Raw genomic sequence first — 64,533 nt, 5'->3', positions numbered from 1 at the left:
TGTACGAGCACTTTCTCCGGAATGAGTAAAATTATGAGCAATCCCACATCGAAATTCAAGTCAAGTCACCTTTATTTATAAAGCGCTTTTTACAATACAGATTGTATCAAAGCAGCTTCACAGTGATAGCATGAAAATAATACAACAAAGTTTTGTTTCAAGCCCTGCAACACCAACAAAATTCATCAATATTAATGAAACGAGTGAGTGAGGGGAGGCGGGTTTGTGTGTCAACTCGCTGTTGAGAGATGAGAGAGAGCGAGAAAGCGCAGCTGGTGTCGTGTATCTATTCTGTGGAAAATTTGTATTGGAAGAGTTTCAGATATTTCAGTAGTGATATAGAAGAATCTATATCTTTGACAATATACATTGCACTTAGTTTATTATTTCTGATGCCTTTTGTATATTAACTGTATATAATATATAAAATTCAACCAACCAAATGTGGCGAGTTGATGGTGTTAATGTCAAGCCATGATTAGTTTTAGTAATGGTTTAGTAATACTAATAAATAGGCTATATCATATTTTATTTCAGTTAACATTAACTCGAAAATGTTTTTTTTTAATGGTTTTAGTTGTAGTCAACTATAAAAACCCTGCCTGAAACCTGTACTGCATGATGTACATGAATCTGTAAGCAGGAAAGAACATGACCTTCTCACACTTTTCAATCAACTTCAAGCATGCAATCAGCTTTTACATGGTCTACACTTACACTTTCACTTTAAAAAAGTATTGTTGACTGTAACTGAGCAACTGGTACCTAGATGTTGATTTGTGATTGATTGTGTAGTCATCAGGCTGATCCCATGCAGTGCCACAAAAGTCTCAGACAATAAACACAAATGATGTTTATTGTCTGAGGCTGTTGTGGCACTGCATGGGATCTGCCAGATAGTGTTATACTGATGACTAACTGAACTCAAGGGACATTTTGCTGTTGCCTTAGGTATGTAAAATTGACTGTAGACATCCAAACAAATGGGTTGTGTAGGCTATCCTACATCCTAAAAAATCAATAGACCTATTATTGTACAGCTATAGGATATTGTTATATTATATTGTTATGTATTATTGTACCCATATCACAATAAATGAGTCCTAGTTATTTTGCACTATTATGTAAAAAAAATGTAACAGCTATTGCCTTTTCAATTATGCATTTTTTTCTTACATGTTTGTGAATTTATTTGTGAATTGAACTTATAAATTACACGTCTAAGGTGGTGGACATATTGTACATGGACAGGTAGACTGAGTAGACAACACGTTCTTAAAAAGATTTTTGTTTTAATATAGTGGGTTCGCATGTATTATGTCATTCTGACACCGTTGCACCAGAATTAGCGACATTTACCAAGCTAATTTAGCTTAAGTTTGATATGAGTCACAAAGGAATAAAATAGGCTACATTAAATCTATACATTTTGACAGACATTCAAATTTAAACAAAGTAAAGTGACTAGATTTCCATCCCTTCTGAATGATAAGTTAGCACTTTGATGATCTCTTGCCTGGACGCACTGGCCCTTCTGCCCAGTCCGTGCGCGCGAGCGAGCACACAGTCCACATACCGCTCCCAAAAGACCTGCGCCAGCTCCATGAACATGCCTTGATGTTTGGGTTGATTAGACTCGCTCAAGTATGTCATGAAGTCCCAGAGACCAGAAATCGTATCGGTAACGGGTAATTTACGCGCTTGTATTACCGCCAGAGACGATGTGTCCCAGCATTCACGGTTTATCTCGCCCAGGTGACCGGGAGTCTTGCCGCCTCCTGCCCTCTCGGTATTCAGCATCTCGAGATTGGGTATGGAGACCGATGATGCGGTGGCGAGCATCAGCAGACACACTGACAGAAGGCGCCACCACTGGCCGTCAAGGAATCCAATTAATCGTTCCATTGGAACCTATGGAATCAACAGTGGAATCTTTTAGGACTTGAAAACTGTTGCGGTTTATGCGAACCATAAACAATATATACCGCGTAAAACAAAACCTTTTGGAAAAGCAACAAAAGTCCTTTTTCTCCGACCACAGCAAGTGAAATAGCTGCATGTAACATTACTCAAGATAATTTACTTACAATGTTTTGTTCAGTCGTTTCTTTTCTGCGATTGTTCTGCAGACACGTCTCCTGTCATTCCATTGGGCGAATAATTGGCTTTGACAGAGTGTTTAACGACTTCTGGAGACTTTTAAAGCTCTGCGCGCCCACGTTTCAAACGTCATGCTGTTGACCGTAGCCCATTCCAATTACACTAAAAACCTATTGACGTGAAGAACATAATTAAATCACAATCGAAGCAACACAAGACTTTGAGCTCATGATTAACCTACTATTCTTTTCTTTTTTGTAGGGTGAATAAAGTGGGCCTCTTGTTGTTAAACGTGTTGCCTAATTTAGATTTTTTTTTCTTTTCTTTTTTTCTTAGGCCTATCCTGCTTTTGTTAACGCTAAGGTCCAGCTATAATACATCAATTTCAATACAGTTTATATTGTGTTATTTGCAAGGTAGGCTATATACAAATAAACATTTTAAGGATCATGCACTCCAGACAAATTTATTTGACGTGGGCCATCCCTGATATATCAAAAATGATCCTGTATCTGAACTAAAACACATGATTTATTTATATATGTTTTCAAACAAACATATTCAACAACATATAACAACCCCAAAAGCACCTTGGCTATGAGTAAAAATCATCAGTTCACTCAATGTAAAATTCAAAACAACTGATAGAACATGTTTGAAATTAAAATTAAAATTAAATTTTATGAAATCTGCATATCAGAATATTCAGTCTATCTTCAGACTATTACACATGGCCAACAAAAATTGAATAAAAGAAACATTTAAAATGGTAACCATGTTGTAAAAAATTTTCTGTCTGTTTTTTCTAAACACTTTAAATCAACTTAAATTGTGTAAATACTATAAAACTTTATATTCTTCATCTACATTTAGCTCCTCTCATCTTTTCTTCACTCCACATATTGAACTTATTCAATCATATTTAACTTATAACTTATATTTTCTGCTCTTTCTTTCCTTTCTTCCATCTCTGACTTGAATTTCCTAATGGCACACTCAATTTTGTTTTCTAAAAAGTAGATATGTCAAAATAACCAGTGAATGTCAATTTATTCAATGAATTTGAGTATAATGAAGGTTAAAGTTTGGCCAGTTCCCCTGAATCCCACTTGCCCACTTTATCTTACACATTTAGCCAAAGTGGGCCAACAATATTTAAACACCTTTTAAAAAAAAAAAAAATTGTAGTTTTCAACAATGGTAGCCTAATAATAATACCATTGTATTATGGCTAGTTGTAACACACTTGTTTTAAATACTTCCACATGCTAGCATGACGAAACTTAGTGTATTTACTAGTTGCCATATCAACATAGAGACAAAATTGTGCCAAAATTCAGAAATCTTTGGAAGATATCACTGAACATTTATAAGCAAAAGTAAATTTCTTACTTATTTTTATTTTTCATCTCTGTTTTTTGTGTTAATCAAATTTGTCTAAATTAAACAATTTTAAACTTATATCTATTATTTAACAGTTGAGATAGTTCTTTAACCAGCAGAAGACACTAGCCGGGGTTAAATCCCAGTTGCGCAGGTGGGGCATGTTGTCACACTGCGTTACATAGTGCCCCTATTAGAACAATGCTATTCTATTATAGACTTTTATGAATTCTACTGAGAAACCATGAGAAAAAGGTGAATAAGACTGAGAGTCAATGTTCAGAAATTATTAATTATTATTATTTTGTATGTTGTATGGCTGTTTTCCGGTGTGTTTGTTGTGAAACTCAAAATGTTTTTTATTTTTAATGATTAAAAAATGCCATTATTTTATATGAAAAAGTTAATAAATGTATTTTATTGAGAAAATATTTTAGTTTGTATTATGTAAACAAATATTATTGTGACAGTAACTGTTTTGTTTAAAAAAAAAAAAAAATGTATATATAGTTTAGTTCTGACTGGGTGAGGCGGAAACATGTACAGCACTTGCAACCAATCACGGCACACATCGCCATGTTTCCGGAAGCACACACGTGTTTGGTCCCAGTCTATGGTTTGGTCTTTTACTTCAACAATGCAGAATAAGGAACGTTGGAACTAAAAACATAAATTTGTGTGCCAGTTCAGGGCAATATTTGACTTGAGGAGTTGTTTCGGGATGGTCTGGACAAGCAGAGCTTGCTTCCGCAAGGTTAGTAACGTTGGCAAATTTATAGAATGACATTTAGGGAAGTCATAGGTGGCCCGACCTTCACATGTTCAGTTTCTGTGTCATTAACAGATCGTGTAACAAATTACTATAAGATTAGCAGCTATTACTGTTACAAACATGATGCAACACACTTAACATGTTTAGCATATTGTCATATTGTGGTGAAATTAGTAGAAATCGAGCTGGCACACTGTTCCAATGAACATTATCCATAAATCTGATTTAAGAATTCCTTATTTTGTCTTTTTCAGAGTGGGCTATAGCCTATGGGACTATTTTCATAAATGAATGCGTTTTATTGGCTAATCTCACTATGGGGTTAGGGCTAGCTGCTGTGTGATGACGTGAATGAGTAGCCTGTTGGTAATTTTCCTGATTTGAACTGCTGTAATCTTGACGTTTGTCTATCCCAGAGGCCCAGAACAGACACACTTTAATTAAGGAAATTGAGTATGCTGCAAAGTGCGTAATGTTGACGAGGCGTTTGTGGTATCCTTTCGTCTTAAGCTCCTCCCTCGACTCTCGAGGATTGAGGTACCTAAGCAAGACGTATTTCCTGCTCACTCAGGTCTCACTTCAAAGGGACATCATTTTAGGGCTCTGTTCTTATGCAGTTGAATGTTCATTTAGGTTGGGTTTATGAGAAAACATTCTTAATAAACAAACAAACACTAACAGCATAAGACACGTATGTGAAATGTATGATTTATCTGAACCACAAACGCAAAACGTGACTTTAAATGGTTAGTTCACCAAAAAATTACATTTCTGTAATTAATTACTTACTCTCCTGTCATTCCAAACCTGTAAGACCTTTGTTCATCTTCGGAACACAAATTAATATATTTTTCATTGTACTATGTGTCAACACCAGAAAAATAAATATATTTATGCTTGAAAATTTCCATGTGTTCAAAAGTGAAATACAAATAGTTTTGTGAACTTAACTAATTCTGCATCTCTTTTATTTCAGTATGGCAACTTTGTGGATAATATACGGCTGTATGTGAGGGGTGGAAGCGGAGGAATGGGTTTGCCCCGTTTAGGGGGAAATGGGGGAAATGGTGGAGACGTGTGTGTGGTAGCCAAAAAAGGCACTACGTTGAAGCAAATCAAGGACAAACACCCTAACAAACGATTCACTGCAGGTGTTGGTTCAAACAGCAGGTGAGTCATTTTTTCTTAGAAAGAGTATAAGGGTGAGAGAAATGGAAATTGTCAGTAATTCCTCTGAAAGGCAATAGTAGGAATTTCTTATATATTATAGGCATAATATAATAGTATTTTTGTCTTTTCAATATATTATGTTTTTAATCTACAATAAGATATTTTAACTGATATATATATATATATATAAAAACACATAATATGTCATGTCATGTCACAGGGCCCTATTTTTGCAGTAACATATTCTGTGATCTCTCCTATTGATTGATTGTGTTGGAGTGAGAAATCTAAAACAGATGCATTTTAGGTGTTATTCTTTTGTCTGGTGAATTTGATGTAAGGAGGTCTTGTTCTGATATTGTGAAGGCTTACTAGCTCCATGCAGAGGATGCATTCACAATCTTTTAAATAGTTGCTATCAAATAGTCTATTGAATTTTCAAGACATTTAGCAGAATGTCCAAGCTTGTTTTTCCATATAACGAAACTGCGAACCCAAATGTCAAGCTCCATAAAAAGTCCATTAAAGTAGTGCAAAAATCTTTGCAAGTCTTTAAAAGTTTTGTGAGGAACACTTTGTCGTTATTCATTAAATATTTTTGCGTTCCACCTGTTGAGATTATGATAAATGCCAGACATTTTCATTGTTTGCATGCACCCAGAAAATCAGCACACTGAACATATCAGGAGGAGATGATTCTGTGGACAATTTCTCTGATTTGCATGTGTATCATTTCAGATTTAAATGTGCAGATGTATGTTTCATTTAAGAGAATGTGCACAAGTCAGTAAATAAACACTTATTTTTGGACTGCTTCTCACATAAAGCTGTTTATTGACTTTTAAAACCTGATTTTGAGAGCTGTTGAATCTGATTTGTATTGTGCTGATTTTGTAGTATAGAGAGTAGAGACTAAGTATTGTGTGGTGCGTTTGTCAGTATTTATGCTCTGAGAGGGGCGAAAGGAGAGGACACCCAGGTATTCGCACCTACTGGGATCAGTGTCACAACGGATGGGGGGAGAATACTAGGTAATTCCATTTACACCTGTCTAACATCTAGATCATCCAATGTTTTCCTTTCACATTCCTCAAATCACTTCACTTCTTTGTTTGATGTTTTTCTACACATTTTCTCTCAGATTTGAACTTTTATATCAAATGCCAATTTGTGTTGTTTGTTCCTTTTCACAGTGTACTCTGTGTCATTGAACATTTTATTCTTTTCACTTTAGGGGAGTTGAACTGTGAAGGAGACAGACTTTTGGTGGCTAGAGGTGGTCATGGTGGCTCTCTTCACTCTGGGTTCTTACCCAGTAAAGGTCAAACCAGACATATTCGGCTGGACCTTAAACTCATTGCAGATCTTGGACTTGTAGGGTGAGATAATCTCTACACAGAATGTGGACTGGGGTGGGAAGTATTGCTGTCAAAAGTAAAACACATAAAGAGCTAAACATGATGTAGGAAAAATGCACAAAAAATATAATGCATAATTAAACTATACTTGGTATGTAAAAACTTTATTGATTGTGATGTTTTGTCATAAAAAACTGCTATGTGTCATTCTTTGTGACCCTGCTTGTGTTATTGTTTATCTGTGTATTTCACTCACACACATCAAACATTTTTTTACAGGTTTGATAGGCTTGTATTATTTTGACAGGTTTCCCAATGCAGGCAAATCCTCCTTGCTGACTGCCTTGTCTCATGCTACACCAATGATTGCCAGCTATCCCTGTGAGTACTGAAAATCAGTTACAAATTAGTTAAACCAACTTAGTGAAAAGTTGAAATATCTATCCATCCATCCATCCATCCATCTATCCATCTATCCATCCATCGGTGTCCTGGCCAAATTCTATCCATTGGCCCTAGACAATCATGGCCTCCTCCTGGCCAAATTCTATCCATTGGCCCTAGACAATCATGGCCTCCTAATCATCCCCATCCACTGAATTGGCTCTATCACTCTCTCCTCTCCACCTATAGCTGATGTGTGGTGAGCGCACTGGCGCCGCTGTTCTGTGACTGCCGTCGCATCATCCAAGTGGATGCTGCACACTGGTGGTGGTTGAGGAGAGATCCCCTGATATGATAGTAAAGTGCGTTGGGTGTACAGTAGTACATATGAAAGCGCTATATAAAATGCCTCATTCATTCAATAACTTGGGACATTAAAGAGACCTTTTCGCTGACTCTGGAAAAACACGAAAAGAAAGATGCCCAGGGTCCCCAATCACCTGTGTGAACATGCCATAGTCCTGCTGCAGGGAGGCATGAGGACTGCAGATGTGAACAGAGCAATAAACTGTAATGTCCGATTGTCCGTAATGTTACACAGTGCAGGGAAACAGGACAGTTGATCATGTGCCAAAAGTGCCAAAACACATGTAACATTGTGTCCCCTCAGACGTGAGCTTGCAAGTGCCTTGGTGGAAGTGGAGTAACATCTCACAGCAAGAACTGACAAATTTGCTGCAGTCAATGAGGATGAGATGCACTATAGCTCTTAAAGCATCTGCTAGCCACACCAGATACTCACTGCTACTTTTGATATTGGCCTCCCTTTCAGGGACTCATTTCATTTCTGTTCATCAAATGTCTGTGAAATGTGTTCAGTTTATGTCTCAGTTGTTAAATATTTTTATTTTCTTACAAATATTTACACATAATAAGAAATTTGCATGGAAAAAAGCAGTTGAAAGTGGAAGAATGTTGCATATGATATATATGGCTGTTTTTACAATTATCCCCTTTTCCCCTCAGTTACAACTTTAAGACCTGAAATCGGAAAGATCATGTATGATGACCACAAGCAGGTAGGATGACATGCTCTTCAAAATGTGCTGAACTCATAACTATGGCGGCAAATCAATGACAAAATTAACGGAGCGCACAACTGATGCTGGTGCGCGCAGTAAATGACTTTTGCGAGAGGATAACAGATCTACATGCGAGGAAACGGGAACTCGCTAGCTCATTCATATGGCAAGCCAAGTGGTTCAGAATTACGCTATAGATTAATCGCGTTTACAGCCAAACGCCGTCAAATACGGCATTTTAAACCGCATTTGACGGCGCAAAATACGCCGTTGTAATTACAAACGCTGTAAAAAACGCGCGAAATACGTCAATGACGCCGTATTCGACGGCGTTTTATTAGTGTACATGGAAAGCGCCGCTTCTTACGCCGTTCATCTCGCCATATGACGCCGGAAAAAACGCCGTTTTGGTTGCACAGAGCGCACGTTATTTTACGGCGTTTTGCTTATAGTATAATGAGACACGCCCACTGATTTCCATAGCCAGTAAGTTTGAACTGTTCTCTCCCAATCAATGATGAACTGAGTCAGACCAGATGAATTCAGCAGGGATCATTTGTAGTAATCCAATTCTTATGCTCCTAAGGAGTTATTAATTTTATGGATTAAAATAATCCAAGCTAAATAATAAACTGAAATTAAAGAAAATATTAAAGAACATTCAAATCAATAAAGAAAATTTTATAGGATTTTCACATTTTAAAAGGGGGGAGAAAAGATCTTGAAGCAAAACCAGTTGAGAAACACTGTATCAGTATTATCGATAGAGTATACAGTTATGGATTTTATCCTGTTTTTTTTCTCTGTTCACAGAAGCGCTACAGGTGAATACGATGATGAATCCCCCTATTCTGTTGCTGCTATTTTACACGCAGGCTAAAACTAAACCCCTGGAAAAAATTTTTTGGGTATTTTTTAATGGGTCACAGTCACAGACACTTGTTCATTCTAATTTAATTTAATTTTAATTTAACATAATCTTGTCGGTTAATGAATGGAGAATGATCGCGTCGGTTGAAGGTCGCAGGGGAAAAAACCCCCCAAAATGAATCCAGTTTGTTGATAAAAGAAAACATTTCTAATTTCCGTTTAGTTTAAGTTTTTCAACTAATAGTTATATTTTCCTTTATTTCAGGTTTATTTCAATTAGCATAATTTTTTTTAATAGTTTTAGTTTTACTTAACTAACCCTGCATGGGCAAAACATCGACAGACCTGTCAATTCTCCAACTCTTTCAAGCCACGAATATTTACAAATATTCACGAATTATTTAATGCCGGACTGGGACACAATATTAGGCCAATCACACTCATCCAGGCCAATTAACCTACAGCTATTGTTGCAAGCATAATTTGCATTTATTTTAAGAATAATGACTCAAATGTGGGAAAGAAATAACAATGTTATTTTTATTTATTTATTGTCCTTTGCTGAGTTTGCTCCCTTATGTTTTATCTTTTAAATGACGGAAATTATTTCAAAATTCGGATTTAAAAAACGGCTTTGTACTCAGACTGAACTTCGATCTATACCCACAAACGGTTGACTTTTTTCCCCCCCAAGTCGTTTATTTCACTATGAACTGGACGATCGAAAGGGCAAAATATTTTAATCTTCATTTTACAAAAATATATTGGATATAACAAAATGTAATAATGTTATTTAATGAATATATAATTAATGTAATATGAATAAAACAAGAATTTAAGTAAAACACTACTATCGGAACACTATTTAATTCTGGAAGGAGAAGCTTATAGACCTACCAACAAACCTGCCACATTTTTTAGAAATGGCAAAAAATACATTCGTCTTATATTTTTCAAATATTTAAAACACACGAATTCATAGGGCATTCTATCGGTTATATCGATATTTTGTGTTATTCAGCACTTAGATGGAAATGTGCTGAGTTAAGCCAATACGACCTGGATTCTTTTCCTTGTTTAATAACTCCTTAGGAGCATAAGAATTGGATTAAATGATCCGTGCTGAATTCGTCTGGTCTGACTCAGTTCATCATTGATTGGGAGAGAACAGTTCAAACTTACTGGCAATGGAAATCAGTGGGCGTGTCTCATTATACTATAAGCAAAACGCCGTAAAATAACACGCGCTCTGTGCAACCAAAACGGCTAATACACTAATAAAACGCTGTCGAATATGGCGTCATTGACGTATTCCGCGCGTTTTTTACGGCGTTTGTAATTACAACGGCGTATTTTGCGCCGTCAAATGTGGTTTAAAATGCCGTATTTGACGGCGTTTGGCTGTAAACGTGATTAATCTATTGCGTAATTCTGAACCACTTGGCTTGCCATATAGATCTGTTAGCCTCTCGCGAAAGTCATTTACTGTGCGCGCCAGCATCAGTTGTGCGCTCCGTTAATTTTGTCATTGATTTTCCGCCATACATAACATTCACTCATCTCAGCAAGATGCTATCATGTCATAATGTAGTTACAACAGTGACATGCCTGTTGAGAAGACCACATTGTGTGAAGAGTCTTTGTTTTTAATTTAAGGATATAACTAAATTAGATTTATTCTGCATACTGATGATTGACAAGCTTGGTTTTGACCTTCTCCCATAAAGAGAATTAAACCAAAATTACAATATACAGTTAAACCAAGATTTAAACCAAAAATTACAATATACAGTTACATTTTTAATAAACAGATCTTTAGCAAATGATTTTTTATATTGCATGTTGTGTCTTATAATTCACACTTCTTCAGACTGATGTTAGAATGAGTTACAGAAGTTATTTTTCTCTGAAGGTTTCAGTGGCAGACTTACCAGGACTCATTGAAGGTGCTCACGTAAATAAAGGCATGGGACACAAGTTTCTCAAGCATGTGGAAAGAACCAAGCAGCTTATGTTTGTGGTAATGCGTTCAGTCTGTTATGTTGTGAACTTAATGTTAAGTACTGGGAGAGTTGTACAGTAATCTCATGTTCTGATGTTTCAGGTCGATATCTGTGGGTTTCAGCTAGGTAGTAACACCCCGTTTAGGTCTGCATTTGAAACTGTACTGCTTTTAACCAAGGTAAATATATATACTACCGTTCCTAAGTTTGGGGGTTAAGATAAAAAAAATATATATATATTTTATCCGGCAAGAATGCATTGAATTGATCAAAAGCAATAAAGACATTTATAAAATTACAAAAGATTGCTATTTCAAATAAATGCTTTTCTTTTGAACTTTCTTTTCATGAAAGAATCATAAATAAATAGGCAGCACAACTGTTTTCAACATTGAAAATAATATTCTTTAAGCAAATAAGCAAATAATAGCTACTGAAAATTTAGCTTTGCCATTACAGAAATAAATTACATTATCTAATATATTAAAATAGAAAACAGTTATTTTAAATTGTAACATTTCACAATATTACTTTTACTGTATTTTTTCAGTCAATTGTTTTTTTTATAAAATAAATGTAGCTTTAGTGAGCATAAGAGACATCTTTCAAAAACATTAAATAACTCATACCAACCCCAAACCTTTAAAAAGTAGTACACACACACACACACACACACACACACACACACACACACACACACACACACACACACACACACACACACACACACACACACACACACACACACACACACACACACACACACACACACACACACACACATATAACCCATGTCACATGTGAACTAATTAAAACACTACTGCTTTTCTCAATGAAATGCTACTGTATAAACGATTTTGTTGCATAACTTGCTCTTGATCTTTTTTGTTGATCAGGAGCTGGAGTTATATAAGGAGGAACTGTTAGACAAGCCAGCCATCCTGGTCATAAATAAGATGGACCTCCCTGAGGCTCAGGGCCGGCTCAGAGAGCTGGAAGCTCACTTGGAGAACCTGGAAGGTAGGTATTATTGGAAACAAACAAGCTATTTAGGGACTATATCATGAATATTAGTCACAGATGTGTATATTAGTTTAGAATTAGCCTTTGTTTTGTGTTATTTTAGGTATATAACGGGTGCGTCAGAAATATCATGACACATGCTTTTATCAATAAGGTGGTTGCATTGTTTTTGATGCAATTGTTTTAAAAGCACTCTTGAGAAGGACCATTCTTTACACAAGTTTGTACTGCAATTTTTCTGTAAAGATGGTGATTTGTACTTGACCATTTTGGCAGTCTTAAGTTTCACAAGTACATTTTGCTGAAATGCAGGAAATGCAGGCCTAATGTGATTGTTCGACTGCACTGACCTTTACATTCTGCATTTTTCCTTGATTGATAACTTTAGAGTGATGCTCTGCTTTCCCTAGAATCAAGCCACATCTTTCCTGAGGACGTCACCCCTAAAACACTAATGCGTTTTATGCACATCGTCCCAGTCTCTGCCACGACTGGCCTTGGACTGCCCTTGCTCAAGTCCCTCATTCGTCAATCACTTGAGGAGCAGGATGACATAGAAACTGAGGGTCAGCGCAGTGAGAAGCTACTCAAGTTGAGAAGGGAGATTCCCACTTCATCCATACCCAGCTGGGGGTTTCCTCAACCAACCTGAGGTCACATATTCAGGTTTAGGTATGCCAGTCCATAAACAATCCTCGGGGATACTGTTGAACATTTGCTGACCTGTGAAATATTGAATGTGTGGCTAAAAGGAACACAAATTGCATGTTTTTCATTTAACAAATCAGTCTAGGTTGTATAGACTAGTATATGTGCCTTTATATGTCTTTACATTTCAATGTAACTGTGCATTCATGTAGTGTTTAAAGTTGGTTTTAGCTAGTCTGATCAGGGGTTTTGGGAAATTGTCAGTTGAACAGGCTGGGAGACCTTTTTCCCCCCCAACAAGGTAGTAAGACACTAAAAAGGCATAATCATCTAAATTTGATTTAAGTCTATTGACAGTGACTGCCCGGAGTTTTACTTATCACCAAGTTCGTGTCACTGTTTTTCAAGGTCTTGCATTTTGCGGAAAAATGTATGACAGAATCTGAGCTCTACTGCCATCTGCTGAGATTTCATGCTGTTTTTTGTGATGTAGGTATCTCATGCCTTCATTGATTTGTTTCATACTAGATTATACTGTACCAGATATAGTGAGAGTGAGAGTGAAAGGAAGGATGAACTGTGACGCAAAAAAAAGTCACATGTTGACCAAATCCAAGTGTGAATTAAAGTTTGGTCAAGATGTCAATAAAGCAGAGAAACCGATTTGACCGAAGTTGTTTTTTTTGTAAGTCAGCAAGCTGAAATTCTGGAACCATAAGTTCAAAGGGATTTTAACATTTCATAGAACTGTTACAATAAATATATATAATTCCTTGTTATTATTTCTATGGTAACGGTTGTGGCGTGGCATTATTAAACCAATCACCACTTGACCGAGCACTTAAGCCAAAGTTAGTGCAAATGTTTTCTTTCTGAGTTCTCAAGTGGTTTTTATTGTTATGCTGTTTATCAGAAAACCTTCCTCGTGATATTTTGCATCATATCTAACATACTGTGTATGTCCTCTTGTACACCTGCAGACAAGTAGCAGCTCCACCATATGCCACTAGATGGAACTAAAATCTTGCAGGTGGTTTCAGTTGCAGGCCAAACCAGGGTGCATAGGCTCCTTTTCATGATAGAGGCCCTGTCCCAAATGGCACCCTAAACACTTGCGGTCTTCCCACGAGTGCACTTTTGTGACGTAACGCCGCTTTGACTTTTGGGAAGTAGTCTGCTGCGGCGCTCACAAAAGTGCGTATCGAGGGAGCATATCGACCACAAAAGGGGCGCCTGCGAGTACCCTTCTGAGACCTATAATGACTAATTGGACACCCAACGGTCTCATGGACTTAACGGACACGCGGACGCGTCAGCCATTGTAAGTCCACAAGACCGAAAGTGCATATGAAGTGTGCCATTTGGGACAGGGCCAAACTCAGACAGTGGGCGGTTTCGGAGTTTGCAGAGTTTTCATCTGTCAAATTTGAATGCATATTCACATATATATTATATTCACTCTCAAACACACTTTTTAGTCATATTTATTAAACTGATTACTTGCAAAACTGTTTCGTGATTTATATTAAAAAGAACATTCCAAGGTTAGATTAGTATTTTACAGACCATAGTATCCATGCAGTTATTAATAACATTGAAAAGACTTTTGCCTTAACCTCCACAGAGAATGTGTGAATCTAACATTATTAAAGAGTTTGACAATAAATTGCTTATTTATAAATTGTTATAATTAACTCTAAGAATAACATTGATTGTAAATGAATGAATATAAACTTAAAATGTTCAGCTCTTTTCATTAACAATACACATTTAGCTATCATATCCCAGAAAGCTGAAGATAGATGGAGTTCTTTGACATTGAACTCATGTAGTCAGACATAGGGAAGTGATAAGCGTGATTTCTTATGATTAACTCACTAGCAAAAGAAAGCAAAGCACCAAGATGATCAGAGAGGAAGCAGTCTTGGCACAATCACTAAAAGAAGAACAGTAAAAAATCAACATTATTAATGCAATAGAACCAATCAGTTCTTTTTTCACATTTAAAAAAAAATCAGGATAAAGTATAAAAACTATAATGGAGTCAGATTAATTATATTAAATTCAGAAAAATAACTGATTATGCACGTCATCCTTCAACTGCTTTTTGTTACTACTATTCATTCAAAATACCAGTGTAAGCTTCCAGCCTTACAGATGTTACTATATTCATTCAGTATACGTGTTCTCTCCTACATTATTTATCTAAAATGTTAAATACTTGCTAAAACTATTTTATGGGATTAATATCCTGCCATGATTCAAAACTGAGAATAAAGTTCTGAAAGGTTGAAACTAAGTGTTCGAAAACTCAAAATCGTACAAAAAAAAAGTTTTGCAAGATCGATAATCTCGATAGCTGTAATAGTAAAAACGTAGTAAAAGTATTCGAGAAATTTCCACATGTATTCTAGCTATTTTATATGCAAACTTGTCAGCCAATCACAGCAGTGGCCGTTAACACTGAAGTCTCACAGCAGACACACTCCGTCAAACAGAGTGTTCAAATCAGAGGCTAAAATCAGGGTAGGAAAAATACCTTTTATTTCTAAATTATGACCATTTTTGATGTAAAAATCATACTAACATTATAAGGGCACCACTGGAAACATTATAAAATAATCTAGTTCATAATCCCTTTATTTATATCTAGAATATCATTGTGTTTCTCATTTATGTCTCAGATTTACAACGAGAGTGAACCCAAATTGGATTTTGTTTTGTTTTTTTGTCTCCAATACTGGAGTGGCTGCAGTTTCAAGGCCACAGTCCTAGGACCACATTTCTAGGACCCTATAGCGAACTGGATGACCAAGGACAGAGAACCAAGAACCTTAACCTCTTAGCCACCTAGGCTAGCTGAAGCACAAGACAGAAAGTAGGATTTGGATGGAACAGCAATTATAGTAATGTCATTTTGAGACATAATGGTTGGATGAGGATGCAAAGCATCTCTTATTTGAGTGCAAAAGCTGCATGGACAGGAGTGTTTCAAAATACTAAAAATAATAATTACATACCCCAAAGGTCACTTGATATTATACGTTTGTTATGTGTTTATGCACTCAACTGTCATGCCCTAGAGGGGTCGGCAACCCAAAATGTTTAAAGAGCCATATTGTACCAAAAAAAAAAAAAAAAAAATCTGTCTGGAGCCGCAAAAAATGAAAGCCTTATATAAGCCTTATAATGAAGGCAACACATGCTGTAAGTGTCTATATTAGCTTTATTAGCCCCCTAGTATCAAAATGATAAGTAGCCTAGGCTACAAATACATAATGAGCATTCATGATTAAATGTTTATTTTCCCTGCAGCGCATCCTGGAGAGAATGACGCACCACGTGACTACTCTACGATGGTGCTTTAAGTTTAACTTCCATTATAATTTTGATGTATTACGTTTTATTTATTTGTGTATTATTTTTACAACGTTGAAAAACTTTAACCCTTTCACACGTAAGTTTAAAATATTCTGGCTGACCCCCCCAGCGTGAGTTTTTCAAGGCGACCGTTATTTAGAATGTGTCACTTTATGGTTTCCAAGGTGACGCGTCATTGCGTGTCACGTGACACACCGCAGCAACAACAGAGCTGAATGAATGATGATCTGCTTTTATGTCATTTTTCCTTTTTATTCAAAATATTCACACATTTGTTAGATATGGCATGAAATATCTGATATTCCGATTGTCAAATATATGCAAGTGGAAGTGTTTTGTTGTTTAAACACCTTTATAACGATCGCGTTAGTTGAGCTGTATGCGCTGCCATCTTAGTTTGTGCCGCAGACGCAGTTCAGAGAATCGGATCTGTTGGATTTACAACACGTGAATTCATCCACTTCTCCCGAAATACATCAAAGTAAGTGGCTGGTGAACTGGGAGAAGAATAGAGTAAACTTTAAAGTTACTTACACAATGTATATCTGATATGAATAAAACGTGTCTAATTATAATGGAAAGGATTATTGCCTCTTCCTTTAACATGCAGTGTGTATTTTACAAACTCTAAATGTATTGTTTTTTTAGTACTTATATGTCTGAAACCTAAAATAAACATTATGTGGTTGAAAACACTGAAAAGTTGTGATATATGACAGCTCTGAGCGCGCCTGTCTCTGGCTCAGCGCCAGCCAACGCGCGAAAGCACATTTGAATTTAGCAGTTGATCACGTCATGCACTGACTGTTCTGATCACACCGATGCGATAGTACGTGCGAAAGGGTTAAGAATGTTTGTCATGTTTTTCCTCCTACAGAAATTATATTAAAACAAAAAATATTTTTTCCATTTTCATATTTTTTAAAAAGCTCCAGGGAGCCACTAGGGCGGCGCTTAAGTGGCTCCCTGGAGCTTTTTAAAAAATATGAAAATGCGGCTCTAGAGCCACATGCTGGTTGCCGACCCCCGCCCTAGACCTATATATTGGCATTGAATGAGTGAACAAGTGAGTGATTTTGAACATAACACTTTTTTGACACAAGCACTATTGTGCTGTAACTTCAAGTGGCATGTGCCACCTGCAAATGCCTTAAAATTAATCTGAATAGGCCACAACTTCCAGTGGCACGTGCCTCTCAAAACCAGGTTTGTCACCGGCGATGCCACAACTTCCAACGGCATGTGCCAGAGGCACCAATAAATAAGTACCATACCACCAAATGTTAAAACCCGATTAATCTTTGATTTAATTCTCACCAGATATCCATAAGGAAACATGGAAAACTTAGATTTGAGTAGGCTTAATAAGGTTATTCTTCAATATTCTTGTTTTTTTGTAACGTATTACAACAGGAGTTGTTTTGTCACTAGATAAGTAGATGTCACCAGAATGTTTCAATAATTTGGCATTAAGGAAAGACTCAGATATTGCAAAATTTTAATCAAAACTTTAAAGAGAGTGTGAAACATGAAAGAGATATTCACTTGTAATCATTGGATTTAGAGTTAAGATTAACATGTTGATTGCTTTATCACAGGCAAGTGAATATAGATATAATCTGTGTAAAAAGCTTGATTAAATGCACATTTATTGGTTTCAAGCACAGGAACTTGTTCTTTTCATCTTAGCATGGGTTTCCTCTGGGTGCTCAGGTTTTCTCCACAAGACATCTAGCATTCGTGAATGGGTGACAATAAATTGTCCATAGGCATGGTTGAAAGAGTGAATGTGTGTGTTAGCCCTGTGATGGACTGGCCATCAATCCAGGGTGTTTCCCTGCTTATAACCTGAGATGCTGGGATGAGCTTTAAAGGGATAGGCCATGCAATCCTGAAAAGGACAAGTGCCTTGGAAAATGGATGGATGGATTTAATGGAATCATACTCAGAAGGCTGAAGATAGATGCAGTGTTTTGACAATGACTACAACTCTTGTGTAGTCCGACACTGGGTAGTGATTAATAGTGGCTTCTCATGTTTAATTCACCAGCAAAATGAAGCAAAACACCAAGAGGATCATAGAAGAAACAGTCTTGGCACTGGAGTTGCAAAATATGTCCAGACATTCACTAAAAGAGGAGAGAAATACAGATGTGATGATAAATACGATAAATTGAAAACACTGTCTGCCTACACAATAGCCCCTCAATGGAAAATATTCATTTCATCACATATATTTTTGGAGTGTTCATGCAACTGTTTCATTTTACTAAATGTATCATTATAAAATGGTTCTGGGTTCAAAGCAGTGTGCTGAAATCTACAATATACTGCAGCAACAACTATGATGCAAAACACTTATTCACTATATCACCATTAGTAGCAGATTATTTTATTATTTTTTATTTATTAGTTATGTTATTTTTAGGGACTTTGGCTGGATTAAGAATAACATACTAGCATACCAATCACTATAAAGATATTGCAGAAATAGTGAGAGTAGTGTGGTAGTATGCTATTTTGAATTCAGCATATGTCTAGCAGAAAAATGCAACCATAAAATTGCTTATTAAAATATTTTTGTAAAAATAAGTTTTAACATGTGGTCTCTCTTTATCTTGTGAATGTATGCTACTGTGCATCACTCCTCACAACTCTTTATTCATGATGACTTGCAAGAATTGCAGTCAAACTAAAGCAGATATTGATAATGTAGTTTTTTCAACATTTTCCATCCACATAAAAAATCTGACCATACATTAAGAGGTTGTGGCTTACCGCACAGTAGGTTTTGGTATAGTTGTTGTTGAACTTGTCTGATGAGGTGTGGGAAGAGCTCTAGAAGGGAATATACTGTTAATGTATCCAATTTCCTTCAGAAAAGTGTTTCAAACAATGATCATTCAAAATTACAAACCTCCGACCTTCTATTCAAGCAACAATTTCCTAATTACAACATTAATGATATCGCATTACTTTGTTTCTGTTCTGTTACCCTAAGGGGGTTATCGCTACTCTCCCTGCGCTTATCCTTGCTAGGCTGCATGGATGCGCAGGGAGTTCTTGCCCAGAACAGAACTAGGCTATACCATCAATCCAAACTATGCTAATTCTTAATCATCTTGACGATAGTGGTCCTGACAAATAACAGTTAAACGGTTATTCACCTTGTAGCACATGGTCCCTGCTGGGCACTTGCATCAGGAGAAATGTTGAAGTTCTTCACTGTCACTTTAGAGCAGGGTAGAGAGTCATTATGAAGGAGCCCTGAGATATCTATGAAAAAGTATCCAGGATTAGTACAACATTTAGTAGGTGAGACGAGAAGATACACGTTATTCTTGTGTTCACAAGAACAAGATAAGACGATATTTTAATGCTATTTGAAATATATGACATGTTTTAACTAATCTAGAGCTGTCACAAACTATTATTTTAGTAATCGAGTAATCAGTCGATTGTTTTGATTGAGGAATTGGATAATATTTTTGTGGTAATAAAAATAGAGCCAAGTGAACAATAGCATTTAAAATTATTTAAAATAGGCTACATAATAAAGGCAATGATAATTGGTTCAAATAAAGTATCAAAAGCAAGGAATCATATGGTTTTATTGAACACCACTGTTAAAATACATAATGTAATATAGTACAGACAATAATCAATTTCGATACATTACGCATTATAACAAATGCCTGCAGAGGGCGCCAACAGCCTGGTGATTGTTGTTGTTACAACTTACAGTAACTTGTTACTTTTTAATATTTGGCCACTTCTTTAAGATAGTTAGAATTGTTACGACATGTGTACATCCAAACTCAGAGCGAAGGTTTAAACTTTTTATTGAAATCGCGATGAACAACAAATCATTCCGAAACCCGCAGCTAATTAAAAAAAAAATTGAATCGCAGCCTTTGTGATTTCACAAATGGTTTTAATGTCATGCAGTGGCTTGCAGCCTTAGAAAACGGTCTAATAATGTGGTCTATTGATTCTCGTCTGTGGAATGTGCCACTTTAGTTATTTTGCTGGTTAAACAACATGGGTAAATTGCAATTGAGGATTTTTAAGTCGAGTACTCGAATTCAATCGAGGAATCATGACAGTCCTATCTTGTAACGAATGTCACTTCAGTTATTTCTGAGTATGAGACAGAACAACATCAAGTAGAAGAGATTTTGCCACAAACTCAACCAAAGTCACTTGAAGGCTAGCCTACAACCCATAATGCCTGTAACGCTGTGGTACGCAGGGGAGGAGACAAGAGGCCATTTCTTTAAATAGATGTCAATGGAGGAGAGGCTTTACTACACTGAATAAACCGCTTTTTGAGGAAATGGCTTATCATTTCACGAGTTCACACGTACATGAAATCAGATGTAGTAATTTATGCGTATTTGGCGTGCTGTCCAGGAGAGGGCTACCCTGGTAAACCAGAGTTCTCGCGAGAGCACAAGTTGAATTTGCTCAGCGAGTTACTCTGGTGTCGAGCAATGGAGCTCATTAAATATGCCCCTCGATCTGAGCTGCACCAATCATATCGGGTTATCTGATATAGGCGGGCCAGAGGCGAGCTAAACAGATGACGACAGTGCTGTGACGTCGAAGTCATCAGTAAACATTGCAAGATGCCTATGGATGAACACCAGTTGTTTGAAACGGCTTTGGCCGCTACAATGAACGAGTTAGACTTGGCTTTTTCCCAAAAGAGGAACAGAAGACGGCGCTCGAATCGTTCCTTTGCAAGAAGGGTGTTTTTGCTGTTTTGCCGACCGGAAGAGTCTAAGCTCCGCTGGTAGCTAAGCGTATGGGGTTTATTGTTGTGGTTGGTCGTAGTGTTATCCAATTGCGTGCTGTGAGATTTTCAAATGCATGCTTGGTGCCGCCCCTCGAGCTGGCCGATTTTCATTGACCGACACCAGACCATTAATCTTTTAGATTTAGGTCTGGATTTCCAGGCTAGGAGAGGGCCCCCCGAGCTCGAAATTTGGCCCGAACCCAGAGTACTCCCCCTTTTACTGGGATAGAAACCAGCCAAGAGATGGGGTGGTGGAGGGATGCTGTGAAACTGTCATAGTACAGAGGCGAGGGAAGGCTATATTTATACCGGCTTCCTCTTGTGCTGATTGGTTGATTGAACGTGCTCTTCCCGAACTTTGTTACATGAAACTTCATTTTATGAATCGACAGCCCAGCGGCTAATCTTGAACATGTTTGCTCTTAAACACTTAGTTTTGGATTGACCTGTTTTTAGAGTTTACATAATAAAAAAACAAACATTTTTTTATAAGAGTCACGGACAAATGCGAGACAGGTATGTTTCATTTTATGGTTCTACTCTTTTATTTATATGGTATCCACAAACAGTAGGCTTGTTCGACTTTATGAATCGCTGAGCTGCGGCTGACTTGAAGCAGTGCATGCCGGTTTGAAATTTTGTCTGACTTGAGACGGCGCCGACGCCATGGTGACGTATGGTATCAAAGTACCTCAAGAGCAATTCGAGAGTAGACAGAGAACCCCGTAACAGCTTTTGTTGCAAAAAAAAAAAACTTGAACTTAACCCCTGAGATGTACAATATGCTTTATATTTGCAGATTACCTTCATGGAGCAACTTAATTTGAATTTAACTGATGAATTGCGAGTGGTCATTTGTGGAGCAATACAGTTAGAATTCTACCCAACTCACTTGATCAGTTTCTCATTTACAAACAGCCTAAAAGGAGCAACAGCATTCAAATTTAACTTACGAGTTGTGCTTGACAGATTATTTTATTCGCGGACTACCTTCATGGAACACCTGCAATCTAACTTGACTCCTGAGTTGCGCATGGACACATTTTAATTACAGACTGCCTTTATGGAGCAACGTGAAATTTTTTGTGCTCTGTTGTGGTTCCTTCATCATAGTTAAGTTATACCCTGCCATATGGTTGCACTTTTGCCTAAGTTACAGGATTTATTTTAGCATTTATTTTAGCATTTCTTTGTCACCTCAAATTTAGAGCGGTAAGCTTCAAAACCTTTAATATGTTCTTGTTATTGTTATGGTTTCTATTATTATTAAAGTTACTCTTTCCTGCTGTAGTTTTTTCTTTTTTCCTTCAATGCAAATGACTGCAAGCGTCAACTCTCGCCGATCGGTTACACCCAGCCGCAGTCGTCGAACGCACTTATCATGTAACCTACCACCAGCATCAGTTGTTGCATCACCGCCATTCATGGCATAGTAAAGTGTCCATAGTATGCACACTTCAGAATCTTGCCGGAAGAAGTAGGTCATATGGGTTACTTTTTGCCTACTATTTTAGGAGTACTGTGAATTCGGACATATGTCTTTTGTTACCGTAGCCCACCTCTGACTCAGCTCCTTCATGCTGATATCACGAGACAGCTTTCACCTCGACAAGAAATATCAGGTGCTTTTGACTTCGGGTGCGGCTGGATGTAACTGATCGGTGAGATCTGCCGCTTGCAGTCAGGAAGAAGCTGAAAACGGAGACGTGAAGTCGGACACTTTCTGCTTCCCATAGTGACGCTTGTGCTGTGTTTGCATACTTTCACAGCTGAAGTGAAATAAATGCAATATTTGTCAAATACATATATTTCAGAGACATTTTCATTCAATACATTATGTGCTGCTTAATACACTCTAAACAAAAATGGTGCTAAATAGCACTAAAAGTGGTTCATTGGCTTGTAATCATAGGGGAACCACTTTAAGTGCCATATAGCACCTACCTTTGTCAAATGGTGCTATGTAGAACCATAAGAGGTGCCATATAGCACCTTAACCACCCCAAAGAACCGCTAAAGAACCGCTGAAGAACCAAACTGGGCTTAACAGGTTCTTTAAATGGTAGTGGTGCTATATAGCACCTTAACCACCGCAAAGAACCCCTGAAGAACCATTTTTTTTTAGTGTGTACAGCGTTTGTTTGTACAAGAATAAGTTCACCATAAGCCTACTCTATTTAAATACCAATGAAGTCGGGTCTACGTTTTTTATCAGTTTTATTTTGATGAACATGACACAATATAACATTGCGGCGACATTAAAATAGCTTTTACTGTTATAAAAACAGATTTGTGAGCTTTAGTGGAACTGAAGGTCAGAATAAACACGAAACACACGTGACCGTTGTCATGCCGTGAATCTGGCCAATCGTGGAAAAGCTGTGTCGTCATCAGAGTTTGTGCAGCCACTCTTGAGAAGCTGCGCTGGCTAAGTCAGCTGTCTGCTCTCAAATCGCTCTCACGGTATGCCAGCAATGTTTCAAGTCGGAAAACATTTCTAACTGGCATACACTGCTTCAAGTCAACCGCCAATTGGTCTGCGCAACACTGCATGAAGTCAAACAAGCCTATCGTTACATTTTAATATCGTGAGATCTCAGCACACAAGATCTGGTCACACCCCTAACATTTCTCAGCCGCCCATTTGAATTATTGCCATCATAGCCTCACACAGAACTTGTTCGCAAAATAAATGGAAAAGAAGGCAGGAGTCTAAAACAAGAAGTTGAATTTCTTTAAGTTGACACAGTGTGGCATTATTGCGCAAGATGTGGAAAAAGCAGTGAGACGCAGCGGTCACAGACATTTGTCTAGCTAGCACATGTTGTTCTAAGTGCAGAGGTGGACAGTAACAAAGTAAATTTAGGCCTACTTGAGTACTGTACTTAAGTACACTTTTTGAGTATCTGTACTTGTTACTTTAATTTCACTACATTTGAAAGACAAATATCATACTTTTTACTCCACTACATTTCTGTCAAGGTCCTTGAGGAAAAAAGTTATGTTAGTTAGGGCATGATTTTTTTCGTCTCTAAAACGTGATTGGATTTTTGTGGGTGACAGACAGCCTATCAGTAATCACTATTGTAGGGTCACGTGTCTTGATGTTCGGCGATTAGTACGATTTCTCTCTCTACTAGTGATCTGTGAAAGACAGTATCGTTGTCACAACTAAGGGTTTGAAAGTTTTGTTTTCATGGCAAAATAAGTAGCCTATTTCTGTTTTACTCTTTGTTAAAGCAGTATTGCTGTTGGGCAGTTATACAGCTATGGTTGTGTAGCTGTTTTTTTTTCTGATCAGTTTGTATTTACAAACCACTTGATTGTGCATGAATGGATAGATGTGTACTACTTTTGTGGGGGTGGTAGGAGTGTTGAAAGAAATGAAGATGATTATGGCTGTTTTTTTGTCAATTCAGTTGTTTAATTGCTATAGGTTTTGTAACATTCTAAAAGCTCTCAATTCCTCAGATACTTCAAACTGCTCAGTGTATTCATAGATGCCACCTACGTCACTACAAATAGAACGCCGACATATTTACGACCGACTCGCCCGGTATGGCCCAAGGGGGCAGGGTTTCATATTATTTTGAAGTTTCCCCGGGCGCCGCCATTGGCTAGCGGACCATCACCTGCTGTTAGCATCCCATTGACTCCCATTCATTTTGGTGTCACTTTGACAGCGAATAACTTTACATCTGAGGCGTTTAAAGACTCCATTTGTCCATTATTTATTTCTAAAGAAACACGAAAATGTATAAAAGGCTCCATTTCCATGTATCTTACGTTATGGCCCCGTAGAAGCAGTTTTTGTAAAAATAGGCTAACGATTGCGTCAAAACCACGCTACTCTCTGTCGCACAGTAGAGAGATTACCGTATGGACAGGAGGAGAAGCTCGCGCGCAATCGGGGGGACGTGGAGGCAAAATGACAAAGTAATTAATCAGAATACATAGCAAAAGTTTCTCCTGCTCCTAGCTCATGGACACCTCCTACTCACACTCTCCGTCTCTGCAAGTTTCGGAAGGGAATGATTCAAATTTCTCTTGGTACAGCTACTAGTGGATAGACGGGTTGCTCACGTCACATCTACGTCGTCAAGCTCAGTTAGAGTTTGCGCCGTACGCTCAGCCATCAGGAAGTGAGTGCTTCAAATTGACTTTTTTATTTTTTTTATTTTTTTATTTCCAGAGTTATACACGAAGTAATACAATGGATACAAATATTTCACAAATACTATTCTAAATGATTCCAAAGCATCATAAGATATTAGGAACATTAAAGGTAACATTCATATCAATGAATTTAAAGAACATTGATTCACACATTAATGAAAAGAAAAGATAAAAAAAAATATATATATATACATAACATAACATAACATAACAACAGAAAGGGGTTATATGTGTATAATTAAAACGAAGAGGAATTTAATTCTTTGAAGATGTCCATAGTTCTGGTTGCTTTGCGGTTTGAAAGTCCTTTCAGTGTTTCAAAATAAATCTTCATGTCAGCTCTAAAATGGAAGATGTTGGGTATCCTTTCAGACCATTTACATTTATGTATGTAAAACTTACCAAGTAATAAGATAAGATTTAACATCAAATCGTGACTCTTGTTCATATCTTTTTTGTCATAATAAAAAAAAACATCCCTTTTCTCTATACAAATTTTAATTCCACTCAACATATTAAATAAATATTCCACATCAATCCAAAAAAACTTCACATACATGCATTCAAAGAAAAGATGTAAGACAGTTTCAGTATCCTTTTTACAAAATGTACAGGATTCAGAAAGGTCATTTTTATATCTTTTTAGGAACTCATTTGTTGGTTAAATTTTATGTATAATTTTAAAGTATACTTCATAAACTTTATTATTAATGCAGTATTTATTAGTATAGGTCCAAATCAATCTCCAATTGATATTTCCAAAGTGTTCATTCCAAAAGTATTTATTTCGAGGTGTAGCAGGGCAGTGAATCAAGCATCTGAAGAATTTATTATTACATTTACTATCTTTTATATCAATACCGTGTAACAAAACCTGTTTTTTATCCATTGATTGCTTATGTGGTTCACTGCTACCTCTCAAGAGTCTCAAAAAACCTACTGGAATTGCATCAAAAACAATACTATATTCTCGTGGAGTTATTGGAATCCCAAATATGTTTAAAAACTCTGTCTATGTAAGTAAGTAACCCTCGTTATTAATCAGTTGTGAGACCATTAGAATATCATTTTTAATCCAATTGTAGAAGATCAATTTATTCTTATATTTAACCATTTTATTATTCCAGATTAACTGCTTGTGGGGGAGAAGTTATGCTTGTATATAAGAAGCCAACATAAAAGAGCCTGTCTATGAAAATTGGATAGCTGAATGGGGAGCTTGTTAACCTCAGTCACATTTTAAAAGGAACTCTATACCACCAACTTTTTCAAAAATAAGATTTGGAATAATATACCATAGTTTATCAGTATGCTTAATATAATGTTTAATCCAGTTCAACTTGAAAATTGTATTAGAAGTACCAAAATCAAGCACATTTAAACCTCCTTGATTATAAGAATTACATAATATATTTTTATTTAAATAGTGTGACTTGTTTTTCCATATAAAGTTGAATAAGGTTGAATCAATTTTTTTAATAAAAGATTTAACGAGGATAGACTAAACGAGACAGCCCCTCAGTTTTGGACAAAAGAACTCTACCTTTGAGTGATAAATCCCTCATGAGCCACATATCAAATCTCTTTTTCGTTTTCACCATAAGGGGTTGGAAATTAGATTGCACTCTGTCTGATTGATTTTTACAGATATTGATACCAAGGTACGTAACTTCCTCCCTAACTGGAATACCTTAAAATTCAGTTAAGGGAATATCATTGTTTTTAAGTGGAAAAAGAGTACATTTTTGTGACATTTAAAGATAAACCTGAAGCTTTAGAAAATACATTGAGACACTCTATAACTTTTTTAACTGGTGATATGTCTTTAAAAAAAATAGCTGTATCATCAGCTAGCTGACAACATTTCATTTCTTTTTCCATAATTTTGATGCCTTGAAACGAATCGTTATGTATACATAGAGCCATGGTTTGCATGACCAGAAGAAATAGGAACGGAGCCGCTGGATCTCCTTGTTTTATGCCCCGGGAGATGCTAAATCTACGAGTATACTCTAAACAAAAATGGTGCTAAATAGCACTAAAAGTGGTTCATTGGCTTGTAATCATAGGGGAACCACTTTAAGTGCCATATAGCACCTACCTTTGTCAAATGGTGCTATGTAGAACCATAAGAGGTGCCATATAGCACCTTAACCACCCCAAAGAACCGCTAAAGAACCGCTGAAGAACCAAACTGGGCTTAACAGGTTCTTTAAATGGTAGTGGTGCTATATAGCACCTTAACCACCGCAAAGAACCCCTGAAGAACCTTTTTTTTTTTAGTGTGTAGTTCCCCATGGAAGTTTAACTGAACTATTGCAGTCACTATATAAAGTTTGTATTGCCCTTTTAAAGTATTGACCAAAACCAAAAAAATCTAATACGTCAAATAAAAAATCATGTGTCACAGTATCAAATGCTTTGTATACATCTATAAATAGAATATAACTATTATCAGTTATGTAATCCTTATAGTCAATTAAATCTAAGATTAATCTAATATTGTTACTAATATGCCGTCCTTGCATAAAACCAGACTGACTGTCATCTATTGTTGTATCTAAGCACAACTTTATTCTTTGCGCAAAAATATGAGCCAACAATTTTGCATCATTATTAATTAAGGTTATAGGCCTCCAGTTGTCAAGAAGCAAGCAATCCTTATTGGGTTTAGGTAACAAGGTGATTAAGCCTTGACACATAGTCGGGGGAAGCCTACAGGTTTCTATAGCCTCCTTAAAAACTAATAATAAGAATTCAGAAATGTAATCTTGAAATGCTTTATAAAATTCACCTGTTAGGCCATCATTCCCTGGGGATTTATTATCTTTTAACTTACTAATGTTCTTTTTAAGTTCTTCTAGGGATATGTCTTGATCACAAATGTCCTTCTGAGTTTCATCAATACCTTGAGCCACACTTTTTATACAGGAGAGGAAATATGAGCTCTGACAACTGTTGTGTTCGGAATATAGTTTTTTATAAAAATCTTCCACAAAATTAGAAATTTTTGAGGAGTCTTCAGAGATCTGATCATTAATTTTAAGTTTATAAATACTGTTAACACTAACATTTCTTTTTTCTAAATTATGAAAATACTTTGTATTCCTTTCACCATGCTCTATCCATTTTCGCCTAGAACGAATAAAGGCTCCCTGTGCCAAATTTTGATAGATATTGTCCAATTCAGCTTGTAATTCAAATAAAGTATTGATGTCAGCTTGTGATTGCTAATTTTTTTCATAGATATAAATGAGTATTCTATCTTGTCTCAATCTTTTTTCCTTAGATAATTCTTTTGCCCTTTCAATGGCCATATTACGGATCTGAAATTTTGTATATTCCCAATGTTTGCCATATATTTTGTCTTTTTTTGCTTCTATCAAATTTTCATTTATGATTTTTTTGGCTTTTTCTTTGAAGATTTTATCACTCAAAAGTGTATTATTTAATTTCCAATAATTTGGTTTATATTTTATTGATTGACCCCTTATACATAATACTAAAGTAATCATATTATGATCAGAAAATACTGAGGGTTCTATTCTGGTTTCTTTCACACTGTCTAGCAACTCATTTGAAATAAGCCAGAAGTCAATCCTGGATCTCTTAGATACATCTTTGTTACTCCAAGTGAACTGGATTTGCTGTGGATTTTTTAGTCTCCATATATGTCACAACAGTTTAAATGCATACATAGGTTATTAAACTCTCCATAATTGCTTAAGGATCTTTGAGGTTGACAGTCTTTGATGGGGTCACTTATGCAGTTTCAGTCACCCCCCAAAATTAATTTAGCGTTGATGAAGGAATTTAAGAAGGCATTTATTTGTTCATCAAATTCTACAAAAAGGTCTGTGTTTCTATGACTATTATTATGACCATATATATTACCCGAAATAAAAATATTCTCCATAAATTCAATAACTAAAATAACCCATCTTCCTAAATCATGAACAACATTTTTAAGGATTTTTCCCTGAAAGGAGCCCTTTAATATGGCAACGCCAGCAGATTTACTGTTTCCATAAGCCATCCAGATATTGCCTCCCCACTGATTTTTCCAGAAATTAAAATCTGAAGCTAAGGCATGTGTTTCTTGTAGAAAATAAAAATCTGCCTTGAAAGTTTTACAAAATAAAAATACAGCTTTCCTCTTAGTCTGTTCTCGTATACCCCTCACATTAACCGAATAAAATGACAAAGACAAATTGAAAAGTAGAACAAGTTAACTAAAACAAACAAAAACAAAAAACCTTGAGTTTTAAGTGTAACAAAGAGGGGAAAATGATTTTCTTCACCTTTTGAATACTGATTAGAATGAGCAAACTTGGGATTACAAATCTGACCTTTTAACAATTAAACATTAAATATAACAGCACATCACTAGATGTATTTTAGAATACAACTGAACTTCTCAATGAAAGTCCATGGGCAACTTCGCTTTTAGATCACATCAGAGGTAGGCTTACATTTTTATTTCTTTACCCTCAATGATGGCTTTAGCTCCGACGAAGAAGGCTCTCTTCCCTTGCTTCCGTGCCTCTTTAATCTGTGGCCACAGTTTAGTGCGAGTCTCTTTATCTTTCGTGGTCAAGTCTTCGCCGAATTTTATCTTCTTTATTTTGAGAAATTCCGAATTCTTTGCGCATTTCCATACCTTTTCTGTGGTCGATCTTGATGCAAATCTTGTTATCACCGGTCGAGTTTTACCATCTTCTCTCCTCCCGATCCTGTGGCTTAGCCTACATCAATTTGGGAGCGAAGATCCTCTTCAGGGTCTTGAATGACTGCCTTACAGATGTCAATCACACGCTGTTTAACATCTTCTCCTTCCTGCTCTGGCAAGCCATACAGCCTCAAGTTCCATCTTCTGTGATAGCGTTCCATTTCATTCAGTCTGTCTTCCAGGCCTGTAATTCTCTTCTGATGGTCATCACTTATATTTTTAACCGTTTTTATTTCTGTTTTCATGTCTTGAACTTCGTTGAAGAGAAACTCTGATGATTCCTTTAAAGCTTCGATGGTGTCCGCATTTTTCTTTATCAGGCCTGCAAGATTGTCCGCGTTCTCTTTTATTTTTTCAGCTACAAGCCTCACGATGTCATCTTGCAATTCGGAGAGGGTAGGTTCAACTTTACCTTTTTTTGCGACTGGAGTGCACGGAGCTGACTCAGGAAGAGGGACAACTCCTCCGTCTGAATTAGTGTAGGCTAGGTATGTATATCACCTGCTTTGACAACTTCCATAACATCCTCATTCACATCTCTTTTCTCGGTGGTGAATGAAAGCGTCTTGTTTGTCTTTTTACCTTGATCTCTTGGCCTTTTGTCTGTCATCTTTTCTTTCTTTCTTTTTTACAACTGTGCTTGATAGTTTGTTTAAATTAAAACTCACGCTTGAAAAAGGAATCAAAATCGTCCTCGTATTAAGACCACAATATAAATATATATTTCCAGTTGTTTGCACTGATCGAATTTAACGTTTAAGGTGAGAAAATCATTTATCTTTCCTTAGCCTTGTATATTGCCAACTGTCTCGGCCGCCATCTTGCGCGCCCCCCTTCTAATTGACTTCACTTGTCTCCGTTGAATCCAATGGGGTCGCTGTGTCCAGTTTATATACTGTCTATGGTATGGCCACCCAAACTGCCCATTTGAATGAGAGAGAGAGAGACAGAGATACCTGGAGAAAATTTCAATTTAGGCTCCGATCCTTATTTGTTACTCCCATTTTTTTTTGTCCATTATTATCTGCCCCAGGCTTGCCCCAATTGGCCTTTCATGATATAGAAATACTTAAGTCATAGAGCTCGTTCATGAGAGTCGAGGCGATGTCATGAATGAATCTGTGAATCTGCAGCTGTTCGGCTGGCATGAATGAATCTATCTAACGTAATCCGAACAGCAGCACTTGCAGAGTCCAGCTGAGACACCAGCATCAGCATAGCACAATATCATAAAAGCCTGCCATATCTGTCCGAAAGAACAGATGTTCAATTATAGAGAAGGTTTAATACACACAAATATCGAAATGAAAGAATCTTTCGAGTCGAATCTTTTTGAATGATTCACTCACGATTCGGCTGCGATTAAAAGCTATCAAGAGGTCATCATGATTATAATATAACGACTTAAATTTCAGTTTGTTCATAACATAAAGCTATCCAGAGCCGATCAGCCCAATACGCACACTACGCAAGTTCCGTAGGGCCCCGCAAATTACTCAAGGCCCCGCCTCCCCCTCGTGTCAAAGCGCGTCAATCAAAGTTTGCAATATCGATGAGAAAATTAAGCGGAACTATCCTTCTGGTCATGAAAAGAGAGAGAGAAAAAACCACCATGAGAGTGAATTGCGGGAACAGCAATCAGGTAGACTTGTGTTCTCTTCTCTCCTCTCCAAGTTTAATGTCAGCAAAGAACAGTAAAGTTAAGTTGATGTGCATCTATCTCTAGTCTTTCTGGGCAGTGCATATTTTGGTCTTTCTGCGTCTTGCTTACACTTCCAGGGCTGTGTTCTGTGACTTTGTGCCTGACACAAAAAATAGTGTGAGTGAAACTTTTACGTTTGATAAACGACTAAGGGCAACGGTGTTTGTTTATAAACTGCAGCTCGGAAAAGATAACCGTGTCGCGTGTTAACATGCGTTCATATGCGCATGCACGAAATGAAACGCGCACTTTCCAGCAAAACATCTGTGGGGACCAGTAGGCTACAATATGGGCGTGATGGCACTCCTCATTATAGGCACACATACTTACTTTTCAAACAAGACAAGGATTATCTAGACTCCAAGTCAGTTTAGTTACAACTCACGACCCAAGCAATATATTGACATTGACTATTGATTTATAGGCTATATTGCATTTAAAATGTTGATTGGCTGGACATACTGGTCAATATGGATGCACATCCCTCAGTAAATAATAACCATCAAGTATAAAGTATTGCTTTTATCATTTAAAACACAGTGACGTGCTATGACAAGCCATTTTAGCTTTTATTCATTCACAGGATGCATTTTTGATATATATCAATAATTACATTTAAAATGTGAATTCTTGATATTAAGAATGTACTTTTTCTAGTAACAATGTCTATTTTTGATATCAGGAATTACATTTTCATTAGTACTAGTTACTGGGGTGCAGAGGTGGAAGTAACGAATTACAACTACTCACGTTACTGTAATTAAGTAGTTTTTTTGGGTACTTGTACTTTTTTGAGTATATTTTTAAATCTGTAATTTTACTTGTACTCAAGTACATACTAAGATAAGTAATCTACTTCGCTACTTGTAAAATCACATTTCGTTACTGAGTACAATTTGAATTGATATTCAAATCTTTGAATGGCATTTCGGTAGCCAATAAAAATATTCGATCGTAAACGGACCAATAAAACCCCTGATATTTGGACTGAATGAAAGCCGCCGCAGTCGCAGCAGGTTTTGAAGAGCTGATCATGAAGGAGGCGAGGAGCTCAGAGTGATTAATGGCTGGACTGAAAGTTTGGAACAACAAACTACATAGTAGTATTGTCAAAATATCTATATTTTACCAGCTGCGCGTTCTCATTCTCTCATCTCAACGACAGCGAGTTTGACACACCTGCCTCCTCTCAGCGCGGGATTGCAGGTAACGTTAGGCCTATTACGCATAATTTTATTAATACCTGCAAGTTTCTATGGCATATTTTAATGGCAAATGTCACGAACAATATTATAACGCGAGGGCACATTCATGTAATCGCAGAAAACTGGACGCGAGCTCTCAAATATACGAACGAACTGGACTCGGATATTGAGTGTGCGCTCTCGGACTGTGTGTCATATCATGTGCAATCGCGAATCTCTCCAAGTGGTTCTCACTGCAGACTCAAATGACGTCCAGCTCCAATCTCTCCATGCTCTTGAATTAAACGCTGTCAAAAGTTATGAAAAATCTAGTCTTTTTGCAAATTAAATTCAGTTTGAATTGAAATCAAGCTTCCTTGTGCTGTGTGTGAGCTATTGCAACAGTTCACGTTACCCTATTGTAAAGACAAATACACTGAGTGAGTAAATATTAGATTATTGTAATGGTTATTGATCAATGTTTAAATATGTAAACAAAAGCCTAAATTAAAATCTCACCTTATAAAGTGGACGTGTCTCTTTAGAAGACTTGAATTAAACTTTTCCATTCAAATAGATTACTGTTACAATGAGTGTTGTGCTTTTCAATGCTTGAAAATAATGATTGCCTTGACAAAATGGATGGACAAAAATTTAGATATTAAAATATTTAGTATGTAGTAGTTTTCCCGATGGTATTAAAAATTATAGGCTAGGCCTACTGAATATTGACATATTTCAAGGTGTCATATTGAAGTTAGAAATTCCAGTATCCACTAATTAATGTCCTTTGACAATAAGGTAAAAACGTGTTAAAAGTAGCTTTTTTCTACATAAATCTATGATTTTGTTGAATATTTTTATTGGTAATGCATTAACTATCGCCAGCTAAAAAGTAATTAGTAACTAGTACTCTGAGTAGTTTTTGAGAAGAGTAATTTGTACTTTTACTTAATTACTTTTTTGACACCAGTACTTTTACTTGTAATTGAGTATTATTTCAGCAATGTAACGGTACTTGTACTTGAGTACAAATTTTCAGTACTCTTTCCACCTCTGCTGGGGTGTCAGGTGTGACTGTTGTGTGGCAATGGCAAATGTTTGACATGGGTCAGGTAGGAGGGCCCCTTTACAGAATTTCGCTTAGGGCCCCAGAGAGGTCAGGATCGGCTCTGAAGCTATCATATGAATAGATAACGATATTAATATAAATATAACGGACGAGTCGTATTAGATCACTTTTATGATACTTTTGTGATGTTTTTTTGTCTTTTATTATTATTATTTTTTGCGTGACAGCCCCCAGGAGGCTAACGTTACTCATTCACTTTCATTACATCGACAAGAAGAGTCTCCATTACATATTCAAAAATGTCCCTTTGTCTTCCACGGAAAGTAAACTTAAGGATTTGCACATGAAGGTGAGTATCGCTAAATGACGGCAGAATTATCATTTTTGGAAGAGCTAGTCCTTTAATATGCATTTCAAGGCTGAGATTATGCATCGTCTGCAGAGCTAATGTTACTTACACAAAATAACATCTAAAGCGCATGTGACGAAGACAATATCTTTATGAACTTAAGAAAAAAATATTTATTAGATTTAGGTAGGTATAGCCTATAACAGACAGACAGACAGACATACATACAGTTATATTCAAAACAACCCCAAATCTTACTAACTTACCATGATAAAGTGCTTTAACATTTAAAGGTGCATTAAGCAAGATTCTGAGTTTTTGCAGAACTATGCCACCTCTGGCGGCAAGTGAAACTGCAGCCAGAGATGTGCACGCTCATGGACCACACGCACACGCACGCTTGCACGAGCACGAGCTGTTCATAACCAAAGGAGCATCAGCCGCAAATCTTTTGTTTACAATCATAATGTCTTCAGAGGTAATAAAGTTATAAATCTGCAACAACAAGTCATTTTAAATATGTGAAAGGAAAGGCAATTGAGTAAATTACACACTTATGTGTGAGGGAAAAACGGGGGTAGTAGAAAACTTCGTTTTTATTTCCATCTATCTCCATGTTGAACTGTGTTATGTGTTTACTGTATCCACTTATGATTGTATTATTATGGAAACACGTTCATGAACAATATAAGTTGTTACTTTGTAAAAGCTCAAAGCACAGTCGGTCAAAAAAGTACACTCAATTGTCTCAAGGTAATAAACAGTTAAATGGCACTATGACGTTACCATAAAAGCCAAACAGGCTAATCCGCCGAAGATTTGCGGGGGTTTAGCCTGTTTTATTGATCTGCTAAGTAGCATATTCCAATAGCAATACATCCTAATTAAGCAGTAATTTGCTCAAAATTTGTGTCTAATTATCTAACTTATATATCAGCATTTTATATCACACTCAAGATATTTGAATTGTTTTAATCGAATAGCAAATCATTAAACTACATGTAGTGCAGATTTATTTAGTAGATATTTTGAAAAAAGCCAACTGAGCATCCCGTTTGAGCCCTAGAGCAGACCGGAGATCTCTCCATTTATTGAAAGCCTTCCCTATGTTTACTCTCATCTTATTCCGACGCCTGTCTGAGTCCAATTTTGCCCTTTTGGTTGCACTAGAGACAAGTTTTCTTTTTTTTTATCTTGCGTGGAGTTTGCGTTGGTGTTTGAAATGAACTACAAGCAGGTCTCTTACAATCCATCTTCTACGGAGAATGCCGGCGAATACACAAACCTGCCAGACATAGCTATGTGAGCGTGCCGTGAACGCGCATGACGTCACGCCCAGTCTAAAATTCCGGCCCGAATCCCTCTTATTTATTTTACTTTACAGGATTATAGAGACAATCTCAGTGATCAGAGAAGGGCTCATTCAGCCCATCAGGCAATTGTTTAAGCATGTATGGGTTAGAAAACGGGTATTTTTAACATGAAAAGTTGCTTAATGCACCTTTAAACAGATCCAACAAAGAAAATGAAGAAAAAACATTATCTGTCGATATCTGTCTGTATAATGTTGGGCATTGAGAGTATAACGTTAATGGAAATATAATTAACCACAAACCAACATGAGACTTCAAGTCTTTTAAATAAATGATTCTCTCTTCTATCCTTTTCTTTTTGTATAGAATAAAATACCAGTTCAGGGTTCCTCTTTCGGCTGTTGTTGCAGGCTGCAGCCAACTGCACAACATATTGCAGGCATTACTGAGACCGTCGGTCGTAAAGATGGCGGCGCAAAGCTACAGTGACGTCATGTGAACCGAATTAATTCACTAGGTTGCTTCAGAGGCATAAGGTACCAGGCCTTATTCTGCCCGTTCTGTACTTAAAACATGGTTTCTCTCAGGTAACCTACCTTGCATGCTGAAGAGAAATATGATGTCACCACCCTTGATAAACTCTCTTCTAGTCAGATCATCGTTCACTATGGGATATGGATAGCTCAAAAATGTCCCCACATATACAGTCTCATTGCCAATGGTGACTCGAGTTCCATTATTTCCAGGATTGTCCCAGTAATATATGCCATCTGTTACAACAAAAATAACAAAATAATTTATTTCATCTTTAGCTAAGTAAAATGCTGCATATAAACACAGATGTGATGGAAAAATAATCAGATTCTCACTGGGAGATGCCAAAGCAGGGTCAGTGGTGATGCTTTGTTCTAAGGACATGCGCTTCTGCATGTGTGGATTCTGGTCAAGCATCTGGAAGGTTATTTGTCTCCATGGACAAGGCCACTGCAACTGGTTATCATATTCACCAGATACCAGACGCACATACATATAAGAGTAATTCTGATGCACCAATAACTTCGTCTGAAAGCGATAACCATCACTGGAGTAATACAATGGACTGTAATGTGTTGAAGATTCCCTTATTGAAAAGTCCTTTATCTGCCATGTGTGGGGACACTCAGTCTCTGAAATATTGATATCATCCAGTGAGAAGCCTCCACTGGAGTTTCCAGCTCCTTTACGGGCTTCAAATACAACTTGGAAGGTTTTATTTGCATTCAGTGAAACATGATGCAGTTTCCAGTAATTACCAGGGAGTTCTGCAAGACATCAAAAGGTAAAATTAAACATTTTAGGAACATTTTAAAAGCATAGGCCGACATGTGTTTTTTCCCCTGTAATTACATTATACTTGAAGAAGAGACAGACCTGTGATCTGATCCATAAGTCTGAGAGTTCCTCTATTGTCTGCTTCATTCTGGTACTCTCGGATCCAGATGTTGAGCTGGTCAGACTCATTACCACTGTGATGGTAGTAGAACTGCAGACACTGGACTTTGCAGTCTCTTTTAGGGGTCATTGTCTTGCTCTCTATTCTGGCTGTGTCCCCTTCCCTTTTCCCCTCAGTGCTGAAGTGCATGAAAAAAGACGTCCCTGCAGACATGAAAACAGGTGTATAGTTGTGTGGAACTGGGTGGTACAGTGACTGCTTCTGTGGATGGTAGTGAAGCATTTATTTTTGGGCAACTGAAATAAAATAAAGTCTCTTGCTGTAGGGGTGCAATGGATCACAGTTGATCCTTGATCCGTACGGACCAGAATCGGCACGCATGTGATTCACGGATTAACTGGCAAGTTTAACCATCATAGAAAGTTCATCATTTGGACATGTTTTGTCTTGCCAATTGCCAATTTACACATTCAAACAATTTTAAACGATGAAGGAGAGGCGCGAAAATTGGGACTCGTGCGTTATCTATAAATGAAAATCAAAGTCCCCCCCCCCCCCCCCCCCCCCCTGAATATATATATATATATATATATATATATATATATATATATATATATACAGTATATACACACCCCGTGTGTTTTGTGATCCGTTGCACCACTATCTTCCTGTGATATCAGAACAGACACTTTCCACTGACTGACTGTAATGGATCTCACCATTTTGTTCTTTGCTTAAGTAAGTGTGGTCAGTCACATTGATGCCACTCACTGACTTCACTCTCTGCCAGCCATAAACAGCAGAACAGACACTCATCTGACACAGAGATTCATCATCAAAACTGCAGTGGTCAAGGAAAGAGATGAAGGAATCTGTAATCCAAACAGACAAACAGTGAGGCTAAATAAATTGCACATCCATATTTTGCCCAGTTAGACATATTTTTGTAATTGATGTTGATCCAGAAACATGTTACACTTCAATTCTGCAAATCAATTCCTTACAACTTCCCATTCATGACGTGTGTTGTCCTTTTAGGAATTTAACTATAATATTTGTTTTCATGCAGTACCAGGAAGGACTTAACAGGAAGTGACTTAACAGGCAGTGACATCATCTCATGACACAAATACGATTCATTTTTACAAACGAGGTAGGTAAACAGAAAAGTTATGATAAACTTCACATTTTTACCTGAGAATGTATGTATATATATATATGTACCAACAAATATTTAAAACAAATATTCTAAAGTTAAATTCCTTATTTTACCTCCACTGTAACTGATTTCCTCACACAAATGTTAATGCTTTGATGTTAAAGCTAGAATGTCCACTAATGTGTTTATTTACAAAAAGGCATGAGTGGAGAAAAACAAGGCAATTTTATTTTTATCTAAATTTTCATAAAACTGCAATTTAAATACATTATTTCTATAGGTTATACAAAAAAGGACAAAATAAATAGGCTGAATAAGGTGATCTATAGCATGTTCAATGATGGTAGCCTAGTCTATGAATGGTACACCCCCCTAAGCTCACAGAAATGGTTAGACCCAAGTCTTCAGCAGCCAATGACACTGGCCCTGTCCCAAATGGCACACTTCATGTGCACTTTCGGTCTTGTGGACTTACAATGGCTGCCGCGTGTGCGTGTCCGTTAAGTCCGTGAGACCGCAGTGTGTCCCATTTGTCATTTCTAGATCTCAGAAGGGTGCTCGCGAGCGCCCCCTGTGGTCGATTTGCGCCCTTGATGCGCACTTTTGCTGAGCCCGCGCTGATGCGGACTCCGTAGCAGACTTCTTCCCGACAGTCATAGCGGCATTACGTCACAAAAGTGCGGACTCAGAGGAAGACTGCGAGTGCTTAGGGTTCCATTTGGGACAGGGCCACTGACCCAGTCAAACAGTTTTTTAAGAGTATTGAAATATGCGTTGAATGCGCGTATTCAATGCGCTGATTTGTCACACGTATTCAACACGTATTTCACGCGTATTTAACGTGCTGAATACGCGTGAAATATGCATTGTTGACGTGTTAAAATTCACGTGTTTTTGGCCCTCTTGGCTTTCCATAATCGCACCGCAGGACCTCTAGACGCACGTCAACGCATCTTTACATTGACTCAACATGTGTGAACGCAGCATTAAAGGACAACACGTTTTCCCTTGCCTACCACATCAGACTTCAAATTCTACTAAAATGTTTAACATCCACAAACTGCAAAATGAAAACAATGTGTGTAAAATACCCACTGCATTTATAGAGTTTGTTGAGCTCAATCGCATCATATTCACTGATGTCCAGGCGTTGACCAATCACATCTTGGAACTCAGGAAGCTTGGTGATGATCGTGGATCCATTACCGTAACTGAAGGCATTTTTACCATAATGCATCACAGAGTAATAGTCATACGGGGTGCCTTGGGTGGTGGTCACATTCTCGCTGAATTTATCAAAATTTCTCTCATAGCCTGAAAATAAAGACTATGGAGTTAAGGTGATTATTCATAAAGAATGGCTTATTAAAGTGCTGATTAGTTAAATGGACACTGCAATCAGTATGTCAGTGAATATCTGTATTTTACTGTTTTACTGTTTTCCTAAAAATAATAAAAGTTCAGAGCAACCTTTAATGATGTTTTCAAATTTGATGGTCAAATAATCATCTCTGTCATATCTTGACTGCTCATGCAAAAATCCTAGTGCATGGAGAAACTCATGCTCAACAATGGCTTTTATACCACAGCCATTTCCAATGGAAAGAGTCTGGCCTCCAGGAGATGTGCGGCCGACATATGACCAACACCTGCAAAATAAGAGAGAGATAACGGCACATTCATGCAGCACATAGGTGCATTAATATTTTGGCTGGTAGTGTAAAATAATTTGTTAACTCATGAATGTTTTAAGGCCCCTTCACACCAAGATTGATAACTATAGTCTTATTAGCATCCACACCAGCGGACAATAATGTTCTATTTATTATAAGTGCACATTGAGTTTTGTCATCTGCCACTTTTTTCCATTAGCTGAAAAAAAAAAAAAATTATAATATGAAAGCAATTCTAACGATATCGTTCAGTGAGAAGCCTCCACTGGAGTTTCCAGCTCCTTTACTCACTTCTGTTGTAACAAATGAGTTACAAATACTATCAGTTATCGATATAGTTGAGGTGTGGACTCTGTCATTCTTTTATATTTAGAATGATTTTTAGAACTATATCTTTATTGTTATAGTTATCGCTCTAAGTGTGAACGGGCCTTTATACTATACATTCAGTATAGCATAATTTAGGCTGTATCGGAATAGTCTATTATACCACATATTACTAATATTGTGGATTACAAACTGGAAGCATACTGTACCCTTCACGACTCTCCACAGAGATGTAAAAATCTTCAGCTGCTCGGGGCTTAAAGTCAATACATGATTTCAGTCTGAACTGCTCAAAAGCTCTCAAAATTACTCCTTTATAGTTAATACCTACACAATCAAAAATACATGATGGATGAAAAACATATAAAACTACTTTAAAAAAGGACTTTTTTTTTGTTTGTAAGTGAGAAATCGTCTCGGTTACTGATGTAACCCTCGTTCCCTGAAGGAGGGAACGGGAGACGTAACGTCGACGTGACAACGTAATTGGGATCACTTCAGGGAGCCCTATCAACTTCGAGTGTCTACAGAACGAGCCAATGAACGTTGGCGTGCGTGAATCGCGTCACGCGCCCCCGCAGCGCGGGTATAAACAGGAAGCGGGTGCACGCACACATTGTTTTTCGCTGAGGAGCCGAGATTTGTGACGGCCATGCAGCGATGGTCAGCAACGGTGGCGACGGGACGTTCCCTTTCAGTCGCTCACGTTCGACGTAACGTCGACGTGACGACGTAATTGGGATCCCATGGAAAACGCCACGGTTGCTGCCACATCCAGCGCCCTATGCAAGACTCTCAGACCCCCAACTGCTGGGGCGGAAGACCTGCGTAGAGGAGTTCAACTGCTGTTCCATTATACCCCACACAGTGAAACTCTTGGATAACACTGGGAAAGCAGCGAAGCCACATCCTGCCCGAAGGGAGGTAACATGTGGAGAATACACATATGGACTGGCCGAAGGGGCAGTGCAACATATGGAATGTCACTGGGGTGGCTCCACCCGAAGGGGGAGACTACACCGACAGTGACGGCAGAGCAGACTCTGCCGAGGGAAAGACACGGGCTCACCGCAGGGAGCTGGTCGTGGAAATACACATATGGGATCGCCGCAGGGATCATCACATATGGAACCCAGCCTAGCACAAGTTACACAAGCATATGAGCACTAGGCCAGGCGTTGGACGCTCCGCAACGCAGTTCAACACTGACTGGACACGGGCCTCGGTGAGGCGCGCTGTCATGTCGATCGAATCCAACTCCATACTGAGAAAAGAGATCCTCTGCCCGGGGGTGAGTTTGCTCTTTTCCCAGTTGACCCGAAGCCCTAAGTGGCTGAGGTGACTGAGCACCATGTCCCTGTGTTCACACAACTGCTCTCTCGACTGGGCCAGAATAAGCCAGTCGTCGAGGTAGTTGAGGATGCGAACACCACGCTCGCACATGGGAGCAATGGCCGCCTCCGCGACTTTCGTGAAGACGCGGGGCGACAGGGCCAGCCCGAAGGGTAAGACCTTGTACTGATATGCCCGCTCCTCGAACGCAAAGCGAAGAAACGGTCTGTGTCGAGGGAAAATCGAGACATGAAAGTACGCGTCCTTCAGGTCGATCGCTGCAAACCAATCTTGGGGACGGATGCATTTGAAAATGCGTTTCTGTGTAAGCATCTTGAACGGTAGCCTGTGAAGGGACCGATTCAGGATGCGCAGGTCCAAGATTGGTCGTAACCCACCACCTTTCTTGGGTACAATGAAGTACGGGCTGTAGAAGCCGGTCTTCATATCGGCTGGAGGGACCGGCTCGATCGCGTCCTTCGCCAGTAGGACTGCAATCTCTGACCTGAGCACAGGGGCATTGTCCGCCAAAACACGGGTGAACAGAATGCCCTTGAAAGGAGGGGGGCACCGGGTGAACTGAATCGCATAGCCGAGTCTGATGGTACGGGTGAGCCAGCGAGACGGGCTGGGAAGCGTTAACCAGGCTCCCAGAGACCGAGCAAGCGGGACCAACGGCACCACAGACGTACCCGGGGTGGGGCAGCGCGGCGGAATGCAGGGACCCAACTCGGACAGCACAGCGGCCCGAAGTGGGGTCTGAGTGTGTGGTGCAGCACATACCTGCTTCCGTCGAAGGGCAGAGTGAGTGTGCGGAGGCGTCAGTGCATCCAGGACACAGCCACTGCTGCCTGCTGGCGATGCAAGAGGGGCTCGGGAGTGACAAGGCATGGCGGCGTCGTCGACTGCCAAGCGCGCCCTCTTGGGGCCCGGAGGTTTCAGAAATTGCTCTTTTTTTGAAAATGTGGGTACCACGGAACAAAAAGAAATGGAAACAAAATATTCTCCGCCCGGCCCTCCACCGGGGGAAGGAGTGGCACCGTCGCCATCTCCTGAAGAGCAACTTGATCCACCTCTGGGCCGCCCGTCTCAGGGTCGTTTGCACCGTCGCTTGCCTCCTGGTTTGGCAGCGGCCTGGACGGGCGGGGTCGGCTTCCTACGGCTTGCTCCACGCTGAGGCCTGGATGGTTGCTGCTGCTGGGGCTTAGCGGGAGCGGAGAACGCCGCAGAAGGCCGACCTCGGCGATGAGTAGACGGAGGGTCTGCAGCCGGCGGACGGGTGGGAGCAGCAGTGGTCCGCCGGGGCAGGATGTGCCGGATGGCCTCCGTCTGCTTCTGTGCGGCCGTGAACTGCTGGGCAAAGCTCTCGACCGCGTCGCCGAACAACCCAACCTGGGAAAGAGGGGCATCCAGGAACCGATATTTATCTGTGTCCCTCATATCCGCCAGGTTGAGCCAAAGGTGGCGCTCCTGGACCACCAAGGTGGACATCGCCTGACCGACTGAACATGCGGTTTCCTTCGTCGCCCGGAGGGGCGAGGTCGGTTGCCACACGGAGCTCCCGGAGGAGCTCTGGGTCAGAACCACCCTCGTTCATGTCCATGAGCGCCTGGGCCTGGTGGACCTGCAAGAGCGCCATGGCATGGAGGGCGGAAGCAGCCTGTCCACAGGCCTTGTAAGCCTTCGCCGTTAGACCGGACGAAAACGTACAGGCCTTGGACGGGAGGCGTGTATTACCCCGCCAAGAGGAGGCGGACGCCGGACACAGTTGCATCGCGACTGCCCGCTCCACTGGGGGGATATCCACATACCCCTTAGCTGCCCCGCCGTCGAGGGTGGCGAGGGGGGAGGAGCCACTAGAACGGCTTCGGGCACTATACGGTGCCTTCCACGTCCTAGAAAGCTCCTCATGCACCTCCGGAAAGAAAGGCAGCGCACTGAGAACCAGCACGGCCCGCCCCGAGAAACCAATCGTCCAACCGAGAAGGTTCGGGACGTGGTGGAGGGTTCCACGCAAGCCCAACCTTCTCGGCGGCCCGGGAAAGCATATTTCCGCCCATTCTGGATCGGCCTCGGACAACGCTTCACGCCCCGAGGGGGGTAACACAGCCGAGTCGTCATCTCCAGAGGACTGAAGCTCCCCCTCCGATGCTGCTATCGACATCTGGTCGTCAGCTGGAGCCCCAAAGGAAACGGTTGGTCGTTCCGGAGAAGGACCAAGACGTTCACTAAGGGACTCCAATGGCAGCAGCGCTTGTGAGGCGTGAGGGGCCCTCGGAGGTTGACTCGACGGGGAAGCCCTCACGGTAATCCTCAGATCACCCTGGTCATGCACCGAATGCACCGATCATGCACCGGTCATGCACCGGTCATGCACTGGTCATGCACCGATTCTGCGGGGCAGAATAAACACTAGATCGGGGCATAGGCGAGGGGACTGCACCTCCCTTGAGGTAAGCGAGTCTCGATCTAAGCGCTGAGATAGTCATATTCCCGCAATGGGAACATGAACTATCCACAAAAGCTGCCTCAGCGTGTTGAATGCCCAAACACGAGAGGCAACTACTGCTGCCATCTGCTGGCGCCAGGGAACGACGGCACCCAGAAACGCACAAGCGGAATGACATCTTGAAAAAGACGCAGGGTCACGCTTGTGTTGCTCTTTTAGTAAAATAAAAAAGGTAGAAAAAATACTCTCCCAGTGCTGAGGCACCCAGGGGTAGCCGCAGTGTGAATGAACACACAGGGAAACGCCCACCGAACCGACACACACAGACACAGAACAACAGTGCTGTGAAAACAGCAGCTGTGAGCTGCAATGCTCGCGGCCACCGCTGATCGCGCCGTCACACCAACACAAGGAGAGTCCACTTCTTGTTCTCAAAGGCAGTCTTTTCCTGTAGAGTTCGGAAGTGAAAGCAAAGCTCGGCTCCGAAGTGAAAGACAATGTGTGCGTGCGCCCGCTTCCTGTTTATACCCGCGCTGCGGGGCGGGGGCGCGTGACGCGATTCACGCTCGTTCGTTTTTTGCGACGCTTCATTGGCTCGAAGTTGATAGGGCTCCCTGAAGTGATCCCAATTACGTCGTCACGTCGACGTTACGTCGAACGTGAGCGACTGAAAGGGAACCATGTTTTCTTACCGAGATTCACATTCAGCTCATAGGGGACAGGAATATCCCACCGGTATTCATTCCCAAGAATGGCACTCCTTTGCTTATGCTTTAAAGCAAATTGTTTTAAGTACCCTTAGAAATATCATATTGACGGATTTCTGAATTATCCAATATTCAATGTACTTTGAGAATATCTTAGAACACAACTCACCACCATGATGTCTCCTTCTCTGAGATTTAAACCTAGCATTCAGTTTAAAGTAAATATGCTTGTGTTCAGTTTACAGTAAATATGCTTGAATAAAATAGGAGTATAAATAATGATTTATGAACAAAAACAGATATGTTAGCTTACTGCTAATATAAATGTACTTTAGTTCTTGAGATAATATAGTAGTTTTACCTTTGTTTATATCTGGAATGTCCTTCCATTCCTCAGTTCCTTTGAGAAATATATAATGAAGGAAACAAAATAAGACAAACAGGTTATGTCGGAAAATAGAATTGAGTGCTAGTCAACATAATTTTAGTGAAACAATCTGAAAGTAAAATGAGAAAAAAAGAGCAATCAAAATTTCAGACCGTAATCACAACAGGATATTTTAAACTGTGCAAGTGAGACATATTACAATAACATTACAACAGATTCACGTCAGTGACTGAGCTGTACTTACCATTTATATCTGGTTGTGACTGAGAACATGAGATATGAAAACAATACTCAGACATCAAAAAAATATTTTTAAAAATCAATAACTGTTTATCACCTTTCCAACAACAATGTATTATAACATAAACCTTCTACTATCCAACTTACCATTGGTGATGCAAGACAAAGTGCCAAAGCCAAACTCAGCAGAAGAAAAGCACATAACTGCATTTTTACTGGGAATCATAATGATTACATTTTATGAATGATGTTTTATTATTTGCATTAATTTTGCATTGCAAGCAAAATGCAAGGGATACATCAAGTATTTAATAATGTTGAAAAAATATTTAATTACATTTAAGACCATGAACACATGCTATTAAAAAAGAAAAGTGGGATACATACCAGTTCAGTCATTAACAGCTAAAGTAAAAACATAAAACTGCTTGACAGGTAATAACCAAGTGAGAGTCCCTTGAAGTCTGACAGGTTATTTAAAAATGCAGTTAGTACAGTTTTATTTTATTTACTTCCTTATGAGCCTATTCCTTCCTTCCTTCAATTGGAAACAATGACACACACACACACACACACAAACACGTATACCGCATTTAGCGCATATAGCATAGAACAATCCATGTGTTTTTATGTTTTTAAACGAAACTGTCTTGATAATTTTGAAAACTGGGCAGTGGCTTTCCAGTTCCCAGCAGGCTTTGCAGTGGACTGGATAAGGAAAATAAAGGTTAAAACGTTTTTGGTAACACTTTATAATAACATTCAGTTATAAGTCACTTATAAGTTATTAGTTAATGTTTTGTTAATTCCGTTATAAGTAATTTTCTAAATCATTAGTTAATGATGAACTAATCATTTACAAAACATGACTATACAGTCATAAATGATTAATAAGTGAAATGCTAACATTTTATAAATGTTTTGTTAATTCGGTTATAAGTAATTTTTAAATTATTAGTTTATGATTAACTTAATCATTTACAAAACATGACTATTATGTTTATAAATTATTAATAAGTGGTATGCTAACGATTTACAAATGTGTTGTAAGTTATCAAACGAAATAAATCAAACAGATGATTGATAAGTTATTAGCGGATACAATATTTATTGTATTTAAGTATTCATTTAAGTATTTATGTCAACATTGTTTTAGTAACATTATCTCAATAAACAATGGTTAATCATGAACAAATGAACAAACTATTAGTAAATGATCATTATATGATTTATGTTACGACAGAAACGAGGAAACAATGTGCAAGTAAAAGCTCCTTTATTTAGAATGAAGTAGTGATGATGATGATGATGATGAAAGTCCAAGATGATGCAGGCTGTGGCGCAGGGACTTCGATGGCCAGACGCGGTGAAGACAGAAGTGCAGGGTGCTCTGAAGTGCCGACAAAATCCTGACATCAAACGAATCCACAAGACGGAGACCGGAACACAGGAACTCAGGACGGAGACGATGAACAGGAACGGGAACAACATCAGACACAACACAAGGACTTCATACAACGATCTGACAGGGGAGATGAGAAAGTGGTGAGTTTATATATTGTGATGAGATGGGCTGCAGCTGATGATGAGTGATTGCAGCTGGATCGCTGATCAGTGATAACAAGCCGGACACACCCACTCACGCGCTCACACACATGTAAACAAACAAAGCACGAGACGAGAGAGAGACATTGGATCTATGAACCGTGACAGTACCCCCCTCCCTAGGAACACCTCCTGGTGTTCCCAGGCCCCCTTACCTGCCGATTATAATCATCGATAAGGGAGTGATCCAGAATGTCTCTGGCAGGTACCCAACTTCTCTCCTCTGGACCGTAACCTTCCCAGTCCACCAAGTACTGAAATCCGCGTCCCCTCCGCCTTGAGTCCAGTACACGATTGACCGAATAAGTGGGTTCCCCATCTACGAGTCGCGGCGGGGGAGGAACCGGGACTGGCGGATTAATACGAGAATGAAATACGGGTTTAATTTTGGATACATGAAAGACGGGGTGAATCCTCCTGTACGCTGGAGGTAGGTTGAGGCGGACTGCCACCGGACTAATGATCTTGGTGACAGTAAACGGGCCAATGAATTTGGGAGCAAGTTTATTAGACACGGAACGGAGAGGAATGTTCTTGGTAGAAAGCCACACTTTTTGACCAGCGACGTATACGGGAGGCCTAGACCGGTGGCGATCGGCTTTGGCCTTGGTGCGCAACCCCACCTGGAGTAGAGTCTCACGGGCTCTAGTCCACGTGCGGTGACACCTCTGGACGAAGGCGTGAGCGGAGGGGACCGCGACTTCGGATTCCAGACTAGGAAAAATTGGTGGCTGGTACCCTACGCTACACTCAAACGGAGATAGGCCCGTAGATGACACTGGCAACGTGTTGTGGGCGTACTCCACCATAGAAAGTTGTTGACTCCACGAGGAAGGATTCTTAGAAACCAAACATCGTAACGTTCTTTCCAAATCCTGGTTGGCTCTCTCAGTTTGGCCATTGCTCTGGGGGTGGAACCCTGAGGACAAACTGACAGTCGCCCCCAAAAGCTTACAAAATTCTCGCCAAAATTTGGACACAAACTGGGGTCCCCTGTCAGAAACCACGTCTATCGGGAGGCCATGTAACCGAAAGACGTGGTCAACGACAATCACCGCTGTCTCCTTGGCTGAAGGTAATTTGGGCAAGGGAATGAAATGGGCCGCCTTCGAGAACCGGTCCACCACAGTCAAAACTACCGTGTGACCCTGAGAGGGTGGGAGGGCGGTAACAAAATCTAGAGCGATATGGGACCAGGGTCTCGAAGGGACCGGCAGCGGTTGGAGTAACCCATCTGGAGGTCGATTGGAAGTTTTACCAGTGGCACAAACTGAGCAAGCCAAAACAAAATTGTGAATGTCACGAGCCATGAGAGGCCACCAGAATCGTTGCTTGACTAAAAATCTAGTGCGACTGACTCCTGGATGACAAGCCACATTGGAAGAATGCCCCCACTGAATGACGCTGGACCTCAGACCCTCAGGCACAAATAAACGATTCGGTGGGCAACCGACCGGAGGCGTTACCCCTTCTAAGGCCTTCTTGACCTTCGATTCGACCTCCCATACGAGTGTGGAGATGAATAGAGTCTCCGGTAAAATGCACTCGGGAGTAGACGGGCGTTCGGAACGATCAAAAATGCGCGATAAAGAATCAGGTTTGATGTTTTTAGAACCTGGGCGGTACGAGAGAGTAAAATCAAAACGACCGAAAAAAAGTGCCCACCGAGCCTGCCTGGAGTTCAATCTTTTAGCAGTCCGAATGTATTCTAAGTTCTTGTGATCAGTCCAAACGATAAAAGGTACCCCCGACCCTTCTAACCAGTGCCGCCACTCTTCCAATGCTAACTTGACTGCCAACAACTCTCTGTTCCCAATGTCATAATTGCGTTCGGCAGGAGATAGACGATGAGACAAAAACGCGCAAGGATGCATCTTGTCGTCTGAAAGAGAGCGCTGGGATAAAACTGCTCCTACCCCCACCTCTGACGCATCGACCTCCACCACGAACTGACGTGATGGATCAGGGGTTGTCAGAATAGGGGCTGAAACGAAGCAACCCTTCAGTTTGGCGAACGCAGCCTCGGCTGCGTCTGACCACCTGAACGTCGTTCTGGGGGAGGTCAAGGCGGTCAGAGGTGCGGCTAGTTGGCTGAAGTTGCGAATAAAACGCCGGTAGAAATTGGCGAACCCCAGAAATCTCAGTAGGGCCTTACGAGACTCTGGACTTGGCCATTCCACCACAGCCTTGATCTTCTCAGGATCCATGCGCATTCCCTCAACCGACACGATGTACCCTAGGAATGGAACAGACTGTGCATGAAAATCGCATTTCTCCGCCTTGACAAAAAGCCCATTCTCTAGCAACCTCTGAAGCACTCGTCGGACGTGCTGCACGTGTTCCTGGAGAGAAGAAGAAAAAATCAGTATGTCGTCCAGGTAGACATATATGAACTGATCTATCATATCTCGCAGCACGTCATTGACGAGTGCCTGGAAGACCGCTGGGCTGTTGGAAAGGCCAAAAGGCATAACCAAATATTCAAAGTGCCCTCTGGGGGTGTTAAAAGCGGTCTTCCACTCATCCCCCTCCCTGATGCGGACCAAATGATAAGCATTACGTAAATCCAATTTTGTGAAGATGGACGCTCCCTGCAACCTCTCGAAGGCTGAAGACATCAACGGCAAAGGATAGGTATTCTTTACCGTGATGTTGTTCAACCCCCGGTAGTCAATACAAGGTCGCAGGGATCCGTCCTTCTTCCCCACAAAAAAGAACCCCGCCCCCGCTGGTGAAGAGGAAGGACGGATGAACCCCGTTGCTAGAGAATCAGAAATATATTTCTCCATAGCCTCCCTCTCAGGTGTCGAGAGTGAATATAACTTGCCTTTAGGCGGAGCCGTACCTGGTAATAAGTCTATAGCACAGTCATAGGGACGATGTGGAGGAAGAGAAGCAGCCCGAGACTTACTGAACACCTCCTTCAGGTCCAGGTACTCCGCGGGCACGTTAGACAGATCCATTGCCTCCTCCTGGAACACAGGGACAGAAACAGACGGACAAGCAGACACTAGACAAGACTCATGACATCGACTGCTCCACGCTGACACAGACTTGAGCTGCCAGTCCACTTTGGGGTTGTGACGGATGAGCCAGGGGTGACCAAGTACTATGGGTGCAAGGGGAGTGTCCAGGATGTAGAATGAGATGGTCTCAGTGTGGTTGCCTGATGTGATGAGGGTGATGTCTTCAGTAGCAAAAGTGATGGTAGGAAGTTCTTGTCCGTTGAGTGCATGTACAGCGATCTGATGTGTGAGGGGTTTGAGGGGAATCTGAAACTGACGTGCAAATGAATGGTCCATAAAATTACCCTCAGCCCCGGAGTCCAAGAGTGCTCGACAATCGTGAATGCGTGCTGACCATCTCAGTCTTACCGGAAGGAGGGTAGATGTTGATGAGGTCTTCTCGGCGGAGATCCCACCCGATAGTAGCCTCATACTTACTATCGGGCTTGGCCTTTTTACCGGGCAGTTGTAAGCGTAGTGCCCGGCTCCTCCACAGTACAGACAAAGGCCCTGGGACCTCCGCCTTTCCCTCTCCTCCCGGGAAAGCCGAGCTCGACCCACCTGCATGGGCTCGTGATCGTAGACGGGGCTGACCGCGTCCCCGCCTCCAAAACGTGGACCCTCGGCTCCTGCCAGAGGGCGACTGCTCGTTGCGCGACTTCCGACTCTTGATAGCCGTGCGTCGACTCGTAGCGCCAGAGCGATGAGGTCATTGAGTGACTGAGGTAAGTCCAAGGCGTAGATTTCCCTTTGGACGCGGTCAGCCAGCCCATGCAGGAACATGTCCCACTGCGCCTCCTCGTTCCACTGGCTCTCCGCCGCTAAGGTTCGAAACTCGATCGAAAACTCTGATACAGATCTTTCTCCTTGACGTAAATCGGCCAGCATCCTTGCGGCTTCTCTCCCGGCGACAGCGCGGTCGAACACTCTCTTCATTTCGGCGGAGAGCTCCTGGAACGAGGAACAACACGGGTCTTGATTTTCCCACACCGCCGTTCCCCATAATGCCGCTTTCCCAGTCAGGAGAGTGAGGACAAAGGCGACCTTGGAACGTTCATTATTGAAGGTCTTGGGCTGGAGGGAGAAATGCATGGAACACCGGGTTAGAAAAGCCCTGCAAAAATTAGGTTCACCTGAGTAGGGTTCTGGAACTGGTAGGCGGGGCTCTGACTGGGATGGGCCTTCCGATGGTGTGGGGGGAACGGCTGGTGTGGGCGGCGCAGTGGGAGCTCGCATCTGTTGGATCTGCCGGGTGAGCTCGGACACCTGCGCCACTAAAGCCTGAACAGCGCGACCAGTATCATTGAGGTCTTTCTCTTGAAGATCCATACGCGCCATGCTGTTATTGATGTAATCCTCCATCGATGGTGCTGTACTACTCGCTGTTTCCATGTTGGGTCAGATCGTTCTGTTACGACAGAAACGAGGAAACAATGTGCAAGTAAAAGCTCCTTTATTTAGAATGAAGTAGTGATGATGATGATGATGATGAAAGTCCAAGATGATGCAGGCTGTGGCGCAGGGACTTCGATGGCCAGACGCGGTGAAGACAGAAGTGCAGGGTGCTCTGAAGTGCCGACAAAATCCTGACATCAAACGAATCCACAAGACGGAGACCGGAACACAGGAACTCAGGACGGAGACGATGAACAGGAACGGGAACAACATCAGACACAACACAAGGACTTCATACAACGATCTGACAGGGGAGATGAGAAAGTGGTGAGTTTATATATTGTGATGAGATGGGCTGCAGCTGATGATGAGTGATTGCAGCTGGATCGCTGATCAGTGATAACAAGCCGGACACACCCACTCACGCGCTCACACACATGTAAACAAACAAAGCACGAGACGAGAGAGAGACATTGGATCTATGAACCGTGACAATTTATTGATTTTCATTTTCATTTCATTATTTATTTGTAAAGCACATTTAAAAACAACGTGAGGGTTGACCAAAGTGCTGTACAGATCATTTTACTCAAAGAAAAACAGAACAGAATATAATCTATAAAATAACAAACAGAAAACTAAATAATTAATTGAAAACCAACATTGAGAACATATGTTTTAAGCTTTGATTTTTAAAAATGGAGAGTGATGGCACCGATCGGATCGATACCGGACCCGGTAGGCTATTCCAGAGTTTAGAGCCTGCTATCGCAAAAGTTCTATCTCCTCGATGTTTTAGCCTAGATCTACGGACAGAGAGCAATCCGAGGTTGCCAGACCTAAGTGACCTAGATGGGTTATGAGAACTTAATATGTCAGATTGATGGGTTGGTGCTGAGTCGTGTAATGATTTAAAAATTTTCGATTTGACCGGTAGCCAGTGCAGATAAGTTAAAATGGGAGAAATGGAATAGAATTTTTGACTACCAGTCAATAGCCTGGCCGCAGCATTTTGAACCATTTGTAGACGCTTGATAGATGAGTGGTTAACTCCATAATAAAGTGAATTGCAGTAATCAAGGCGTGAAGTAATAAACGCATGGATAACTATCTCAAAGTTTCTCAAGGAAAGAACGTTTTTTACTTTTGCGAGAGGTTTGTAGATGAAAGAAACATGATTTAACAACATAATTAATGTTTATCAAACTTAAGAGCTGAGTCAAACAAAACACCTAGATTTTTTGCACATGGAGTAACATGGGAACTTAAGTCTCCAAGGTCCAGATCACCGAAGTCATAAAAATCACTTCCAAACAATACTACTTTGGTTTTGTTCTTGTTTAAGGCCATAATTGTAAGCCATAATGTAACTTCCTGTAAACACGCCAGCAATGCCTCTATAGAAATTAAAATAATTTTGTTTAAATGGGATGTACAATTGGCTGTCATCATAATATAAGCGAAATGATACTCCATGTTTGGAAAAGATGGAACCTAATGGCAGCAAGTATAAAGAGTGTTGGAGCAAGAATAGATCCCTGCGGAACACCACAGGTAAGACGTGCAGCTCAGGAAGTATGTTTTTCCAATACATACAGAAAACTTCCTGTTTGTTAAGAATGATTGAAACCAATTCAAAACAGTGCCCTGAATGCCTACATCATTTTCCAATCAGGTGATAAGAATTTTATGATCGACCATATCAAAAGCTGAGCTGAGATCCAAGTGGACCAAAGCAACAGCACTCCCATTATCCGTAGCCAGCATAATGTCATTGGTGACTTTCAGTAAAGCAGATTCAGTACAGTGTCGTTTTCTAAATCCTGACTGGAAAGTATCACAGAGAATTGTTAGGGGGTAACAGTTTAGGACCCAGGGACCAGATGTTTGAAAGAAGACCCGGAGTCAGAATTATAAAAAATTGAAGAAGAGTTTTACTGAAGATCAGCAGAAGTCAGCTTCAAGACTCACACAGGAGTTCATAGGCCGCCCCGCTCACAGTTACAAAGATCACAGCAGTTATACCCTACACCAAGGCCTTAGCTACATCATTGCTTCAGGTTGCAGTTTCTGATTGGCTAAGAAATAGATAAACATAGTAATTTTCCACACATATACAGATAGACTAAAGCATATCTACATCGATTAGGCAGCTGACACTTGGACCCTGAAGTTAGGCACGTCGTGATCTTCCAGGTCGCAGATTTGGGTGGCTGGGTGCCAGCCTGTACCGAACAACAACTCAGTCAATTTCCAATAATGTCAGTGGTTCCTTAACGTATAAGCAAGAAGACTAACACACACATCTCCCCACCCTCATCTGGAATGCAGAAAGACAACTTAAAACTCATCTCTTCCATGAGCACTTAACCTTAACCTTCCTTTCTTTTTCCCTTAATCCTCCCTTGTCTGGCTTATGCTACTCTGAGCAATGCCTGCACTTTGTATTTTGAGCACTTCTTACATTGTTTTTGCCTCTTCACGATGACTCGCTTAATTTAGTCCTAATTTGTAAGTCGCTTTGGATAAAAGCGTCTGCTAAATGACTAAATGTAAATGTGTTCAACAGTACAAGCATGCAGGTATGCTAAAGCAGTGTAATTTATTTGTTTTCAAGCGGATCAACATTTACAAATGACTTGCAGTAAGGGATTGCAGTGGGTTATGTTAAATCCTTCAGCACAGACAGTTCTGTGCGGACTGTGGGGGTCTAGTGATAATGTGAACCTCAGAACCGGTTTTATCTTGCACTGAGGCTCACATCAGGTGCACAGTGGTTAAAGAGTTCATGTGTGTCAGATAAGACAGCTGTCTACCTCACCAGTCAACACTTACACTGCAGTACACACTACAAAGTGTTCAACACCTGTTATAGATGATGTGTAAATGCATGAATAAATCATTTATAAAGCCCTAATCTAAAGTGTAAATTACTCATCACTTTTAGATGTGTTACAGATCGTTTGTAGATCTTTATTACCTGTTACAAATTATGTGTATACAAGTCATTTACAACACTTTCTGCATCCCCTTAATATAAAGTGTAAACTATTCATCACGGATATATGCGGATATACGAATATATACGGTATAGCTTACCAATTTAGTAGGGACGCTAGGGACGTGTCCCTACCAATATCCAATTGTCCCTAGCAATAATTTTTCATAGCAAACCTATAAGTAGCAAACCTAAACTGTGTGTGTGTGTGTGTGTGTCTGTCCTTTTGTCTCTGTATGTCCTGGTAAACCCTTATGGGGGCAAAATGCCCCCCAATGATGGCAATATCCGAAATCCTTGTCCTTATGGGGACAAGGATTTTCTGATCCACATGAGGAAAACAGCGTATAAATTATCAAAGGGATGTTTTTTGAAAATGTAAAAATGCAAAACGTTTTCTTCGATGGGTAGGGTTTGTGTAGAATATCTTTACACAGTTTGTACAGTATAAAAAATGTGTGTGTGTGTGTACACCTTGTGATGGGCACTTACAATGAAAGATCACGACAACAGACTATTTTATATGTGCTTGCTACTTAAAAAGATGTATAAATCTGACAAATCATGTTTCTATTTAAGTCTATTTTTTTGCACAAGTTTCTGTAAGGGTTGTGTTTAGGGATGGGGCTTGGTCTAGATCATATAAAATATGAATCATGAACTTGGAAAAAAACTTGGAAGTATGCAATGTCCTGAGCTTTACTAATATAGTGAAACACACGTGTTTGTCAATTAGGCAAATTTTTTGATGTGCTGAGTCAGGAGTGCAGCTACAAAAAGAAAGGTAGACATTAGGAGCTACTTTAAAACAAATACAAGTAAGTAATTTAAAATATTTTCTCAATTGCTAAAGTGTAGAGTCTTCAACAATTGTAAAAAATAATAATTAGCCATACATGTTTTCTCTCGCTGTTAATTCCGTCAATGTGTTATTTTGCCAGCTGAGGTGACCGAAACAGTCCTGCTAGGTAGTAGCTCAGGAAGAGAGGCAGGGTCACAGGTGAGGTCAAGCTATGACATGATGTTGACATCATGGGTGTCGGAAGCAAAAAAAAAGTGGGTGGGTCCTCCCCCAGAAAAATGTTACTTACACCATTTCATGTATTCTGATGCCTTTTAATTAAACAAGTAAACTAAACTCGCATCCACGTCGTGCATTACCTGCACAGCTATCCGTGGATTAACCTGCTGATACCATGGTAATTTGCCAGCATTGACAACTTAAAGCTGTTATTGATGTTTGCAACGCAATATTTGACTGGAAGAGTACAACGGGCGTTTTTTTCGTCAGTTGCGGCTCGTTGAGAAATATAATGTAGCTATTTCAGCGGAAATGGAGTTTAATTCATTAGGGCATTCCTCAAGTGGAATGGATTTGACTGACGACGCTCTGAAAAGCGAACAGCTATGCGCTGAATGTAAAAGTAAGCGGGTCCAATATCATTGGTCTTAAAAAGTGGGTGGGTCTTGTCCCACCCATATACAATGGTTCTGACGCCCATGGTTGACATGTTAGTAGGGAGATTCATTATTGAGACAATTGTTAGGCAGATGATCTGCTATATACTGTAGTTCTTCAATTTGAGTTTGAAATGAGAGCTTTGATTAGGCAGGCACAAGTTGTGTCATTCATATGCATGCATTGTTTCATTTTATCAGGAGACAGAAACATTCCTGCTAGGTAGTAGCTTAGGAAGAGAGGCAGGGTCACAGGTGAGGCCTAGGCTGGTAACAATGTAATCATAAGAGTAAATGTAGATATTTGTTTTGTATTACATTGAGGTTGCACTGGTATATTAAGAGGTTTATTAATCACTCATCATACATGGTTTTAATAATGTGGGCATAAAGTGGTTACTAGCCTTATCATAGCGTAGATGTATTTTTCATATGCGATAGTTGATACAGAGTGGTTAATTGTGTACTGTGGTGTATTTTTAAGGATGCTGATCCATCTGTAGACAGCAATCAACAGAGTGACAACAACGAAGAACAGTGTAGAACTGGAGATATTCTGGACTTTGACATCAAGCCAAACCAACCTCACCCCAAGAACACTGCAGTTCAAAAGCTGTCAAAAAGGGTCCTCCATTTTCAGGAAAATTGGTACAAGCAGTATCCATGGCTTCACTATAGCCCCACTGTGAAGGGAATTCTCTGTTTTTACAGTGTGAAAACATACACAATAAAGAAAAATACACTGTCCAAAAAAGCAGACCCTGCGTTTTCCTCAAAGGGATTTAGTGGAAGAATGCTCTTGTTAGCTTTGAACGCCACCAGAATAGTAAATCACACCATCATGCAGTCACAGTTAGTGCTCAAGAAGCAAACCCAGTAGATTCACAACTCTCAAGTGCCTGGGCAAAGCAACAAGATTCTTGATTCAGTGCTAGGCACTGTCTGAAAAATATTGTAAGTTCAGTACAGTACCTAGCTAGGCAGGGTCTGGCACTGCGAGGCCATGAGACCCAAGATGGGAATCTATTTCAGCTTTTGAAATGTAAAGCCAAAGATAATGCTAGTCTCTCTAGTTGGCAATCCCGTTGTCATGACTATACCTCTCCTCCAGTGCAAAATGAGATTTTGCAATTGTTAGGAAATTGTATTGTCAGAAGTATTGCAGTCTCTCTCCAGTCTCTACCAGTTTTGCAGTACTCACTCATTATAGATGGCACTCAAGATATCTCAGGTGTAGAGCAATAATCTGTTTTAGATATGTGGACCATGACCTGATACCACAAGACGTTTTTTGTTGGTTTATATGAAGTTCCAGGGACAACTGGAGTGGAAATTGCTAGGGTGGCTGCGGTGGAAATTGCTAGTGTGGCTCATAAATATTCCTATGAGTTGGAAAACTGTGCTTGGACTTTTTTTGGGCATTAGAAGTGATTGATGAGTTGGAGTGTCTGAACAAGTTCCTGCAAAAACGGACAGAAACAATTGCAGGAATGAGAAGGTCAATAGACTGTGTCAGATCTACTCTAAAAGGCAAAATAAATGAGGACAGCTTTCAGGAGGTTTTTCAGAAAGCAGTGACAATGGTTGACTCCCTTGGGATTGAGTCTATTCAGATTCCTCACCAAAGTCAGCCACCAAAACGTTACACTGGTGGGGCGAGCCAGCACACTCCCAAGTCAGCTGAGGAGCATTATAGAACAGAGTTCTGTAAAATTATAGATTGTGTTGATGCTCAGCTTCAGGATAGGTTCTTCAATCAACCAGATCTAGATGTCTTGCAGAAGCTAGAGGAAACTCTACTGACTGGAAAGGTAAATGACATTGTTGATCAGTATCCAGAACTGAATAGGGATAAACTAAAAGTCCAATTAGCCATTTTTCGGACTAAAAATACTTTCAAATCAAGTACTGAAGTGGCTAATATCATGAAAGGAATGGCTATTGAAGTAAGACGCTTGTTTGATCAAGTTAAAACCCTTGTCAGGCTGCTCTTAGTCATCCCAGTCTCATCAGCTGAGGCTGAAAGAAGTTCTACCAGAAAGACTCGGGAGATAAATTGATATAACAAGCGCATGTTTATTAACAGCCCAGCAAGCATAAAATTATAAAGTTCTTTGGCGTAGACCCGTCCTTAGCGCGATGCAAGCTGCATATCCTGCCTGAAGACGAATGCAGGGGCGCAGCCGACCCCCTGGAGGTAAAGGAAGGGACCATCCTGGTGGTGGTGGGAGGATGAAGTGGAAGGTACCATCTTGGTGGTGGTTGGGGAGGATGGAGGTAATTGGCAGCGTCAGCATCTGCGAACTCAGACAAATGTGAGTACCAATCTTTTATACTTGCGAGTGTTAGCACATGACTGGTTAGAAGTGAGGTAATACATGACGCGTGTAACGATCACCAGCTGGAGTTGCCCTTGAGAGCCACCAGAGGGCACTCCACATAAGACTATTATCACTCTCAAACTACATTTCCCAGAACTCACTGCCTGGACTCATTATCACTTATCACTGATCACATGCACCTGTACCTCATTCACTGAATGCATTCACCTGTGTCTCATCATCCGGTTAGTCTCAGTCTATTTATACCATGTTCATTCATTCACTCACCGCAAAGTCTTGTTTGTGTCTCACTGCATTTCTGAGCATTCTCCTAGTTTTCGTGTTTCTTGATTCTGGATATCTTGCCCTGTTCCCTGGATTACTCTCTCGCCTCTGGTCCCTGCCTGTTTTGTTTGTTTCTTTGTTTTTGACTGCCTGCCTGTGTATGACCCTTGCCTGTACATTGGATTACGCCTCTGGATTGCCCCACACAATAAAGCTGCATTTGGATCTCTCCTACTTCGTGTCTCTGAGCAGTTTCGTGACAACACGCTGATTGAGTCTTCCTGGCAGAACTTAAGCTAAAGCTTTCATTTTCAGTGCTCTTAGGAGACTGAAAACATGGCTCAGATCAACAATGGCACAAGAGAGACTTAACAGTATTGCTGTGTGCCATGTTCACCAGGACAAACTGGACAAAGTTGATGTCAAACAAATATGCCAAAAGTTCATTTCCGTTAATGACAGACGTAGACATGTGTTTGGCTACTTCAAATAGTAAGGAACAAGACAGTAGACACAAAGTTAAGTCTCTGTCAAACGGCCTCCTCGTCATTATTTGTTACCTGTAACATTACAGATTTCATTATTGCATTACACTATGAGTGGGGTAAAGTTAATAAGTCTGTTAAACTGCCTCCTCGTCATTATTTTACCTGTAACATTACAGAATTCATTAATGCATTTCACTATGAGCGGAGTAAAGTTAATTAGCCTGTTAAACTGCCTCCTCGTCATTATTTGTTACCTGTAACATTACAGAATTCATTAATTAACATATTCAATGTTCAATTAATACAGGTCAATGTAGACTAAAAACCTTAATACATTATCCTATTCATTTCCTGAATCCTCAGCTTCCAGGGATGTCCCCACCAATCTCAAAATCAAACCCACGCCTATGAATTTATGAACATATTAACTAATGATTTATAAATGACTCATAACTGAATTTACAAAACATTTATAAAATGTTAGCATATCACTTATTAATAATTTATTATTAATTTGTAAAATAGTTATTAGTAGATAGTTCATCATTAAATAATAACTTATAGGTGACTTATAACTGAATTAACAAAACATTTATAAGATGTTAGTATACATTACATTTATGAATGTATAGTCCATCCATCCATCTTCTTCCGCTTATCCGGGGCCGGGTCGCGGGGACAGCAGTCTAAGCAAAGATGCCCAGACTTCCCTCTCCCTAGACACCTCCTCCAGCTCTTCCGGGGGGACACAGAGGCGTTCCCAGGCCAGCCGGGAGACATAGTCCCTCCAGCGTGTCCTAGGTCTTCCCCGGGGTCTCCTCCCGGTGGGACGCGCGCCCGGAACACCTTCCCGGGAAGGTGTCCATGAGGCATCCGGAACAGATGCCCGAGCCACCTCAGCTGGCCCCTCGATGTGGAGGAGCAGCGAATGTATAGTCATGTTTTGTAAATTATTAGTTAATCATTAACTAATAACTTATATGTTTAGATTTATGTTAAAGTACTGTTACCATTTATATCACATTTGATCTTATATGTAAAGGATTAAGTATTTTTAAGTGAATTATTGTATGTCACACACACAGTTGCTCCAGTTACAAGTACACAAACAGGTCTTTGTATGCACGCTGATATCTCTTTATCAAAATCTCATGTATCTAATCTATTCATCAGTGGTGGAGACACTATCTTGGCTGACAGAGGCCAAAATAACATGTTCTGCATGCCTGCATTCATTAGCACAATGCCTGTGGATGACGTCTGTGACTGGCAGTGCAAGACACAGATTAAAGGTGCAATAGCTTTAAGACTGGAAAAACTGGAAGAACTGGAAGAGAGAGCAACTCTCCCCCTTGTGCTCTATCGAGATGAAAGTCTCACCTCCGAATCATCCTAATCTACATTTCTTCCCCTTTATAATAACGTTCAGTTGTAAGTCATTTATAAGTGGTTAGTTAATGATGAACTAATCATTTACAAAACATTCAAAAATGATTAGCAAGTGATATACTAACATTTTATGTATGTTTTGTAAATTGTGTTACAAGTCATTTACAATTGATTAGTTAATGATTAACTAATCATTTACAAAACATGACTAATCATTCATAAATTATTAATTAGTGATGTTCATTATTATGAGGGATTGTCAAAGTTTTTTTTTTTTTTTTTTTTTCATCTACTGAATTTTTCGTCAACGATACCAGGGACACCGAAACACCGGGGAACATGAAATTTGGTGGGCATGTAGCCCCACTAGACTTTTACGGAAAAATTTCGTTTGGTCCCAGGGGGCCACTCCCCCCCCACGCTGGGCCCCCCCAAACCCCAAAAATGCAGTTTTTCCTAAATAACTACCTGAACCGTGGCACAGAGGATGCAGAAATTTTTATGGTATGTTGGTCTTAAGGGCCCACATCAACCTAGCCCATAATCACTCATTTGTGATTTGCGCCCCTCCCATAAAAAATGAAAATGCAATATTATTCTGCTTTAATCGCCCCTATCTTCAGTTGAGATGTTCAGAACTGCACCATATTTCATGTGTATGATTAACTTGACATCCTCTGGGGGTATGCTAAGTTTCGTAGAATTTCATCCATGGGGGGGTATAAAATAAATTCATTTATGTGCACATTTAGTGACTGTACACTCATCGGCCTGTAGATGGTGGTGTTGAGCGAAGGGTTGCTGGTTTAGGATGATACTGTCACACACACACATGCAGGAATACAAACAAACGCAAGCATGCACACACACTGGCATCCACACGCACAGACACACACCCATACACACACATACAAATCCACATGCACAGACACACACACACACACACAAACAAACACACACGCGCACACACATGTACGCACGCATACATACACGCACAGACACACAGACACACACATACACAAACACACACACATACACACACACACACACACACAGACAGACATACTACTACTTTTTTTTAGGTATATACATAAACACGCAATACAGCCAAATTGCTCCACGTAATTTATTTTTGTGGAAAGCCAGTGCAGGCCTGAGCGGCGGTCATATTTTGTATAGTCATGTTTTGCTCACATCAGGTGCACAGTGGTTAGACTCCATGTGTTTCAGAGAAGACAGCTGTCTATACCCTCACCAGTCAGCACTTACACTGCAGTACACACTACAGTGTACAACACCTGTTATAGATGTGTAAACGCATGAATAAATCATTTACAACACTTTCTGCGTCCCCTACTCTAAAGTGTAAACTATTCATCACTTGTAAATGTCTTACACTTCATTTGTAGATTACCACTTCAAGAATCAAAAAGGCATAAGATCTACGAATGTTATCTACGAATGTATATGTAACACATTTACAAGTGATGAATAGTTTATTAGATTAGGGGATGCAGAATGTGTTATAAATCATTTACACCACTTTCTGCATCCCCTAATCTAAAGTGTAAACTATTCATCACTTGTAAATATGTTACACTTACCTGTTACAAATGATCTGTACGTGTATTCAAGGCGTTTACAACACTTTCTGCACCCTCTAATTGCTACATACATACATAAAACATTTTTTTTAACATTATTTATTAAACATTTATGAAACGCATATTCATGTTTTGTATATGATTAGTTAATCATTTACTAATCAATTGTAAATGACTTATAACTGAATCTACAAAACATACATACAATAATTAACATATCACTTAATCATTTATGAACGCATAGTCATGTTTCGTAAATAATTAGTTAATCATTTACTAATCACTAGTAAATTACTTGTAACGGAATTTACAAAACATACATAAAATGTTAGTATATCACTTGCTACTCATTTATGAATGTTCTGTAAATGATTAGTTCATCATTAACTAACCACTTATAAATTACTTACAACTGAACGTTATTATAAAGTGTTACCAGGTTTTTAAGAGTTTAGAGATAACTGGCACACAAACGAAGGTGGTCTCCTGGCAAATAGTCACATACCCCAAAAGGTGTAACCTGTGAATGCAAATTTCCATTGTTAGCACATGTTTCTATAGCCCCTTTCACACAGAGATTCCGGAAAATACACGGATAAAGTGATCCGGGTTCGTTTGATTTTGGTTCATTCACACTGCCAGTGATTTTCTGGAATCAGAGAGTGCATTCACACACAATCCGTAAAAATCCTGTAAAGACACGTGACATCGATGTGACTTGTAATGTCTCAGCAGCATCTTAAGTTTGCTTATGAGCTGCAATTTCTCCACATTACGTACCGTTTCACTAGCTGGCAAACGATCCCGGCTTCAGCGTCATCACTACGACATGGCATTATTACGACTTTTGTTCACACAGCGCGCGTTCCGGGACTGTACATGGCAATGTACACGGCAAAACCCCGGCATCGATTTTAATGTTAGGTTCGCATCTTTTCTCTTTATTTCAGAGCATTTGATGTTATTGTATTGATTATCCTTGAACTGATTATGAAATTGGCATGATACATTTACCTGACATAATAAATTGTTACATTTGATTATTCTAACTGACTTTGACATTATTTTCATTAAAGAGTTAAAAAGAATAGTCAAATATTCGCTCACTTTTAATGATGCATGGATATCATTAAAACCTTTTCATTTATGGAGTCAGATGAAATAACGAGAAAATACATATGAGAAAATGTATTGCATTTAATCAAAAATACTTTGCCACGAGAAAAGACAATAACACATAGAGACCTTCCCCTCTGGTCGGATGCCGGACTTTTGGCCGATCGAGTGCGAGCTGACAAGGTGTCAGTCCCGGAATGCGCCCTGTATGCAAACCATCCTTTGCAGGTTAAAAAAAGCAAGGATGTGGATGTAGTGATGCCGCTGACGCTGAGATCGTTCACCAGCTTAGTGGAACGGTACTCGATGTGCTCGTTTATGATCGAATCAGAAAAAAATGCTGACAGTCATAAGCAAACTTAAGACACTGCAGAGACATTACATGTCACATCAATGTCACGTGTCTTCACGGGACGTTTGTGAATGCACTCACAGATTCCAGAAAATCACTGGCAGTGTGAATGATCCAAAAATCAAATGATCCCAGGACAAATCCCGGGACACATTATCAGTGTACTTTCTGGAATCTCTGTGTGAAAGGGGCTTAGGTGGAGGCATAACAAGGAGTGCTTGTACTTTATCTAGATTTGGCACCACCCCTTTTGCAGACAGCTTGTCACCTAAGAATGTAATCTCTGTGATGTCTGTGGATGTCTTGGTTCGATTGTTCCTGTCTGCCTTGCTGCTGAGTGGTTTGCGGCTGTAAGCTCCATATAGCTTTTTGTTTTGAATCTCTATTTACTAGCATTCCTTGTTGTTTATATTGCTAAATATAACTTACTCATCACCATACATTAATCTGACATTGCTAGCTTTTATCTAAATCGTTATCGCTAGCACAACACGCTAGTATTTCGCTAGCCTGTTAATGCGCCACCCGTGCCAGCAGACTTTTTTGTTGTTTTTTTTTCTCTCGCGCTTGCGCCTTTTACGAGTCAATCAAACAACTGTGGTGAGTAGGATCAGTCAACAAACACGGTGAGTCATGTCATCTTCTTGACGCTTGCACTTCGTGTCACATGTATAGCATAGCCTTCTCTGTCAGCACCGAGGGCTTTACATGTGACAAATACAGATAGTCAGGCTGACGGAGAAGATTTCAGAACTAGAGACATGCATCCAAACTTTAACCCTCTGATGGTCCTCGGTCATTTCTGACCGAATAATTTTCTGTTTTGAATTTCTAAAAATCACAGCTTCATCGGAAGGTTATGATACTTGGTGACTTTTCTGGGATTAGGTATGTGAATACAAAAAAAAATTGAGGTCATGATCATGCTAAGTGGTCGTAAAAAAAATAGTCACACTCGTGGTCTTCGGTCAAAAATGACCGACCCATAGGAAATGAATGGGAAATTTACAAAAACACAAAAATTCTCTGAATTTTTGTCTGTACAATCTACAAATCGGACACGATTCTAAAAAAAAGTACACCGTAGTAAAGGGATGACACTCTACAACATCAAGAGTGCAAAAAATTCACACCCACCCACACACACACACATACAAACACACGTTTATACACATACACACCAATAAATTCAGATTACAAAAATCTGTTTTTAATTTTTTTAAATCACAGCTTCATCAGAATGTTACGAAACTTGGTGACTTTTCTGGCATTAGGTATGTGAACACACAAAAAAATTGAGTTCATGATCCGAG

General features: G+C 39.8%; 2 protein-coding genes across 3 annotated transcripts; one reads left to right on the top strand and one right to left on the bottom strand.

Annotated features, from left to right (window-relative positions):
* Positions 1-4,047: 4,047 nt before the first annotated feature.
* On the top strand, positions 4,048-13,456 carry gtpbp10 (GTP-binding protein 10 (putative)). Its single transcript, XM_082150562.1, has 10 exons — positions 4,048-4,237; positions 5,232-5,425; positions 6,365-6,456; positions 6,660-6,804; positions 7,091-7,164; positions 8,194-8,246; positions 11,032-11,139; positions 11,224-11,301; positions 12,019-12,142; positions 12,556-13,456. The coding sequence occupies exons 1-10, from the start codon at positions 4,205-4,207 to the stop codon at positions 12,795-12,797; spliced, it is 1,143 nt and encodes a 380-aa protein (XP_082006688.1). The 5' UTR covers positions 4,048-4,204; the 3' UTR covers positions 12,798-13,456.
* A 1,169-nt stretch (positions 13,457-14,625) lies between these two features.
* LOC309484328 (meprin A subunit beta-like) lies at positions 14,626-45,734 on the bottom strand. Of its 2 annotated transcripts, XM_082150552.1 has the most exons (15): positions 45,592-45,734; positions 45,333-45,419; positions 44,938-44,976; positions 44,746-44,777; positions 44,562-44,640; positions 40,298-40,415; positions 39,559-39,737; positions 39,184-39,402; positions 37,649-37,801; positions 36,908-37,132; positions 36,367-36,798; positions 36,094-36,267; positions 19,342-19,450; positions 18,953-19,012; positions 17,656-18,303 (listed from the first exon to the last, which is right to left on the bottom strand). In XM_082150552.1, exons 2-15 carry the CDS (start codon positions 45,412-45,414, stop codon positions 18,213-18,215), a joined length of 1,992 nt encoding a protein of 663 aa, XP_082006678.1. In that variant the 5' UTR covers positions 45,415-45,419; positions 45,592-45,734; the 3' UTR covers positions 17,656-18,212. The 2 variants fall into 2 exon arrangements, with proteins under 2 accessions (XP_082006679.1, XP_082006678.1); XM_082150553.1 differs by lacking the exons at positions 17,656-18,303; positions 18,953-19,012; positions 19,342-19,450 and adding an exon at positions 14,626-14,729.
* Positions 45,735-64,533: the final 18,799 nt, after the last annotated feature.

Source organism: Leuciscus leuciscus, assembly GCF_965113295.1.
Source record: "Leuciscus leuciscus genome assembly, chromosome: 20".
Lineage (NCBI taxonomy): Eukaryota > Metazoa > Chordata > Actinopteri > Cypriniformes > Leuciscidae > Leuciscus > Leuciscus leuciscus.
This window is presented reverse-complemented; position numbering and strand designations above follow the sequence as displayed.

What these genes read in the sequence shown, in the direction of transcription:
- gtpbp10 (XM_082150562.1), top strand. Translation starts at nt 4,205, where the DNA reads ATGGTCTGGACAAGCAGAGCTTGCTTCCGCAAG. An exon ending in AATGATTGCCAGCTATCCCT is followed by an intron (nt 7,165 to 8,193) that starts GTGAGTACTGAA and finishes TTTTCCCCTCAG; the next exon opens with TTACAACTTTAAGACCTGAA. An exon ending in TCACTTGGAGAACCTGGAAG is followed by an intron (nt 12,143 to 12,555) that starts GTAGGTATTATT and finishes TGCTTTCCCTAG; the next exon opens with AATCAAGCCACATCTTTCCT.
- LOC309484328 (XM_082150552.1), bottom strand. Translation starts at nt 45,414, where the DNA reads ATGCAGTTATGTGCTTTTCTTCTGCTGAGTTTGGCTTTGGCACTTTGT. An exon ending in GAGAAGGAGACATCATGGTG is followed by an intron (nt 44,641 to 44,745) that starts GTGAGTTGTGTT and finishes TTTGCTTTAAAG; the next exon opens with CATAAGCAAAGGAGTGCCAT. An exon ending in CCCTGCTTTGGCATCTCCCA is followed by an intron (nt 36,268 to 36,366) that starts GTGAGAATCTGA and finishes TTGTTGTAACAG; the next exon opens with ATGGCATATATTACTGGGAC.